At 36.2% G+C, this 65730-nt stretch overlaps 2 protein-coding genes across 8 annotated transcripts; both read left to right on the plus strand.

The window, feature by feature from the left end:
* Positions 1-759: 759 nt before the first annotated feature.
* On the plus strand, positions 760-15788 carry LOC103486140 (cyclin-dependent kinase E-1). Of its 7 annotated transcripts, none has more exons than XM_051089252.1 (16): positions 763-1223; positions 1515-1625; positions 1858-1961; positions 2044-2086; positions 2227-2325; positions 2913-2982; positions 3559-3653; positions 3780-3813; positions 3889-3973; positions 4113-4190; positions 6576-6623; positions 9976-10008; positions 10395-10503; positions 11602-11802; positions 11924-11996; positions 12253-12431. In XM_051089252.1, exons 1-15 carry the CDS (start codon positions 945-947, stop codon positions 11993-11995), a joined length of 1461 nt encoding a protein of 486 aa, XP_050945209.1. In that variant the 5' UTR covers positions 763-944; the 3' UTR covers position 11996; positions 12253-12431. The 7 variants fall into 7 exon arrangements, with proteins under 7 accessions (XP_050945214.1, XP_050945213.1, XP_050945212.1 ...); XM_008444003.3 differs by lacking the exon at positions 12253-12431 and adding an exon at positions 15302-15788 and having other exon boundaries at positions 764-1223; XM_051089253.1 differs by lacking the exons at positions 9976-10008; positions 12253-12431 and adding an exon at positions 15302-15788 and having other exon boundaries at positions 762-1223.
* An 8733-nt stretch (positions 15789-24521) lies between these two features.
* On the plus strand, positions 24522-25493 carry LOC127150672 (uncharacterized). Its single transcript, XM_051089174.1, has 3 exons — positions 24522-24620; positions 24969-25065; positions 25111-25493. Exons 1-3 carry the CDS (start codon positions 24522-24524, stop codon positions 25491-25493), a joined length of 579 nt encoding a protein of 192 aa, XP_050945131.1.
* The last annotated feature ends 40237 nt before the right edge of the window (positions 25494-65730 follow it).

Below are 65730 nucleotides of genomic sequence, written 5' to 3' on the forward strand. Positions count from 1 at the left end.
TGACAACTTGAATGGACAACGTTTCGTGGTTGCCATCAATCGGAGGGAGGGAGATGATGACGTGTGACGAAGGTTGATAGAGAACTTGAGGTGGCGGCGACTAGTGTTTTGTGTGTAAGAAAGAAGATGATGAATGGCTTGCACGCTTGCCGAGGGGGTTATTTAAATAAAAATATTATTATTATTATTATCATTATTATTTACTTTTTCCTCGATCTTTTCCAAATAAATATAATCACACCCTTTTTCTTCATTTACTACTAATCAAAACGTTATTTTCTTTATCTAAAAAATAAAATTTAATATCCTTTATTCTCTCTCATTATTAATTCCTACCATCACATCATCTTTTTATCTTCTTTTTCTTTCTCCTCAAAATAACACCTATTCCTTAATTAATTATATTATTATAACATAATTATTCTTATCTTCAATAACTTAATTAATTATATATTCACATATATATAATTATCCATAATCTTACCGATTAACTCAATTAACACCAAAAAATTTCAACATAATTAAAAATTAAATTTAAGGTAATTAAAACTAAAATTACCTTACTTTGGAGCGTTACAAGTTTATTACATAAGAGGATCCATAATGTACTCTACAAACGTATAACATAAAAAATATCATATAATTTACGATATATATCATATATAATTAAGCATTACAAACATAATATATAATTAAGCAGGAAATGCATAATATTTCAGGTACGTTACGGTATATATTAAATATCGATTAAAGTATTAGGCACCAAGCATTAGACATCACACACATAATCTATCATTAAAAATCGAATCCATTCGCATCCAGCATTGCCTTGTCGCACTCTACACGCTTGCCTTCTTCCTTCTCCTCATGATTTTCCTCTCTCTGCTGAAGAATTTCCTAGCAAAATGGTCTCGACGACGGCCCTAGCTTAATCTCCAGCCTCCATGGGAGACGGCAATAACTCCAACAGAGGCCTTGTCTCCGCCAACGCCGCCAGCCGGAACAACAACAACAACAACAATAACGGCAGCCACCACAAGAAGCCCGAGTGGCTGCAGCAGTACGATCTAATCGGGAAGATCGGCGAGGGAACCTATGGCCTCGTGTTCCTTGCCAAAATCAAACCCCCTTCACCTAGTCGCGGCAAGTCAATTGCTATAAAAAAATTCAAGCAATCCAAGGACGGTGACGGGGTCTCCCCAACTGCCATTCGAGAAATTATGGTTTCTTCCCTTTTCTGTCACTTCTCGTATTCATTCGTCCTGTTTTTGATTCTATTATAATTGGGTTTAGGCTGAGGATGGACGAGGATAAATAGTTGTTGGTGTTATACATTGTCCATTTAGATGTTGGGTTTCATTTTTCAAATAATCTTGACAAAACGATTAGGGTTTTTGTTGAAATTTACTGTTTAATGCGGCTAAGGGATTGAAGAACTCGATTCCCCTTTTTCTGCTGGAGCTGTTAATCTTGCTTTAAGCATTTCTGATAAATTAATCTTCTTTATGGTTCAGCTACTGCGGGAAATTTCACACGAGAATGTCGTCAAGCTTGTAAATGTTCATATCAACCATGCAGATATGTCGTTGTATCTAGCTTTTGATTATGCTGAACATGATCTCTACGTAAGTTTATCTTGCTTTAATATGCTACGTTCAAGGGTTGATTTGATTTGATATGGGTGGTTAAGAAAGAAAAATTCACTGTCCCTTTTGACCTGCAACCACTTCCTTTTAGGTAGAGAACCAATGGCATTTGTGGATTTTAGAGGAAAGGAATATGTTGTTTCATCTACTAATCATCTCTTCTTGCATATGCATAGTTATGTAATTGGATGAATTTTGTTTTTCTTTACAGGAAATCATTAGACATCATCGGGACAAGGCTAACCATCCCCTTAATCAGTATACCGTTAAATCCTTGCTCTGGCAACTTCTCAATGGTTTGAATTATCTCCATAGGTAAAGTTGTAGTAAGCCACTTTCTCAAATTTAATTTCTTATCACAAGAAGACTTATAAAATAATTTCAACTTCTGTTGCAGTAATTGGATTATTCACCGCGATTTAAAGCCGTCAAATATTTTGGTAAAATTTATATGATACTTATAGTGTTCAATGAATTATCCTGTTTTCTCTCAACTTCAGGTTTTGCATAAGCTGTTGTCCTTGTCCTCATATGTGTAGACTCTTTCTTTTTTTTGATTGCATGTCTATTTTGTTACCAGGTTATGGGTGAAGGAGAAGAGCAAGGAGTGGTTAAAATAGCTGATTTTGGACTTGCAAGAATATACCAAGCTCCCTTGAAGCCATTATTTGAAAATGGAGTACTGATCTTATGTTTCCCTTTCATTTTAATTGTTTGTTTTTTTTTTCTTTTTGTTTTTTTCTGGTTCAAACGATAATCTACAGATCATCTAAACTAAAAGGCAATGGGTTAATTTTACATCCAAAATTTAAGAGGTTAGATGCTAAATACAACGTAAAATTATTTTACATGACAAGGAAGAGTCTTCATTCTTAACTATTCTAATTTATAAGGAAGAGAGGAACCAATGATCCATGCTGGAATTAGAAAATTTTCTATCTAAAATGTGAAGTCGGATGTTGTAGAAAATCTATAAATTTTAACTTGGGGCTGGAGTTGAAAGGTATGGAGTACCTAAAAAATTATTGCTAAATACTAAAGAGGACCAACCGTTAACCTAATGCCTTGTAAAAATGGGTACGATATAGAAAGAAGTAGAAGATAAAAAGAAAGGAAAGAAGGAAAAAGCTACCTGTATTAACATACTCTTTGCCCCATAAATCTGCTTTGCTACTAGACTATATAAAACACAGAAAATCATTGCATGTGAAAATGAACATGTTTACTGTTTAGTTTTTGAGGTACCCATTTGCAATTTGCTTGTAGGTGGTTGTCACCATTTGGTATAGAGCACCTGAACTTCTCCTTGGAGCAAAGCACTACACTAGTGCTGTTGGTATCCTTGATAAAATCATTTAGATTCTATTAAGTGAAGCGATTTTGGGTTGTTATATGATTGATGCATTTTACATGGGACATAAATATGATTAATTGATGCTTATCTTCATGCCATAGTCCCTGATCTTGATTTGTGTAATATGAGAATTTATTCTTTCAACTTCAGTTCCAGGAAATGTTTTCTTTCCAGAGTTTTGGATACTATTTATCCTATTTTGTTCGTTAGTATATTATAGCTCTACGTTGGATGGTATAGTGTCATACTTTACAAAGAAAGGCAATTCTATTAAGGTGAAAATGATATAGTAAAATTACAACAGTTTAGGTAATATTTAATGGACCTAGGTCTGTGAATGTCTAAAGAAACATTGAAATGAGGGTCACTATAGAAGCTCTCATTACTAAAAAATACAAACATCCACCGTCTATATGATGTTTCGCATGAGGGTTATTTAGAGAGGGAGTTTTTATTGCTTATCTATTGCAAATGTCTATTACCCATACCCTTAGGTAGTTGACTTGTATATATTCTCATCCCAAGTAAAAGCAATTCTTCCTTTATAAAGAAAATTAGATATGTGGGCTGTTGGATGCATTTTTGCTGAGCTTTTGACGTTGAAGCCATTATTTCAAGGTCAAGAAGTCAAAGGGCCTCCGAATCCTTTCCAGGTATAAAAGTTATCTTGGATGCCTACCATTTTGTTATTGTGTTTTCCACCTCTTTAAACTGTAATTGATATCAATTTGTCATTTTAATGCATGTGCTGCTTTACAATGGAACTTTTATTTGAGCAGCTTGATCAACTCGACAAGATTTTTAAGGTTTTAGGTATTGAATTGCTTCTTTTGTCTCCACTTCTTCTACATGTACAAGAATTTGTTTCTTAAGTCATTAATTTACTAGGCCATCCCACGATTGAGAAATGGCCAACACTTGCTAATCTTCCAAATTGGCAACAAGATGTACAGCACATTCAGGGGCATAAATAGTAAGGGTTCTCTCTCTCTCTCTGTCTCAATATGAAACCAAGAATAGGCTTCCGTATAAACCTAAAACCTGTATTTAAAACCCTCTTTTCTAACATGTTGCGCACATGTGATGATCATGTTTCTGTGTGTTTTTTACAGTGACAATGCTGGATTATATAATGTTGTACACCTGTCTCCAAAAAGTCCTGCATACGATCTTCTGTCCAAAATGCTGGAGTACGTCTTTCAATTCTAGAACTTATTTTTCTACCGTACTGTTCTTGCCTATATGTCTGTATTATTCAGACTGTACATATGCAGCCTGTAGATTATTAGTATCTTCCAAATTTAATTTTTGTACATGTAAAAATGTCTGATGTGTTGTTAATGTTGATATATATTATGTATGTATCTATAATGCTAGTTAAAAAATAAATTGGTGGGAGTGAAATATCTAACGGAATTTAGGTATGGTAATTAGGAAATAGTCTACCTTCTTTTGTATTTTCATCCTATAAATGAAATAAAGGAATTAATGTTTCTCACCAAGAGGAGAAAAAGTAGGGCATATGGTAAAGAATATTGATATTATGGGCTGTTGCTATGAAGACATTTTCTCTCTCCGATCCTTATATTTTGTGGAAATTTCATTGTGTTTTTTTCTCTTCCTATGTAGTCATAAACATATTATGTCATTCTTAACAGTGCCTTGCTTATAGGAGAAAAATGCTGATATTAAAGGAAACTTTGGCATTACCAGGAATATTTGGAACCACCGTGGAAATTATAGGAACAAATGAATTTTTTTTTGAATAATTAATGAAGCTTTAATAGTTGCTTAAGTTCCCCTGGTCAAATTCTATGTTTGCATGACAAGACCTTGCAATTTCATATCCCTTCTATGAACCGTTCTCCACGGCCATGGTTGACACTTCTGAAGAAACTGTTTTAGTTGGTATCATGATTCACTAGAGAAAGGCGGCTAGTGATGGTCTTATGGAAGGTTTTGTTAGTCAACTTAACACAATTCATTTCCCATCATCAATGACACCCTTTTTCCCTCTCTGATAACCTTGAGGATTATAAATTGATGTATAAAACCTCCAGAAAGTCACTAATTATTATTGATGCTAATGAAGGGGGGCTGAAGCAGCCTATTTATACAAGCTAGCCGGACATAGAAGATAACAACCTAAACAACTGGTTAACAAGGTTGTTTATTGTTTACAGAGTAAAGCTTTGCAGCACAAAAGAACCCTCGCTAAATTCTAATACAACATAGCCTATTTTTACAAGCAGCCTATCTGTATCCTTCTCTTTCAGGTTCAGCTGCAATTTGACTTTTAGGGAAAGGACAGAGGTTGTCTCTCTTTTTTCTTTGGTTGAGGGGTGCAGTCTTAGGGAGGGAAGGAGGTTCCCAAACCTGAGTCAGGGGTACTTGTGTAAATCTTTTTTTAGTTTGTTGTTGGATCCCCCTCCTTCTAAGGAGTCTGTTTTTAATGTGGTCAAGACCAAGGTTTCTAAGGAAGTTAGGTTCTTCATCTTGCAAGCTTTGCCGGGTCGGGTTAACACTGGGGATAGGCTTGTGAGGAGGAGGTCTACTCTTGTTGGGCCTTTTTGCTCCTTGCTTTGTCGGAAGACGGAGGAAGACCTTGATCACTATTTTTGGGATTGCCAGTATGTGTGTGCTTTGTGGAGTTTGTTTTTGCAGAAGTTCGGTGTTAGCCATGCTGGTCATGGGGTGTTTGTGCGATGATTGAGGAGTTCCTCCTCCATCCATCATTCAGAGAAAGGGCTTTTTTTTCTATGGATCGCGGGGGTGTGTGCTATTGTGTGGGACATTTGGGGGGAGAGGAACTATCCATTGTTTTGAGGTAGGGAAAGGAATATAATGAGGTTTGGTCTTTGATTAGATTTTATGTTTTCCTTTGGGCTTTGATTTCAAAGTCCTTTTATAATTACTCCATTGGTGACATTCTTCTAGTTGGTCCCCTTCGTTTAGTTGGAGTGTTTTTATGGCCTGTTTTTTTCTGTATGCACCTCGTATTCTTTCATTTTAATGAAAGTTGTTTTTTCCAATAAAAAGAATAATACAACATAGAAACAGTGGGGTAAATATGCCACATCATAAATCTTCTGTTTCTTTCAAAGATTTTAAAAACAGCCACGTAGCTTAAATTATTCTTCTAGTTTATGGCTTTGGCATATTGGCTTGAGTGCAATCTTCGTGTCTTTGAAGATAAAGCCACCAAATTTTGATGACTTGTTGGATCAACTTACTTATATTGCTCTATATCTTTTTTTTTTTTTTGGTGAAAGACTTATATTACTCTCTCGGTGTAAATAAACTATATTCACTTTTTAGATTATACAACCTCACTTATCTTGTTGTCCAATGGAACTGTTTTTTTTCATTTTTTGAAATTTCTTTTCCAATATTTGCCCTCTTTTGTTATTGAAAAAGAGAGAGATTCTGTGTCTGTGCATTGTTAATCATTTCCTCCTTTTAGTCTCTATATGAATGATAAAATATTGCCTGAAACAGTAATGATTTCTTCGTTGGGATTTCAAGTTGCTAACTTAACTCTCTATCCCCCGTGCATATGGTAATTTTTTGGTCAGGTATGATCCTCGAAAGCGTATAACAGCAGCCCAAGCCCTAGAGCATGAGTATGCCTTCTTCACACCACTTTCCAAACCTTCTTGTTGCCCCCACCCCTTTCTGTATCTGAATGTGTACTAATAGTCTGCACTTTTTTGACTATCATTATATTTCCTTGTATATAATTGCTCATTTTTATGTCAATGCATGTGGAACTTTTAGGTTCCTTTATTTTACAGAGAAATAATGTTTCACCTGAATTAGTGGTCAATATTGAATTGACTAGAAATGAAGCAGATGATTATATTAATGCTTTTTACATTTTTTATTTAAATATAAACAAATATGTCAAGGATGGTATGGAATATATAAAAAATAATAATAAAGAAATGCAAACCAAGCACAAAGTCAGGGAAGGGGTGTGAGGTTGACGAGTTTCCCGTCTGACCCCAACCTGGGGTCTTCTAGGTGATAACCCAAGGCAGTTAGCTTGTTGGAGTTTTGTGGAGGACAAGGTTTGAGAAAGGTTGGGCTCTTGGAAGAGAAGCTTTTTCTTTAGCAAGTCATTGATCGGTTTTAAGTGGTATTCCATTTATTCTCTCTTTTGTGTTAAAGTCTGGAAAACCTGAGGGGTTGTCAGTGGAATTTGGGGAGGAAGGTAAAGGTGTGCACCTGATGATTTGGAAGAATGTCGGGAAGCCTGTACATCTGGGTGGGTCATAGTCAGGGAACTCAAGTGCCTGTAAAAAGTGTTATTGGTAAATTGGTTATGGTGTTTTCCCACTTCCCTGTGGTATAGGATTGTCGTGAGCGAGTATGATCCTCGTCATTTTGATTGAATAATGTGGAGTTGTTATGGGGAACATTCAGAAGTCTGGAATGAAATTTCTAAGACTCCTACTTTTTATTGTTTTTATTTATTTAATATGATTCAACGTGATCTGCTTGCAGCATGTTTCATAGACTTTATCATTTATTGGCTATGAAAAACTATTCTATTAAGGTAGCTCTTCCTCTCTTTTTTTCGGTTTTGTTGTCAGTTGTCCATTAGAAAAACGATAGAGGTTATTTATCTCCATTATTTATTGAAATTTGGATGATTTTGAGCTTAGACAGGAGAGAGCAGATGTTTGAAAATGCTCTTTTGTTTGATATCTTCTACCGATAGACGAAGCTATTTCCATCGTCAGTTTTCCTGAAAAACTTGAACAATTGTTTGTTGATAACCAAGTCGTCAATGTTGTTGGCTAGTTAATGGATGAATTTGGTTTCAAGTACTAGGCTATAATCAAGCTAAATTTTCCTTTTGAGACTAATATTCCCTTTCCCTTTCCATTTTCCTTTTCATATTTTATGGCAACAAGTCTTCTTTCCATACATGTGGGAACCATTTTGAAAAGGCTGGAGAAAGAGCCAAGAGCAGGAGCAGCAAATGAAGCAAAAAAGAATGGACGAAATAGAGAAACATTTTGGTGTGGGGATTGTCAAGGAGATGTAAATGATGATCTTTCCTGTCTTGGAAGATTAAATTTTTTAGGAAAGTGAGGCTTTCTACTTGGCAAGTCACAAGTTTAACATCGTTGTGCTAACATGATAGATTGGCGTGCGAGGAATTCACCCTTGTTAGTTGGCCTGATTTGCTCTATTATTTGTTGTATCTTTCAAACTCACGACGCCAGAGAAGGTGGAGGAAAACCTCGACCATATTCTCTGGTGTTGTGAGTTGCAAGATTCATTTGGGTTTTCTTCGTCTAGATGTTTGTGTTAGAATTAGTATTTTTGGAAAGAATAAAATATAAGATTTTATTTCCTAAATATTTCCTAAATCTTTTCCTTTCTTATTCCTATTGTACTCTATTTATTCTCCCTTTGTACCTATTGTTTTCGTTCATAAGAAAAATAATAAAAACTAAAGTATCGTGGTTTTTCTCCCGGTTCTCGGGTTTCCACGTAAATCTCGGGTTGTTGTTAATTGCTTTCAATAGTTTGGTTTTATGAAAAGGATAGTATTCTTGGCATAGGGATACAAGGGACATGATAATGTAGTTCCTTCTCTATTTGTCTCTTCAGGACATGGTTTGCTTTTTATGGCTTGTTAGGGTGTTTGCGATCTTTTGGGTTTCTGTGGGGGAAGCGGAATGGTAGAGTGTATATAGGGGTGGCCCTTGTTTGTTTTCATGTTTCTCTTTGGGTTTTGTTTTTGAAGATCTTTTGTAACTATTCTATAGGCTCTATTTTGCATGGTTGGAGTCCCTTTCTGTCGAGCGAGTTTTTGATGTTTGTGGGCTTGGATTTTTTGTATGCCCTTGTATTCTTCTCCTTTTTTCCATGAAAGTTGTTTGTGTGAAAAAAATATTTAGGTAAAAGCTTCTGCATATAACTTTGGGAAAAGAGGAGATAAGAGAGTGTCAGATTGGGTGATCTTTTCCATAATGAGTGGGTTATTGTTAGTAAGTATAGGCCTCATCCCCTTGATTGGACCAATGGTCAGACACCTCAAGAAACCATTGGAAAAAATATTTCATCAAAGTTCCCTTTAGTTTGTTCATAATGTGGTTGGGAACGCGAGGAATTCCTATTTTCAGGGGAGAAAGTGGGGAGAAAGTGGTTGGGAAATCGACTCATGTGTGCCTTGTTTCCTCATTATCCAATTGTTATCTCCCAATAATCATTCAGTTGCATTCATTGTCTTTTCTGTTGGAGTCTCTACCTTCTCCTTTTGGTTTCCGTCTCTTAACCAATAAGGAAGTGGCAGATGCTCTGTCTCGTTTATCTTTGTTGGATGATTTTTGCTTTAGGCACGAGAGGGAGATATTTCTCTTTTGTCCTTGTGTCAACTGTGTGACCGTTCCCTACTGTGTAGTTCTTTGTGTGGTTGGTTTTGCATGGACAGGTTAACACCTAAGATTAGATTCTGGCTATAGCTTTGTAAGCTCTTTGGACGTAGGGATTTGGTAAAGACTAAGGAGTTATTCTTATATCCGCCTTTTCATGAGAAAGGGTTGTTTTTGTGACAGTTTAGGGTTTGTGTGATTTTGTGGAAAGGAGTGTGAGGAGTAATATAATCTTTAGGGCGAGGAGAGTTCTCGGAGTGATGTTCAGTCTTTCGTCTGATTCAGTTTGGGCTTTGGTGCTTACTCGGTAGGTACTAACTTCATTGGATCCCCTTCTCGTAATATGCTCCCTTTTTACGGGCTTCTCTTTCTTCTTCTTCTTCTTCTTTTTTTCTTTTAATGCATATGTGTTCTTTTATTCTTCTCAATGGAAATGCAGTATTTAACACTCGTAGTAAAAATGTCTATTAAGAGATTTGTTTCATGTGATATGTACCCCTTATTAGTCTTGCATGATTTTGTCAGTTGGATGTTGCCATCAATTTGGTGCATAATATTGAACATAGATTTTATTGTCTTTTTTTAGGTACTTTCGTTTAGAACCTCTTCCGGGATACAAGTATGTTTTTATCTCTGTATATTTGTTGAATATTACTTTTACAATTTCGAAATATTTAGATCCCATTTGTTAATCATTTCGATTTTTGTTTTTTGCTTTAGAAAATTCAGCTTGTCAACCTATTTCTCTATTAGTTTATGTTTTGTTATCTACTTTCTTACTAATTTTTTAAGAAACCAAGTCTCAAAAAGTAGTTTTTGATTTTAGAATTTAATTAGGAGTTTTAATACTATTATTATTATTATTATTATTGAACTTTTTTAACAATGTAAAAATTATAATGGCAAATTAAGTGGAAACAAGCATAAATTTTAAAACTAAAAGCGAAATCGAAATGGGCCTCAGCATCTTGATTTCATCACTCGCTATGTGGATTGCAATTATAGTGCTCTGGTTCCAAACCAACCTGGAGAGAAGGTCATTAATTATCCAACTCGCCCTGTGGACACAACCACAGATTTCGAGGGAACAACCAGCCTTCAACCCTCACAAACGGTAAGCTGTAATTTGTCAAGTTCCTTTTCCTTCCCTTTAAAGCTACAAAATTCTAGTAATCATATATGTATGATGAACAAGGTGCCACGTGAAATTTTCTTAAATTAAATCATGGGTTCAGGCTGCATGTCTTCCTTTGCCTCAACTATTTTTCTTTTTCATGGCATCCACCGAGTCTATTTTGAAAGATTACTTTGCCTTTTCGTTCATCATGATAATCTAGATAGCTGTAAATTATTTGGCGTTCTTAAAAGTGTGAGGTATATAAGAACCGCCCTCTTCATTCTTTTTCGTTGAATATGAATTTTCGATTGATTTGATCGGATTTTTTAAAGTCTTTTACTCAATCTTTCTTGTATCTGGTTGTGCCCTTTGCTCAAGAGCATTATGTGTGTGTGGGGTTTTTGATTTAATTGAATAGTCTCCTGTCGTGTCAGTAAAAGAGACTTTTTGTATGTGCTCTTCATCTGATGTATAATGAATTCCATTACCACCATCCATAACTAATTACATTCCACGTCTCACTTTTAACTTTCTGATTCCTCAATGACGTTCAAGCTTCAATGGTTTCTTAACATTCATATTTTTCCTCTCTCTGTTTCCTGTTTCCGTTTTTATTGAAATATAAGGATTTAATAAATTAGGGTAAAATTACACTTTTGGTTGTTGAGATAGGAACTTAATTGTTCAATTTTGAAATCTAGAGACTAATTTGATACAAATCCCAAACCTCAAGTACAAAACAAAAAAAGTAATTTATCCAATAAAGCTTCTCCATTGCATAATTATAAGAAACGTTTTCAATTTTGGTGACATATTGTTTGTTGTTCTCATTTGCGGTCTTTCAAAAAAAAAAAAAAAAAAGGAAAAAGTAAGAAAGAAAAGTAGAATAATTATTTTATCATTTTTTATAAATCCACTAAAAATAATTAAAAAAATAATAAATCTAACAATAATTTCGATTAGTTATTGAAAAATCAATTTTCCACATAAATCTTTGGTTCATTTATTTATTATTATTTAAAATAGAATTTGAGAGAAGGAAGCATAAAATGTATCTCCATTGTCAGACTGGACTTATTAGTATTTTGTCAACAGGTAACATCTGGAAATGCTGTAAACATGCAAGGTGGTCATATGGCAAGATCAGTCCCTCGGGCAATGGGAGTCGGCATGCCGAGGATGCCGCATCAGGGCATGGCTGCCTATAATCTTGCTTCTCAGGCTGGGATGGGTATGAATCCTGGTGGCATCCCTATGCAGCGAGGTGTTTCTTCCCAAGCTCATCAGCAACAACAGGTTGCTTGTTTATGACTCAGTTTTATTATTTCCTAAATATATATATTTTTCTTGTACATTATTAGATGAATCTCACCAACTATAATGACCTTTTCTTTTCCTTCTTTAATATCTCAAATAGTTAAGGAGAAAAGATCCTGGAATGGGAATGCCAGGTTATCCTCCCCAGCAGAAACAACAAAGACGTTACTGAGGTAATATATCTCAACAGCTCTGTTAGTTTGTATGCAAGCTTTAATTTGAGTAGTGTTATGGTTCATACCAAAATTTCTTTATCAGTATATCAAGAAGAAATATAATAAGTTTCTTGTTAAATAAAAGATCCGAACTACAATTTTCCGGTAGATAGTATATAGGTTATTATTCTTGTTTACTTGAACTGGAAAATAATATAAATGGCACGTGGCACCAATGTTTTAAAAGACTAAAGGTGACTTATAATCTTGACAGCTAGTCAGCACTTATTAAGGCAGAATAGCTAGCTATAACAGACACAAGCAAATAATAACCAACTAAATACATCAATAAGGCTCAAGCTGTGTCAAGCAGGTACCTGTTCTTTTTTTCAGCAACTCCATTTTGGGATGGAGTGTCTGCACAAGAGGATTGATGAATGATGCCATGATCATGTAAGTAAAAGCCAATTACATGCGAGAAATATTCACTAGAGACAACTTTGAGAGACATTAAATTGAGTTTGCATTTCAGCATGAAAGAACACAAAAATGAGAAAACTTTGAACGATTTTTCATTAAATATAACCAACACATGAGAGTAATCGTCAACAAAAGTAAAAAAAATAACGAAAACCTATTTGGGACACAACTGAATAAGGACCCCAAATATCATAATGAACTAACTTAAGAGGAGCACTAGCTTGTCTATGAACTCTAGAACTAAAACCAAGACAAAGAATTTTAGCAAACTAACACGAATCATAATTCAAAGACGACATGGAATGAAATTCTAGATAAATATTTTTCAACATAAACAAAGATGGATGACCAAAATGACAATGAACTTCGAATGAAGATGTAACCCTAGAGCAAGCTACAACTTTTGGTATTTGGTGGTAAAAAATGTGAAGGCCCCTTGACTCATGTTCTCTGACTCATGTTCTCTGACTCATGTTCTCTATCAATGATCTTCGTCATATGATCCTGAAACAAGCAATAATCAGGAAAACCAGGACAAGACAATTTAGATCACGAGTAAGCTGGCTAATAGAAATTAAATTAAAGGACCATTGAGGCAAGTGTAATACATAGGACAAAGAAAGGATGGAGTGAGAGAAATGGTGCCGGATCCAAGCATAGAGGAGGTTGATCCATCTACCAAGGTGACAGATGGGGATGAGGCAGGGGACAAAGGTGTAGAAAATAAGTTAGAACTGCTTGTCATATTATGGGTGGCACTAGTGTCAATGACCCATGGGTAAATGATGTAAAATGACATTTCGTATTACCTGTCTTGGCAACGGTGGCAACAAAATTCGATGACGAAGATGCCTACAAGGATTCTTGGAATACTTGAAATTTAGCAAAGTTGTCGGCAGAGCTGGTAACAGATTGCCATATTATTGGTGGAAGTTATCTGAGCATGTTGAGATCGTTGAGTCTATACAACTTTCAACGATCACATTTTAGATGTCTTGGCATATGGACAATCTCTTGAGAGTCAGATTTTTGAATATCAAAACTAGGCTTTTGAAAATTGTTAGTCATCCCTAAAATACCCTGAGAGTTATTATTCTTCTGGTTGATTACAGCACTACTAGGTTGAGGAACAAGCAAACTAGATTGGGAACTTTTAATATGAAGAACACAACTGAAGGGCTCATCTAATGACGGAATCTCATAATCGTAAAGGATCTGTGTTTTAACCTTTCCAAATTGAAGTAATAGTCTGTTTGAAAATATCATAACAACCATCTTTTCTCGCTGAGCTTGTTGAACCTTGAAATTGGAGCTATAAGGTAACAGTGAAGAAAGTTCTGGCAGCAGTCTTCTTAAGCCTCGTAAAGTAGCTTGTAAGAGATTCTGCCTTCTGTTCAGCTTGAAAAAATTGCATATAGACATCAAACATCAGACGAACTTGTTCTTTTCCAAGAGTATAACAAGTCTAAAACTCTAGGAGCTTTTCACTGAATCACAATGATCTACTAAACGGTTCAAACCAACGTCACTTTCAATAGAATTCTTAATTTGAAGATAAAGTCGAGCGTTGTCACGAAGCCAAGATTTTTTCTTATCATCTATTGGTGGCTCCTCAGTCACGTGATCAGCCATATTTATACGAAGTAAAACTGAATCATGTGACACAAATCATAATAGTTAGATCCATTTAACTTGTGTTTAGTTATCTTCAACACTAGGGGAATAACATGGGACAACCATATGCTTCACATCACCCATTACAAGATAACCAACATTTTTCAATTCTCGCAAGTGAAGAAAACAAATTAAAAACGAAATCAAGGATGAACTAAAGAGCAGAACTAACTCAAAATTGAAACTGAAACAACAAACCCAAAGCACAATAGGGTATTTTCGAATAACTTTACACCCTGAGTAGATTTCAATGATACCAAATGCACGGATCAGCCGGACAATGCAAATCAAGAACCTAACTGACGAAAACATAAACAGAACTTCCACATGCTCCCACGCGCCGGCATGTGGAGACAGAATACTCTTCTTTTCGCGGCACGTGAACCTCATGCGTAGTTGTTTCCAGCATACTGTGAGGGCAGACTTCGGCAAATGGCAGTGACACTCACCTTGAGATGGGCGATGTTGACCAACAGCCACTCGAATATGACCTATCCTAGATGCTTTGATACCATGTATTCTGTATTTTTGAAGAACATTATGATCTTATTCTTTAATCAGACTGAAGATACATATATGTTGGCAATTAAGAAACCTTAATCTAAGGAATATAAAATTACAATAAAGAACGACCATACATAATTACAATATAAACACATATTATAACATGTACATCTCGAGGCTAAAACTTAGAGCCTTGCCTTGGCACTGGGAAAATGGCAAATTTTTTTTTGCATTGTACTGTAGATACACTATCAGAATGGTACTAAGAACTCTAGGCTGGGTAGAATTGGCAAGGGCTTGAGGTCTCTTAGTCACACCGGCTTAGAGGTGTGGAGTTTTTAACCTTTGGTTGAGTTCATTAATAGCAAAACTCTTGATTTCTCGCCCAGTTTGGGCCCGGGAGAAAATGTGGAAGTGCGGGTGCTCCGAGGATAGGGGAACAAAGCTTTGACTCCTGGTTATTAATAAGAAAAAGAAGTTCAGGAATTGTGGTCCCAGTGTTAATCTTTTCAAGATTAACAAACTATTCATTTCTTTTTCACCTTTTACGAATGTTCTAGAACTTCACATAAACTTTAGCAACAAGCTCATGAGCGATTATCAAACTTATTTTTGTTCTTTAACTCTGCCAAATTTTCCTTTTTTCTGGGTTCTGTTTTCTGCAGTGGTTCCAGGAAAGTCTCAGATTACTTCTCGGCTTTGCCCAAAGTTTGTCGATGCGCATCTTACAAATCTTGTTAAGGTGGCGTTTGCTTGTTGATTTATCTGCAACCCGAGGTTCATCAACTCGTCCGAATAATTTAACATCTTAGCATGTTCCTTGACATGGTATCAATTGATGTTAACGTTGCATCTCTCGGATTCTTAGATGCTGCACAGAGAAAAGGGGAGGTAAGATCGCTCGCATGCATCCACGTTTTCTCAATACTAAGCTATCTTTATCTCGATATAGATAGGTAACTGGTGGTCCTATTGTATTATAATGCTCCAAGTAGTATGTTTTTTTTAATTTATTCGGTCACAGAATGATTTCTCTGATTTGAATGTTAGGGTTTATATGTGTTCATAAGTTATGTTCAATTATTTAAAACATGCATTGATTATAGATTGATCATTACATTATTGTTATATATGCAAACTTTTGTTAAACCAGTTGATCAGGCTTAATGTGTCTATTACTTCAAAATAGAACTTTCATTAACACAATTGGTTGGCTTAATTAGTTCCACTAATAACAAATGTTTGATGTAATGCCTTGTAGAGTTAACTCTCACTAACATTAGGTGGTTGATGGCAAGTAAAAGAAGAAAATGACAAATCTTTCTAATCACGATTGTTTCAGAGTTTAGATATACCGACCTTTGGTATTTTCAAAATCACTTTTAAACATGTTTTTATCTAAAATTGATTTTTATGATATGAATACTGCGTTTAAGAGCGTAAAATAAAAAATTAATTGTGAAAGAGTAAAGGAGTGTTTTGGAGTGATCTAAAGTTATTTTAGTAATTTTTAATTCACTCGCAAATGTGCATTTAGTCTCTGATTTGTCCTATTCTTTTCCGATGGGTATTCTCACAATTTGGTCTTTTCGGTTTTGTTTGGTTACATTTTTTGTTTTTATTTTTGTTCTTTTTTTTTTTTTTTTTGCCTGGTGTTTTGGGAATAAGAATCAACACTATTTTGTACTATTTCTTATTTCTTGAGAAAATGCAAAAAAAAAATAAGCTTGTTTCATAATTATTTATGGTTTTTGGTTTTTGTTTTTGTTATTTTTATTCATATTTTTTTTGTTATTTTTATTCATAGTTTAATTATAATTTAATTATATAATAGGAAAAGTATATAACATTTATTTGAAAATATATACAATAGCTATTAAAGTTCTATATTCTCGATGACAAATTAACACTACTACTATTACTTCTATCCTTCAGTGATGTCCAAATCTGTTTGGCACTCCAATTTAATTCAATTACATATTTATGTAAACATGGTGTTAAATTGTTGTAAAATTATTGAACTTATGTAATCAGTAACGTTTTGTTTAATAGGGGTAAACAGATAGACTGAGAAATGGGGCTAGTCGATTGAATCAAAGTTCAGTGTCCAAAAATTCTAAATTCACAAAATTCAAAAGAATCTTTTTAAAACAATAAAGTTATCCAGTATACTGATTGGTCTTTACTCTTTTACGGTTAGATCAATTTGAACATTTACTACATTGCACTTTTATCATTTTTAATTCATAATATGTAATATTTAAAATTATTTTAATTTAAATCAAAAGGGTCGATCTAGAAAAACATAATTATTTGTTCATCTAAATGTGAAAACAAACTTAACAGATAGTATGTGTTTGGAGATAGTGTTATGATAACGTTATGACAAGATGTGTTTAGAAAATGGTTATGTAGGAAGGGATATGGGGTGATTATGATAAGATGTGTTTGGGGTAAGAGTTACGTAGATTGTTTTATGAAATTTAATTTTTTACACATTTTTTAATTCTAAATTAAATACACAAGTTTCGTATATTTAATTTACCATTGTCCTATTTTCGTAAAATAATTTTCAGTACTTTTTTAAATACGACGTTTATTTTCAATATTTTTTACGTTACGGGTGAAGTATTAATTTTTTTTAAAATTCATATTCTTAACTATAATACACAAATATTATATATTTAATTTACGAAATTGTCCTAGTTTTCGTAAAACAATTTGCCAAATCTTTTTTAAGTAATCGTTACGTGAAAATATTTTTTTTTAAAAAAATCATATTCTAAATTTACTACACGAATTTCGCATTTCTATCCTGCTTCTCAATATCTTTGAAATATTTCAAAATTGTTTGAGAATCTTCTGTTGAGTCTAGTAGTGTCGTAGAGAACTAAAAATAAAATGATATTAGATTATTAGTGAAAAAGTAGCAAATGTATTGATCAGCAGTGATAGATTTATATCATCATCTATTCAAGATAGGCATGGATAGAAATCTTTCATTGTCTATCTAGATAGACATATATAAAACATTCTCTAAATTTACTTACATTCTTAGATTAAAAAATGTTGATATTTAGAGTCCTCCACTCACTTGTTTCCAAACATTTTCATGTTACAATTGTTAGTCCTTCAATTGCAAGCTTGTTTCGAAACCTAATATCTAAATTGGAAAGTCTTGGTATTGTCTCAAAAGTCCAATAAACTAAAGCTAGGGGAAATCTTTGAAGGTATACAACATCCTTGTCATTGTAGGATGCTTTTTTCAAGAATTGATATGTTAGGATGTATAATAACCTTCCCCATGGACAGTCTTTATAGATTTCTTCATTATCCAAAAATGTCTAGATGTTGGAGATTTATGTGGTTGTGTTGTTGTTTGGGAATTAAAAATGCTTCTAAGATATAGAGGTTAACTAGTTTTTCTTTCGATGAGTCTTCCACATTGCGTAACGCTTAGAAAGTTCTTTCTATATCTCTTCTTGTTATAAAGTCATCATGAAGAAAAAAGATATTTTTCAGACCATTTTCTTTTCTTTCTCCTAGGTTTAGCTCAGGGAATTTATGACCTTCTAGTCCAATTACGAAACAAAATTCTTTCAGGCCAAATTCTGCTATATGTCCATTGAACTCGAAAGTAAGGACATTAGTTTTTTTGTATGACATTATTTTCTTAATAGAAAAATCAAGAACCGTGTTGGTATTTTGACGATTTTAATGTTAAGAAACTAGCCAAAAGGGTTGTTCATCAAAACTCGAGAAAGAATTCTTTGATCTATTTTGGATTTGATCTGTTTCAATGTTTCTAAACTGTAGTATACAAAGATTTTTTTGTTCGTCTTCCATAATAATGTCATTTGGATAGTGTTTCATCTGTTGAAAGACATAATAAACAGTATGTTTCAAATAAGGGCTAGTTTTAACAAATTTATAAATATAGAGCGCTATTTAGAAAAAAAATACATACATATACAATGTTATACAGACAGATATTCACATTCTAGTTTGTTACATTTATTTCTTTTTCTTTTTTAATTTTTCTTTCTTCTGTCTTTACTTTAGACTTTATTGATTTGCTTCTTGATGCTTGTTGCTTGTTGTTCACCATCTATTTGTAAAAAAAAAAAAATATAAATTATTCAATAAAATATATACAATGAGTATAGAAACAGACGTCTTTGTATGCGGGATAGATCGTGATAGATATAGATAGATCAAAATGAATATAGATTCATACCTCTTTATATGCAAGATAGATCGTGATAGATAGAGATAGATGATGGATAAAGATAGATGATGAAGATAGATCGAAATGAATATAGATTCAAACCTCTTTATATGCGAGACAAATCGTGATAGATAGAGATAAATGATGAAGATAAATTGAATTAGATGGAGATAAATTTGTTTGTGGAAACAAAATATAGATTAATGCCAAAAATAAATTCTTGAACAACCGAAGGTGAAGAATGATTGACGAAGAAGAATTTTTGTAGTTCTGTTGAATTAGTTACAAGGATATAAATGATTGACGAAGAAGATGAATGAAAATAAAGTAGTGAAGAAGATAAAGGATTGTAAATAAGATGAAAAGTCTGAGCAAGAACCTTCACCATTTTATAGTCCTTTCATTTTGATGGTACTTTCGTAATTATGAGTGATTGGAGCGCGCTAGTTTCTCTAAATGATCGTTTATAGTTATATATAGGATCGTTGAAGCTACTCTACATGATTGTCTACATCTAAAGTTTTTTGTCATCTTTTACTGTTTATTACCTTATCGTTTATATATATGGTAATGTACAGAATCGTTTATGATGATTTTTTTATCGTTTATACTTTCATATATGATCAGACGCACATATGAGATAATCATTAAAGATAATCTACACAATTGTTTATATCTAAAGTCTTTCGTTATCGTTTAGCGTTTATTTTTTGTTCGTTTATATATTTGGTAATTTACAAGATCGTGTATCAATTGTATATTATTCTACACGATGGTGTCTAATAATCATTTAATAACATTAATCGGGCAAGCACGGATGATTAATCGCACGTTTATTGAGATATTTTTGGTATTTCGCATTGTGGGTCTGGGCTTTTCCGTTTCTGAAATTGTTCTATAGAGTGTAAATAATTTGCCGTTTTGTTATATTATTGAAAAGGCCCCAACAAGAAATTTTGGTCAATTAAATCGCGTCACGTCATCCTCAAAAGTTATGTTGATTATAATTTGATTGGATTTGGGTAACCAAGTTTTCTCACATTCAACCCAATTTAAGCCTCTATTGAAAAATTGAACCACATAAATAATGGGTCTAAGCTCGCCAAGAAAATGGGCCCAAGTCCATGCCCAACAAGCAAATGGGTCCAAGTTAAGCCCAACAAGTCAATTGGCGCAAGTCCAAGCCTAAGAAGCAAATGGGTCCAAGCCAAGCCAAACAAGCAAATGGGCCCAAGCCAAGCCAAACAAGCAAATGGGCCCAAGCCAAGCCTAACAAGAAAATGGGCCCAAGCCAAGCCTAACAAGCAAATGGGCCCAAGCCAAGCCTAAAGCCTAGGGAAATTCTCTTCCCACACATTTTGGGGATATCTGGTTGAAGGAATAACTGAAGCTCTGAAGAATTGGAGATTCAAACTTTAAAAAGCTCTCAAGACGTGCGAGTTCTTATCAACTTTGAGATTACCATCTTCTAAAAGATGGAAGACTTGGAAGATTAAATGTTCTTTGAATTCTATAAGATTGAATCTTAAATTGACTTGCAACTACAACTTCCTAAAGATTGAAGAACAAGAAGTTCTAAGTTTTAATTTGTATTCGAGAGAAAACATCAAATGAGGAAATATTAGAGATTGTATCCACAACACTATATAAATCAATATACAAAGTTCAATTCCACGAATTATATTTCTCCAGAAATCTCGTGTACATAGTTTGACACTTCCAGTGGGATCGTTTCTACCTTCATCTCTTTCCCTTTTTGCAAAGAACATCTGAAGAAATCATGATGTCTAAAGGGAACACTTCCAAAGCTCCAAGCGACGTTAGTAAAAGGCCAAATATTCGCAATTGCTCAAAGGAAACTCAATTATTTGAGGATATACCACCCTTTGAGGTCGCAAAGAATATTTGAGAACGACTATCAAAACCACCAAAAGATGGAACTGTAATCAAAGAAAATCATGTGATTGATGAACAAAATTCATCATCTAAACGTTCAAGTGAGGAGATGCCTCACAAAAATATAATGTCAATTATGGTGACTGACGTGAATATAAGTGAAGATAAAATGACAAAGCTTGAAAAGAAGGTTAACATGCCCATGAAGGAAGCTGAAGAAAAGGATTATGAGATTACATCTCTCAAGAATCACATCTAGGGTCATGATATTGTTGAATCAAGCCATACGCATACCGTCAAGAATACTAACAAAGGGAAGGGAGTTATGCATGAAAGTCAACCTCAAAATTCAACTTCAATTACATCGCTGTCTATTTAGTAGTGGTAGGAGATGATAGAAAACTCCATCAAAACTCAATACGGTGGGCCTACTCAAAATTTCTCTTTGTATACAAGCCATATACAAAAAGGATTGACAATTTGAGAATGCTGAATGGATACCAGCCACCCAAGTTCCAATAATTCAATGGAAAGGAAAACCTAAAACAACATGTTTCTCATTTCATCGAAACATGCGAAACTGGTGGTAAGCAAGGAGACTTATTGGTAAAACAATTCATTCGAACTCTCAAAGGAAATGCCTTCGACTGGTACACCGACCTTGAACTTGAATCCATTGATAGTTGGGAGTAACTTGAGAGGAACTTTCTCAACCGCTTCTACAATACTCAGCGTATTTTTAGCATGATAGAGCTAACTACCACCAAGCAACGAAAGGATAAGCCGGTCATTGACTATATTAATCGCTGGAGAGCATTAAGCCTTGACTGTAAAGATAGATAAACGTAACTGAACTATCAACAATGGAAATGTGCACTCAAGGAATGCATTGGGGGCTTATGTACATTTTGTAGGAAATAAAACCCCACACCTTTGATGAGTCAACAACTAGAGCTCATGATATGGAGATAAGTATTGCTAATAAAGGAACCAATGATCTACTAGTTTCGAAAATTAGAAAAGAAGAAAGAAGTGAATAGCACCCAGAAGGTATTGAAGGGTGCTACAAGGAGGCTATGGTCATCAACATGATCATCTTAAAGTTTGTCTCCAAGGAAAAGAATATTGAAAAATGTCAAGATGAAGGCGAAAAAAGACGTCCGACACTGAAAAGGAGACGAGAAAAAGTTTACCCTTTTCCAGACTCTGACTTACCTGATATGTTAGAATAACTACCGAAAAACAACTCATTCAACTTCCTGAATGTAAACGACTTGCAAAAATAGAGAGAGTAAATGATCCCAATTACTGCAAATACCATTGGATCGTCACCTTCCCATAGAAAAATGCTTTGGATTGAAGGAGTTGATTTTGAAAATTAGCTTTAGAAAAAAGATTAAGTTAGATCTTGATGATGTGGCATAAACAAATGATGTTGCAGTAATGATTCATCTAAATGGTCGATTACTTGCTACACGGAGCCTAATCCAATTTAAATCTTTGGAGCTTGTTGTTATATATTCTTCACCGGAGGCGTTACAAAAATAATGGCCAACAATCTGTTTACTCCAAAGAAGAAGAAAAGCATGTGAAGGATGTTGATGAGGGATGGATGTTAGTAACCCGTCGAAAGAAGCATACACAAAATTTTCTTAAAAAAGAATCTCGTACCAAGAGTATAAGCAAAAGGTTAAGTCTCAAAGAAGAAAGACAATAAAGAATGCGAGAAAGTTTCGTCCAATCACTGAAGAAAGTGAGGTGCTTACTCGACCATGACAACCGATAACTTTGAAAGACTTCTTCCCTGAAAACTTTGCAATTGAGATCGTTTCGTGTCATATTGTTAGCACAACTAAGGATGACACTTTTTCCTCAAGTTCAATGGAGGCAGCAACCAAGCCAGAGGAATTCCCTTCTTTAGGCATAGATCATCTGCTGTCACTCCTGCAGGAAATCAAGGATACAATTATTGAGATATTAAAAAATGATGATATCTCGACTATTTCTGCATCACAAACGAAGACATGTGATTCATGTTTTATAACGATATCATTTAGTGATGAGGATTTTCTACTTGGGTCAAAGCTTCATAACAGACCTTTATTTGTATTAGGATATGTTTCGGAGCAAAAGCTTAATCGAATTCTCATCGATAATGGGTCTACCGTCAAATTCTGCTAAAGTCAACCATGAATCAATTAGGTATCTTAATTGAAGAGTTATTAAGCAGTAAATTGATGATTCAAGGCTTTAACCAAGGAGCACAGTGGGTGATAAACACTGCTCGTTTAGAGATCACCATAGAGAATTTGCAAGCAAGCACAATATTTCATGTGATCGATTCGAGGACTACTTATAAGTTGTTATTAGGATGTCCATGGATTCATGAAAATGGAATAGCTAGTAACCTCCACGCTCCACCAATGTTTTAAATTTTATAAACAAGAAATTAAGAAGGTTGATGCTAGCACTAAGCCATTCTCAGAGGTTGAGTCTCACTTTGCTGATGCAAAATTTTACACAAGAAGTGATGATGTAAGTGAAGTCATATCAACTGAAGTTTCTATGGCCAAAGGCACTTACAGGTCCAAGCAAAGAATGGTCACAACAACGAAGTCAAATGAAGAGGATGCACTCAATGGTCGAGGGAATGATGAACCAAAGATCCAAGCTAAGTCTAAAGTGTCAGAGAATGAAAAGATGACAATCTCACAAGAAAAAGTTTCAAAGCTCCCTGTTTTACACTATATTCCTCTATGTCGACGTAAGAAGGGAGAATCGTCGTTTGCAAAATGTTCGAAAGATCTAACGGTCGAAAGCATCTAGATATTAAAGGAAAGCTTTACCACACCATTTATAAGATGGGTAAAGGAGAGGCAAAAAGAATTAAGAAAAAGGGCGTAGAGGCATTCCTTCCAAAAAGATGAACAGTGGAGGGATTTGATCCAAATGCATATAAGTTGATGGCAAAGGCAGGTTACGACTTTACAACTCGTATTGAGCTTAAAAGCATGAAGATATTTGACGATAGACATGTGCTTTCCCATACACAAAAGAAGTTCAAAAAGCAAGAATATTCTATACCTAATTCTAGATATGAAGTTTGATATATATAAGTCTTTTGAACCAATTCTAATATCTGGTAAAGAAAAATTAAAAGTTGCTAATACATGTCATATTACAGTTGAAGAAAGCAAAGATTATGGAAAAGGAAAACAAAATAGAAGTAAAAAAAGTTTTAGTTTTTAATCGCATTACTTCTTCGACTACACGGCCTTTAGTTTTCTAGAGGTTGAGTACACTAACGATAGAGGACAAAAATCAAGGTTCAACTTTCAGTTCCACTTGACTTTCTGTATTTCAAAGGTTAATGACTACTTTGGAAAAAGTACAATATCCGAGCCCAACTTTGGTCCTAAGAGAATCTGCCTTCAAAAGATTAAACGTGTCTATAACAAGAGGCCAAAAGCAACCTCCCATATCCTTCTCAAGCAAACCTGGCTTAGTGGCAAGGGACGAGGAAATTGTAATGTAGTTCCATCAAGAGTAAAAAGGAAGATGTTTGTCTTAGTAAATACAAAGGGTTTATTGAAAGTAAGCGACACGATGTTGTTTTTACATGACCTGAAAATAATGAACTAGAAAACAAAGTAGATGTAGCAGGTTGTGGTCATGTTACAATAGAAGAGGCATCCAGCGATGAGTCGTTTGAAGAAGATACTGAAGTTGCTCCATTATCACTCGAGGATAGGGGTTAATCAATGATTGATGAGCTAAAGGAAGTCAATCTTGGTACGATAGAAGAGGCTCATCCAACCTTCATAAGTGCCCAATTTTCTGATGATGATGAAAATGAGTATGTGAGCTTACTCTAAGCATATAAAGATGTCTTTGCATGGTCATATAAGGAAATGCCTAGACTCGATCCATAGATGGCCATTCATCGCTTAGAAATCAAACTAAAGTATCGACCAATCAAGCAAGCACTATGACGATTTTAACCCGAACTCACTTCTTAAATCAAGGAAGAGGTAAATAAGCTCATTGAAGCTAGATTTATTCACAAAGTTAAGTACCCAACATGGATAGCTAACATTCTTCCTGTAAGGAAGAAGAATGGCCAACTACGTGTTTGTGTCGATTTTTTAGACCTAAATAACACATGCCCAAAAGTTGACTTTCCCTTGCCTATATGGAAATCATGGTAGATGCAACTGCAAGGCATGAAGCTTTATCTTTCACGAAGCTTTATCTTTCAAATGGCTCTAGATGATGAAGAGAAAACAACATTCCAAACTTTAAAAGGTATATACTGTTATAAGGTAATGTCTTTCGGATTGAAAAATGCAGGTGCCACATACCAGCGCGCTATGCAAGGAAACTTTGATGATATGCTACATAAACACGTTGAATGTTATGTTGATAATCTTATAGTGAAGTCCAAGAAGAAGTGTGACCACCTAAAAGACTTGGAGCTTGTCCTTGATTGCCTTAGAAAATATCAACTAAGAATGCACCCTCTTAAGTATGCATTCAGTATGACCTCAGGAAAGTTTATGGAATTTATTGTGAGGCATCGTGGAATTGAAGTTGAAAATTCTAAAATTGACGCCATCCAGAAGATGTCAAGTTCGAAGAACCTGCATGAGTTGAGACACTATAGGGTCCTTTGGCCTACATCCAAATATTTATATCTAATCTCGTGGGTAGGTGTCAACCATTCCAGAGATTGATGAGAAAGGATGCAATCTTTGATTGGGATTAGTCATGCCAAAATTCATTTGATAGCATAAAAAAGTATTTGCTCAACCCTCCTATCTCGAGTGCACTTGCAACTGGAAAACCAATTATATTGTTTATAACAGCTCAAAAAGGCTTGCTTGGAGCATTACTCGCACAAAAAAAATGATAAGGGCAAGGAATGTGCACTCTATTATCTAAGTACAACTCTGTCTAGAGCTGAATTGAATTATTCTCCAATTGAGAAAATGTCTCGCCCTTTTCTTTATAATAGATAGACTGAGACATTATATGCAAGCTTTCACTATACATCTGGTGGGAAAAGTCGACCGTGTCAAATGTATCTTATCAAGGCCAACCATCTCGGGACGCCTCGCTAAATGGACAATTATACTCCAGCAATACGATGTTGTATATATCTCACATAAGGTAGTAAAGGGTCAAACATTGGCAGATTTCTTGGTTGATCATTCATTTCCGTCAAATTGGAAATTATGTGAAGACTTACCTCATGAAGAAGTATTGTTTGTTGAAAGTATGGAGCCTTGGGCCATGTTCTTTGATGGTGCGGTACGAAGAAGTGAAGTTGGTGTCGACATCGTCGTCATCTTTCATGAGAAACATATGTTGCCATATAACTTCACACTTAGTGAATTGTGTTCAAATAATGTTGTTGAGTACCAAGAACTCATCACAACTAACTAATGGCCTCAAAATTTGGGATAAAATACATAGAAGTATTCGACGATACGAAGTTAATCATAAATCAGCTCTCCTATCAGTATGAGATGAAACATCAAGATTTAAAGCCCTACTTCGTTTATGCTAGAAGATTGATGGACAGATTCGACGGCATAATATTGGAGCATATATCGAGATCAAAAAATAAGAAAACTAATGTGCTTGCAAATTTGACCACAACTTTAACAATCTCAGATGATGTTCCAATAAACATTTTCCTTTGCCAAAAGTGGATTGTTTCCTCGATCAAAAGTCAATACGAAGAAATCGATGTGCTATCTGTGTATGCAATTGATGAAGAAGATTAGTGCTAGTGCATTATAGACTACTTGGAGCATGGTAAACTTCACGTCGATCTTCTACATTGAGCTGAAATTGTGTCATTAAGACAAGAGAATAAGAAAAACATCGTAAAATTTGTTCGAACACACATTATTTACCGATTTAGCATCATGACTGATAATGAAAGATAATTTGCTAACACTTTGATGGACAAGTTGTGTGAGAAATTTAACTTCAAATAGTACATGTCTTCTATGTAAAATGCCGCAGCAAATGGATTGGCACAGGCATTCAACAAAACCTTGTTCAATCTTCTAAAAAATGTGGTCTCCAAGACAAAAAGAGATTGATAAGAAAAGATTGGAGAAGCATTATGGCCCTATCGAACTACCCATCGTATTCCTACAGGTGTTACATCCTATTCTTTGGTTAGCGGAGTAGAAGTAGTCCTCCCACTAAAGAGAGAAATTCCATCCTTGAGAATGGCAATTTAAGAGGGGCTAACTACTGAAGACAATATGCTAAATTACATCATCAAGAGTTAGAAGCACTTGACGAAAGAGACTAGAAGCTCAACAAGCACTAGAATGTTATCAAGCACAAATGTTTAAGGCTTTTGACAAACATGTAAAGCACCAATCATTTCAAGTTGGTGATTTAGTGTTTGCTGTAAGAAGACCTATCATCACGACGACACATACAGGGAATAAGCTCACACCTAAATGGGATGGATTCTACATTGTCAAAGAAGTTTTCACAAATGGAGCATACAAAATCATTGATCAAGACGGATTACAAATTGGCCCAATCAACGAAAAATTTCTAAAGAAATATTATGCTTAATTTTGCCATGTACAAAAAAAATTGTTCCAATTGAACTACATTATGACTTGATCCCCATGATATAAAAATGGTACACGCGTAGCTTAAAGTTTACTTTAAGTTTAGTCACATGCACAAGAAAAAAAAATTATGCTTCATTGTGATGATGTAATCTCATAGTAAAGGATATGTAAATAACAAAAAATGAAATTCAGGAGTAGTCACACCAGGATAAGAAAATTTTCATTACCATTCAACTAAATCTTGCATTTACAAGAATCGCAAAAAAAAAAAAAAAAAAAGGGACAAAGGAGGCAAATTCAAAGCTTCCACTTAAAGTTCTTACATTCTTCGCATGCAGCCTCCATACTTTTATGAATCTATGTAGGGTCTTAGTGGCTTCATCGGTAATAGTAGGGCTGTTTAATTGTCTTCCCTCTTAAGATAGTTATACAAATATTCTTCAATAGGAGTCAGGTCGTCTGAATGGATCTTCATAATTCTCAAAATGAGTGTTGCTATTTCTAGTCTAAGTCTTCATCTTCCTCAAGCTCAAAAGCTTCATTGTTGCTGCTTAAGCTCAAGGTCGAAGGCTTTAGGCTTCATTGATGCAGCGAGCTCTACCTGCTTTCCAATGTGTTGCAGCTGAGAGAATCTTCTTCTTCCATGTGTTGTAGTCGGGAGGATCTTGATCTTGATCTTGATCTTCTGCCATATGTTGTAGCCGAGAGGATCTTCATCTTCTTCAATTTGTTGCAGTCAAGTGGATCTCCATCTTCATCTTTTTCAACGTGTTGCAGCCGAGGGAATCTTTATCTTCATCTTCTTCAATGTGTTGTAGTAGAGAGGATCATCATCATCTTCATCTTCAATGTATTGCAGACGAGGGGATCCTCATCTTCATCTTCAATTAGTTGTAGTCAAGAGTATCACCATCTTCATCTTCAATGTATTGCAATTGAGAGAATATTCATCTTCATCATCTTTAATGTGCTGCGACCGCAACCGAGACAATCATCATCTCCATCTTCAACAGCAGACGATATGTTGGTGTAGTCCCATTTCTCCATCTTCAATCAAGCTCAGTGTTCTCCACCTTCAAGTGGACCCAAGCTCAACAAGCTAGTGGGTCTAAGCCCACCTAAAGCCCATGGAAGTTCTTTATAAATAGAGGCATTCCCACTCATTTTGGGGATATCTTTGGTTGAAGGAAGAATTGAAGCTCTAAAGAATTGAAAATTCAAACTTCAAAAAGCTCTCAAAAGTGCAAGTTCTTATAAACTTCGAGATTACCATCTTTTCAAAAATTGAACACTTGGAAGATTAAACCTTCCTTAAATTCCAGAAGATTGAAGCTCAAATTGACTTACAACTACAACATTCTAAAAATTGAAGAACAAGAAGCTCTAAATTTTAATTTGTATTCGAGAGAAGGACTAAAGGAGTAAACACTACTAAAAAATGGGTTTTAATGACACTACTAATCAAGACATTGTGTCGTGAACAAAAAAGGGTGGGATGAGGTAAATTGTGTCGTTGAAAATAAAAATATAGATTTTTCTTCATGATTTCGAACCTCTCTGACGGTTATTTTGATTTCTTTTCTATAAGTAAGTATTTTTCCCCTAATTTCTCATCAATTCATCAATCCGACTCCAATTTTCACCAAAATTCTCTCTAAATTTCATTTTGACAGAAACTTCCCTCTCCATTCTACCATTTTTCTTCCAAAAACGTCAGCAATCTTTTTTGATAAAATGGAAGGGTAATCTTCTAAGAGGTAAGAGGCAATGGGTATTCAATTTGTTCGAGAGTTCATTCCCTTTATTTCTACTTTTTGTTTGTGAATTAAATTTGCATCTAAAAAACAACTTGTTTTGATTTTTGTTACAAATTCTTTTAATATTCCATTCCCTACATATTCTTTGAAGTTTTCTTTTTTCTACTAACCACTCTCCTCTCAAAATTCATCAATCCAACTCCAATTTTCACCAAAATTCTCTATAAATTTCACTTTGCCAAGAACTCTTCCCTCTCCATTTTGCCACTTTTCTCCCAAAAACTATAGCAATCTTCTTTACTCTTCTCTCTCCATTCTGCCATTTTTCTCCTAAAAACTCCAGCAATCTTTTTTTATCCAATGGAAAGGTAATCTTTTAAGAGGTAAGAGGGCAATGGGTATTCAATTTGTTTGAGAGTTTCTTTCTTTCTTTTTTTTCTACTTTTTGTTGGTGAATTAAATTTCCGTCTAAAAATCAACTTGTTTTGATTCTTGTTACAAATTCTCTTGAATAATCCCTACATATTCTTTTATGTATTCCTTTTTCTACTAACCACTCTCCTTTTAAGCTATGGTTTCAAGAATTTTTATTAGCAAAATTAAAAACTATAAGAGGATAAGAAACAAAATTAGGACTTCTCAAGTTAAGCCATTAAAGATTTGCTTATGTCACTAGCACAAATCTGGCCTTTAATGTCGGTTGGAAAAATGAAAAATGAGCTTTAATGTCGTTTTTGAAAAGGTGGATGTTTAATGTCGGTTTTAAACCGACATTAAAAAAGGAGCTTTAATGTCGGTTTAAAACTGACATTAAACATCCTTGTTTTGAAAAGCGACATTAAAGCTCTTTTTTAATTTTAATTTTAATTTTTTATTTTGTAAAAAAAGGAATTTCTCTCTCTTACTTTACTCTTTCTCAATCACCCACACGATTTCTTCCTTCCAATTTCTTCTTCACTCCTCATTCTCATCCAATAATCTTCCCTTTCTTCTTTGAACAGTCGCTACCACCACCACCACCACCATCGTCCCTCGTGCCCAGCCCGTGCCCGCCACCACCGTCGTCACTCCTCCCTTTCTTCAACCGCTGTTATGCTTGCCACCACCGTCGGGAGTCCTTTTCTTCAACCATGTTCATGTCCAGCCCTCGCCACCACCGTCGCACGTCTGCATCTGTCTCACAAGCTTCGATCTAGTTGGCTTGTGGCCAGATCTGTTGCAGAAGCATCAATTAGCTGTTGTTCGGCGATTCTTTTAAGATATAGTTCTTTCCTACCATGGGAATTCTTTTTATGGGTGGCAAAAGCAGCCAGGCTTGAATACTGTTTACGGGCAAGCTTATTTCATGGAATTCACCGTATGCACAAGTAATAATGTATGCCATTGGGACCTAGTGACACTCTTTTCATTATTGAATTTTTAAACTGAAGAGTTGTTGAGAACTGTAAATGTAATTTATAGCAAGTGTTTGAGAAGTTAGTTCCAGAAGTACAATTGAAAATGTCATACCTTCATTTCAAATGAAACTTTCGTCTTGTGGACAATGCCCAAGTTAAGTCATTCAACCTTTTTAATCTCGCCTTTCTGGTACCGTATCTTCTTATTCCAGTACGAGAGTTTAAAATAATGGTTTAATATCTTTAGATTGGATGTATAAATAGTTTGATTTTAGTCAGAGATGGAAAACACTGATGTATATAGGAGGATTATGTCTACTTGCATCCTTTGGCAGCTTGTTAGAAATATCATAGGGAAGTTTGTAGATGAGACGAAAGCTCAAATGCTGAAAGATAAATGCTTACCATTAGAAGGATGTGTTGTGGTTGCTGGGCGCACTGACAAAGGGGTGACTGCTCTACAACAAGTTTGCACAATTTGTTGTATGTTAGCTTTCTAATTTCTGTTGTTATGATTTTTTACACACCCCGATTATCTCAACATTTTTGGGATTGGATTAATGGGTGTTCAAAAATTCCTCACCCAATTTTTTTTTTTTTACGTTTTGGTTAGTGGATTTAATAATAGGGAAGGAAGTATCGAGATCTGCCTTCATTTTTTGGATTGCAACTTTTGTTATAGTATCATCTTCATACACTAACGACATCAACATCAGGGGAGAAACACAAAAAAAATTCCATCTGATCAAAATGTAAAGTAAAGTAACGTTGTATGTTTTTGTGCCACTTTATTTCTGTGGTGTCATATGTGGGACTGTTCTACCTCACTGCCATGTTCTTGTATATATCCATTATTTGCAGGTAATTCAATTAATGTTTGTGAAATCAAATTTTGTGTTTAATCATTTTTTGTTAATGGAAATCACTAAATTATGGGGAGCCATTTATATGGAAATCGTAAGGAATGTGGTTGGTAAAGAAGAAGCAATTGGGTATTCAAATTGTTACTTCCTTACTTGAACCGTTGGAAAGAAAGTTTTTATCTATTTCACTGTTTGTGCTTTACTTGTTAATGTATTTAATTGTATACTTGTAAGTAATTGTCAATGAAGAGTAGGATAAAGGATGAGCGGAGAGTGATACAAGAATGGGACATAAATTTGGTTGATTCATGCACCTGGAATATGGTTGCTTATTTTGTTGAGGGATTTGTGATTTCTCTGTAAGCTTACCTTTCTTGTTTCCTATCTAAACATATGTTTTTTATCCATGCATTGATGCTTATAATAACCATAACTTTTAGAGACAATATTCCAACTCTGTTGTACAACATACAAGCACATTGCAATATGGGGTTGAAAATTTGTAGGATGTGTGATTATTGATTGATAATTTAAAGAATTATGGGTTAGTCTTTTCTCTGTATCTTTAGTTGAGTACTGAACTTCATTGTTATATGATCAAGTGTTTTTAGGTTTGCAGATGTCTATGTTTAAGTTTTTTCTCTATATGTGTTGTTTTGACATCAAGGTATTGTTTCTTCTATTCCAAATTATTTAACGCATCTAATTGTCTTACAATGCCACCTTCTTTGTCTTCACTTGGTCTAATTTTGTAGGTTGTGAAAGACAATCTAGGGGAGCTGGTATATCATACAATTGCTTTTCTACAAATTTACGGAGCAACATGTTTTCTTCTACTTTTTTCATTATATTTCTCGGGCATATAGGGATTTAGTTCAACACTAAATATTGGTATGGGCAACAATACTTCAATGTATTTCTAATCTCGAGATATGTTTATTCTTTTACATTTTATAACTATTCTATATGTTGAAAGAACTTATTAAAGATATTGATAAAAATAATGTTTTGAGTCATCCTAGTTAAAGACTTATAAAAGCGCTTATTCTAAGTTTGTTGTATAAACTACTTATTCTAAATTTGTTGTATAAACTACTTATTCCAAGTTTGTTGTATAAACTACTTATTCCAAGTTTGTTGTATAAACTACTTATTCCAAGTTTGTTTTATAAAATACTCAATTTAACAAGATGTGGGGTTGAAGATATTTGAACTTTTTGAAATGTTGGCTAATGGTGTATACCTAGTGTGGCTATAATACTTCATTTTGTACTTGAGTTACTCTGACTTAATTAAAAGTTAATTTTTGAGATATCTCTCACTTTTTGTATGCTTTGTAGGATCGAATGTCTAGCCCTACATTTATGAACTTTAATTATTTAGTAGGATTATGTTACCTATTTGTTTGTGTTTGTGTACTTCGTTTCCATCACTTCTGAGCAATGATGAACCTTCTATAGAGGCATATATTAGTTGCTCTTCCGATGGAACGTCTCTCTTTTATTCTTAACATGCGTGTGAGCTCATTAAATCACTTACATACCAAGTAATTGCACGTAGATGTTTGGAAAAACAAGGTTGTGATGTAGTTCACTTCTTTTTAATATAAACGATGACAAGTGACATTTGCCCTCTTTATTGAACTGTCATTTCAATATTTCTGTGATATATACTTAAAGATTGCTTCCTTATTGAACAAGACATTTCACTGAATTTGAAGCATTTATTAGAGCTCTTCACAAGTTCTTTACTTGTTAGTGAATTATACAGGCATATAATCATTATGGCATCGCTTGATTTGCAAAATAGTTGAACCAGGTATGTATTGAGATTGTTGTTTACTCATTTGTGCTTTTGTGAACTATAATATTGACTTGTGTTTCTTTGGTTGTAGCCTTTTAACTTTGTGAGAAGCTCTCCCAATACGTTTACTACAATTGGAAATTATAAGTTTCATAAATCATAAAAATCTTCAACTAATGACCTTTAATGGTTAAGATTTTTTGTTCTTTATTTGAAGTCTAATTTTTTTTGTTTGTCCTATTAGTTATAGTGTTGTTTAAGATATTTGCATATTGACTAGACTTCTAACAATGTTTTTAAATTTGCATATTGAGTTTAATGTCTAACAACGTTTTACAGGGAGGAGGAAGGAAACCATGGAATAGTATCAAGTTATTTGTGCACACAATGGTTTCACTTTGGCTGATTTAGTGACTTATAATAGTAAACATAATTTGGCAAATGGTGAAGACAACAATGATAGTGAAAATCATAATAATAGCTGTAAGTATGGACAGGTATGCAATCAATTGTATGCATCTCATGAGATCATCGTTGATGTGGTTTTAAGATAAAATCATTGGACCTTAATAACAATAGACATACTTTAGGATTAGGTATTGTTTATCAAAAAGACCAAAACCTCTTTAATGCCTTTTGATGGTTAAAGCTTAATTTAAGGTTCCTGTTATTTCCTTACAACAGCTAACGGGAAAGGCAATCATGCTCACTGAAATTATAAACTATGTGCAGTCTTTGCAGCACCAAGTCAAGGTAATCACTGAATATTCAAAAGATCTGTCACATTCTATATATATATGTATATAGTTTTGGATTTGATGCAATTTCTTTCAATGAAATTGGCAACTGTTAATCCAAGGATGGATTTGTTTTACAGAAGCTTCTCTCTCTTTAGTATATGTGTATACATGTAGAATACAAAAATAAATGTTTATGAAACGACGATCATTTGTCTCCATCATCCGTTGTGGGGTTGAAATTTTGCACAGTTTCTTTGGGCTCGTTGGTTGTTCTGTACTTTACAGATTGGTGTGTTGTTTTGATTTCTTTTTTTTATCTGAACTTTTTACATGGGGGGGAGGGGGTGGGGGATGTGTGAAATATTGGATTTTATGCTGATGTGTTCTTGAACAATACTCAAACTAGTGGTCTATTAAAAACATCAGTGACAAAATATTTGTCACTGCAATTGATATGTGTTCCTAATTTGTCAGGTTGCTGCTCTGGGAGAAGGTGTTTCTTTAGAAGGCAAACTTTTGAGCAGGTCGATGCAAATTTAAGTTAGTTTAATTTGACTATTTTCCTTTCTAATCTGTATCAAATGAGGTCTATGCTATTAATAATGTAAGAAGAAAGCTCCATTACTTTAGAGAAAGGTATTTACAGCATCAAATGTGTAAGATTTATGATCGTGAACATAGTGAAGGTTAGCTCTAACCATTGAAATATTTAGTGCCTTGAAGTTGCTGGTTTATTTTGATATTGCTTATAGAATGATTGAAGTCATCAGATTGAAAGCTAAGCAATTGTGTAGATAGCCAGGTGATCGTTGAAGGTTGAAGACTGAGAAGGCGTTTAGGATTTCTTATTTAAGTCTTGTATTAGGATCTTGTTTCATGTATTATTGTAGAATGTATATATAAACACAATATTAAGTTTTCATTTTGTGTATACAAATGTAAAAGATAAATATTATAGTTTCTAAAATAATATTAATTTTATTGATTTGTTGGAGCGAGAAAAAATATTTATCTATATGGATTCAATGTTGGTTTATAAAAAATGGACAATAATACAACAATTAAATAAATATAAATTTCTAAAAATGGACAAAAACAAGCCTTTAATGTCGGTTTTAAACTGACATTATTGACCTCTTTAATGTCGGTTTTAAAAGGACATCATAGCCCAATCGACATTAAAGGGCTTCAATAACACTATCAAAGATGTCGGTTTTAAGCCGACATTAAAGCCCAACCCACATTAAAGGGCTTCAATAACACTATCAAAGATGTTGGTTGAAAACTGACATTAAAGGCCTTTAATGTCGTTTTTAAACCGACATTAAGGAGGCCTTTAAAGTCATTTTTAAACCGACATTAAAGGCCTTTAATAACGCTCGCAAAGATGTTGGTTGCCAAGTGACATTAAAGGTCAGATTTCTTCTAGTGTGTGTTGTATGTCAATGAAGATGTTTTCTTGTGCTATAGTTCTCAGAGAAAAACAAGGATTATTTGGATCAATATATTGTCTACTTGATTTTCTGGGTTGAATTTGATAAAAAAGGAACTACAAGAGGTCTTTGATAGCAACACTTCCCAATTCTCATAGTAAGAAAGTTTTGAAACTTACTTATTTTGCAACTGCAATTTATATATTATTTGGATTTTTGGAGTTGCCTTCTGATCTAAATTTTTAGAGTGTTTGTTATTTGTTACATTGTTTGTTCTTTTCTCATAACATTGGTTGCAACTTTTGTTCTGAGAATAACTTTGAGAATGATGTTAACTTAATTTATCTTGAACTTTGTTAGGGATCAAATAATGAGTTAATATGTTGCATATGAAATAATAATTGTATAACTTACATAGTTTGCTATTCATTATTAGGGCTTTCGAATTTGCAAGAAAGAAGAAGCCTCTATGGAGGGTAATCAAGATATAGGGGTGGGGATTTAGTAAAAGAAAGAGGTAACCGTGTTTTATGTTTTGTAACGTAACGTAACTATTTTGTTTTAGGAATCTTGTTAACATGTACTTAGGAATGTTGCTTTGACTATCCTGCAGTGGTAGCCATTGAAAAGCTATTTTGTGCGACCCCCTTAGACATATGTTTTAGGAATCATGTTGACATGTACTTAGGAACTTGATACTTTGTTGCGTTGACTATTCTGAAGTTTTGGTAGTTATTGAAAAACTATTTTGTTCGATCCGCTTAGACATATGTTATAGGAATCATGTTGTTTTGTAATGGCTTTGGAGGAGGGGGGCTAAGGGTAAGTTTATGCTAAGTTTCAACTAGATGCAAACTAGAATATTGTTTGGTCTGTAAAGATTGAATCAAAACTTACATTTGTAACATTTATATACTATGCTTATGTTTATGTAGTCGGTGAAATCTTTTGCGTTCCTTATGGGTATTTTATTAAAAACTTTGGTTGTATGAACTTTGGGCGCTTATTTTGAAAAGTTTATTAGTCTACTTATTAAGAAGGTGATTTCTGTTTGACATGTACTTAATGTTTATGCATTTGCCATAATGAATGTTGGCTAAGGTTCATTTTTTTCAAATTTGCAGGTAGTTGAAGAACCCATGGGTCGTAGTATCGATCAAGCTCTTATTTATGCATCAGTTTGATTAGATTAGGTCACACATACATGTAATATTACAGTTAATTTATCTTTTGGATTATTATAAAACCTTTACTGACAATGTAATTTATATTTTTTATTATCAATATAAATATCTTTTCAAACATATGTGGGTAATGTTGAAATTTAGTATTTAATTTTTTTGAAAGAAGAAATATATGACAGAAAAATATATACTGCGAAAATGAAGAATAACGACACCAAACATGTGTCAACATATAAGCCTTTGTTAAATAGAAACAGTGTCGTCAAAGCACATTTCTTGACAAGTATTTTGTGTAACAAAACATTTACAATGACAATAGTTCGAGTTAATTGAAAGGTGACACACTTAAAGCGTTGTTATAAGAATATTAATGACAATATATCCGTGTCAAGTGTAGATAATGGTGACACATTTAAATTATCAATGTAACGGTATTAATGACAATATATTCTTGTCGAGTGATAGATTACAGTGACACATTTAAAGTGTTAATGTAAGGGTATTAGTGACAATATATTTGTGTCAAGGTATAGATAACGGTGACACATTTAAAGCATCAATGTAAGAATATTAATGACAATATATTAATGTCAAGGTATGATAACGGTAACACATGATTTGCGTCAATGTAAGGGTATTGATGACAATATATTGGTGTCAAGTTATAGATAACGGTGAAATATTTATTGCGTCAAGGTAAAGGTATTAATGACAAAATTTTGGTGTCATCTAAGCATATTTAATGACACGTTTCCCAATGTGTCGTTAAATAGCCTTTCTTAACAGTGGCTTCAATAACCCAAAAATTATGTCATTGAAAGTCTTTATGATGAAAAATTTGCGTTGTTAAAACCCAAGTTTATAGTTGTGAAATATTAGAGATTGTATCCACAACGCTATATAAATCGATATACAAAGTTCAATTCCAAGAATTACATTTCTCCGAAAATATCATATGAAAAATATTTAAAAAAAACAACAACAATACATTATTCTTTGAAAAAAAAAATTAAGATTAATTAGGAGTAGATAAACTAGAATTTGGACAACTAAACATATATAGACTAGAAGTAACGACCCAACTTTCCGGACTAAGCTGAGGTCACTACTCAATACCAAAACTCGACCACACAACATAAAATTCATAACGGACCGGTTACGATTTCTTAAAACGTTAGAAATATTACAAAAAAACAGTATCGGACCCTATTTTAAATCACAGTCACAAAAGTTTCAAATAAATACTCAGGTCATCAACTCAAAATCACAAAACCACATATTCTAACAAAAAAAAAAAAAAAACATCAGCGGAAGCAATAAGAAAACCAGACGCGTCCATATGGCCTTCACGCATCCTTCCTGCCTCTCGTCGGTCTGCCCCTCGCTGTGCCCTTACCTGAAAAGTTAAAGAAGAGAAAAGGGTGAGTATAAACATACCCAGTAAGGGACCCACTACTGGGCCCGTTAGGGGACAACAGCTAACTTCCTATTCGGGGGTACCCTACATAACAGTCTAGTGGTTCCGTAGAACGCACATATCAGTCTAGTGCTCCCGAAGGATGCACTTATCAGTCTAGTGCTCCCGAAGGATGCACATATCAACTAGTGCTCCCGAAGGATGCACACATCAGTCTAGTGCTCCCGAAGGATGCACATATCAGTCTAGTGCTCCCGAAGGATGCACATATTCGTAAGGCACACTACCCCATAGATGAAGCTAACCGTTACCCCTCAGTCCATACTAAACTGTCTACAACAGTCACACCCCAACGGCATTCATATTACAGTTCCGCCATAGGCTTTGTCAGTCAGATAGTATAGGTTTAAACAACTACACCCTCAGTTGCTATACGCGTCACCAATTCGTACACCATTAGAGAAAACCCTAGACCCAATCAACTAACCAACCAAAACCGGACTCACTGTCCTTCCCCGTCCAAACTCCATGATCAACATCCAGACCAATGATTACTACATACTGAACCGTAACTTCAAGGTCCATCAACATAAAATCACAATCTACAATTAGCAGTCACAGTACCTTTACATCAGACAAAATATAATAACAGTGCTTAACAGTCAACACACATACAGTTATTCAGTACAGTCACTAACGTGTAATCCCCTGTGGATTACTACGTTTCCAGCCTCGATCCGAGGTTCAGTAGTAGGAAAACCCTTACCTGATACTCGGTTATGCCCCTCGATCGAGTCCACGCTCAACGGATCAACCTAAACGAAAACACAAAGGTTTTAGTTGATGACTCTAGTAGAAGTCGTTTTAAAAGGTCCGAAGTGACACCCGTTGACTTACCCAAGGAAAGGAAAGCTATCTCCAAACAAACCTGCCGCGGGACCCGAGAACTTAAGCGTCAACTCCTTACTACCTTCAGGGGAGAAAAGTAGGGCCATATCTTATTCCAATATTCAAACTCGAATCGGATGTAGCAACATTAGAGAATTCATCGAAAACAATCCTTACCGAAGACTCACCGTGGCCCGGAGTGAAGGAAGGGAGGCTTAGGTGGCTCAGTGAAACAAGGAGCTCGGCTTGGCTTGAAGGCGTTCGGTTCGGCTCGGCTTCGACTCGGCTCGGCTCGGCTTCGACTCAACTCGGCTCGCGGCTCGGCTCGGCTCGGCTTCGACTCAACTCGGCTTGCGGCTCGGCTCACGACTCAGCTCGGCTCGGTTTCGACTCAACTCGGCTCGCAGCTCGGCTCGCGGCTCGATCCTCGGCTCGGCTCGCGGCTCAGCTCGGATCGCTACTCGACTCGGCTCGCGGCTCGCGGCTTGGCTCGGATCGCTACTCGGCTCGGCTCGCGGCTCGCGGCTTGGCTCGGATCGCTACTCGACTCGACTCGCGGCTCGTGGCTTGGGTTGGTTTGGTTTTCGGCTCGGGTAGCTCGCGACTCGGCTCGAAATGGGTTCTCGGGTCGGGTTGGATGAGATCGAGCAGCCGCGGTTGGTTTATTATCTTCCGGCGAACGAGGGCGGCGGCGATTCGCAGACGACGCACGAGGCACGGCACTGAAAGGAGGGGATACCACCTGCGGTTGGGACAGAGGCGGCCGGCAGGGCTGTTGTTGTGTGAGGCCGAGGAGGGAGAATGGAAATGGATGGGGCCGCGGCAGACGAACGTTGAAGCTGAAAAAAATGTCGACGACGGAGATGGACACGGAGACAGAGGTGGAGACAGAGGCGGAGACGGAGACGCGTGTTGAAGAGAAAGGATGGCGAGACGGCGGCGGTGTTGGCTTCGCGAAGCTGAAGACGGAGATGGAGAAGGAGAACGGATGGGGGGGGCGGACGCGCGGCTTGCTAGGGTTTTTTATTAAAAAATACAAATTATATATATATATATTTTAAATAATAATAATAATAATAATAATAATAATAATGTAATAAGTAATAATAATAATAATAAAAATAATAATATAGTTAATAATAATAATAATAATAATAATAATAATAATAAATAATATTAATAATATAATTAATATCATATTATTATTATAGCAATTTACAAAACATTAAATTCAAAAAAATTTCGTATCCCCGCAAAAAGATAAAATTTACCTTGAAAATTCGGGACGTTACATTCTTCCCTCCTTAGGAAACTTTCGTCCTCGAAAGTTTTATTCCTCGAACAGTTCGGGGTAACGGGACCTCATGTCATCTTCTCGCTCCCATGTAGCCTCTTCCACCCGGTGATTCCGCCATAAGACTTTAACCAAAGGAATTTCTTTATTCCTCAACGTTTTCACCTCTCTAGCCAGCACCTCAACGGGTTGTTCAGTATAGCTCAAGTTTTCATCAATCTCTAGTGGCTCGTAATCCACTACATGGGATGGATCTGGCACGTACTTTCTCAACATAGAGACATGAAACACATCGTGAACTGTCGAGAGTGATGGTGGCAACACCAAGCGATAAGCCACAGGGCCAATCCGCTCCAGAATCTCAAACGGCCCAACAAAACGGGGACTCAGTTTTCCCCTCCTTTCAAATCGTAAGACACCTCTCATAGGTGCTACCTTTAAGAACACCTTGTCCCCTACCTCAAACTCAAGGTCCTTCCGCCTCACATCTGCATAACTCTTCTGCCTACTCTGAGCGGTATGCATGCGTGATCTAATCTTCAATATCACTTCGTTAGTAGACTGAACTAACTCAGGACCCATCAATCTCTGCTCACCCACCTCACCCCAGCAAACCGGGGATCTACAACATTTTCCGTACAAGGCCTCAAATGGTGCCATGCCAATAGTAGCCTGATAACTGTTATTATAACAAATTCCATCAAATGCAAATGGGAGTCCCAGCTACCTGGAAATTCCAATGCACACGCCCGCAACATATCCTCTAAAACTTGGTTCAGACGCTCAGTCTGACCGTCAGTCTGTGGATGGAAAGCTGTACTAAAGTCTAACCTCGTTTCCATAGCCGTCTGCAAACCCTTCCAGAATTTGGAAGTGAAACGGGCATCTCTATCAGAAACAATCGACACTGGCACTCCATGTAATCTCACTATCTCCGACATGTACAGCTGTGCCCACTTACTAGCAGTATAGGTGGATTTACCCGGAACGAAGTGCGCTGATTTGGTAAGCCTGTCCACCACAACCCAAATCACTATAAAACCCCTCAGAGTTCTCGGCAGTCCTGTAATGAAATCCATGGATACGTTTTCCCACTTCCATTCCGGTATGCTCAAGGGTTGTAATAAACCCGCTGGTTTCTGCCTTGGTGCCTTAACCTGCTGACACACCAAGCATCTACTAACAAATTCTGCTACCTCCCTCTTCATGTTACGCCACCAATAAACCCGCTTCAGGTCCTGATACATCTTCGTACTACCCGGGTGCATGGAAAATGGGGAACTGTGAGCCTCAGATAATAATTCTGTCTTAATCGCACTATCTGACGGCACACAGAGGCGTCTCTCAAACACAAGTCCACCATCAGAGGATATGGAGAACCCCTCCGCTTGCCCTGCCTCTGCTAGGCCACGTTTCTCAACCAAATAAGGATCGTTACTCTGAGCACCAATGATCCTTTGCCTCAAAGTCGGCTGTACCGTCAACTGGGCTAACTGCATAGTGACTGCCCCCACTGACACTGCAATCTCAGCCCGCTCGAGATCCCGATGCAATGGGGTCTGTCGGGTAATAAGTGCTGCTGAATGTGATACCTTTCTACTAAGAGCATCAGCTACCACATTTGCCTTGCCTGGATGATACAGTATCTCACAATCGTAATCCTTCACTAACTCAAGCCACCTTCGCTGTCTCATATTCAATTCTTTCTGAGTAAAGAAGTATTTCAAGCTCTTATGATCCGTGAATATCTGTATCTTTTCACCATATAAATAATGCCTCCATATTTTTAAAGCAAAAACCACCGCTGCCAACTCTAAATCATGTGTAGGGTAGTTCTGCTCATGACTCTTCAACTGACGAGACGCATAAGCGACCACCTTACCCTGTTGCATCAAAACACAACCCAAACCCTTCTTGGAAGCATCACTATAAATCACGAAACTGCCAGAACCATCGGGTACAGTAAGAACCGGTGCGGTAACTAGCTTCTGTTTAAGGTTCTGGAAACTATCCTCACACGCCTTGCTCCAAACAAAAGGAGCTCCCTTCCTGGTCAACTGAGTGAGAGGAGTAGCTATACGAGAAAAGTTCTCCACAAATCGTCGATAATAACCTGCTAAACCCAGAAAGCTACGAACCTCACTGACTGTGGAAGGTCGGGTCCAACCGGTGACTGCCTCTATCTTAGCTGGATCCACAAAGACTCCAGCCTTAGAAACCACGTGGCCCAGAAAAGACACCTGCTTCAGCCAAAACTCGCATTTCGAGAACTTTGCATACAACTTATTATCCCGAAGTGTTTGCAGAACTATACGTAAATGCTCCTCATGTTCGGCCTCCGTCTTGGAGTATATCAAGATATCGTCGATAAACACGATCACAAAAGTATCTAGGAACTCCCTAAACACTCTGTTCATCAAGTCCATAAACACGGCCGGAGCATTCGTCAAACCAAAAGACATCACAATAAACTCGTAGTGTCCATACATGGAACGAAATGCTGTCTTTGGTACATCACCATCCTTAATCCTCAGCTGATGGTATCCCGACCGAAGATCAATCTTAGAGAACACCGTGGCTCCCTGCAACTTTTCAAATAGATCGTCGATCCTGGGCAAGGGATATCTATTCTTAACGGTTACCTTATTCAACTCCCTATAGTCAATGCATAGACGCATCGATCCATCCTTCTTCTTAACAAATAAAACTGGCGCACCCCAAGGGAACACGCTCGGTCGAATGAATCCCTTATCAAGCAATTCTTGTAACTGCACCTTTAATTCTTTCAGCTCTGTGGGGGCCATCCTGTAAGGGGCTCTGGATATAGGAACCGTGCCCGGCTCCAACTCTATGGCAAACTCAACCTCTCTGTGAGGAGGTAACCCTGGAAGTTCTTCAGGAAAGACATCCGGACAGTCCCTCACCACCGGTTCTGATGACAGGGATACATCGACCTCTCTAGTATCCACCACGCTCACTAAGATACCCCAAGTACCCTGACTGAGCAGTTTACTGGCCCTGATGGCTGAGATTACCTGAGGCAACGACCTTGACCCTCCTCCCTTAAATTTAAAACTGGCCATCGAGGGAGGGTTAAACGTTACCTCCTTACGGGAACAATCTATGCTGACGTGGTTAGCGGCCAACCAATCCATACCCAGGATTACATCAAAGTCGAGCATATTCAGGACTAACAGCGTTACTTCAATCACATGGCCTGCTATCTCAATCTGGCATGCTTTCACCCTTTCCTTCGACAACATACACTCCCCGGAAGGAGTAGATACTGATAGAACATGGTGTAAGGGCTCTACCTCTAAGCGGGCATGCAACACAAATGCGGAAGAGATAAAAGAATGTGACGATCCCGAATCAAACAAAACTAAGGCGTAATGCCCCAATACTAGAAGCGTACCTGTCACCACCGTGCCTGCCCTCTCAGCCTCAGTCTTGTTGGTACCAAATACCCTACCCTGATGTGGAGCACTTGCTCCCTGATTCTGCGCGTTCCCCGTAAGTCTCAACGGGCATCTATCAGCTGTATGACCCTCTTGCCTACACTTAAAGCAAGTCCTGGTCCCGAATAAGCAATGACCCAGATGGTACTTTCCACAAGTGGTACACAACGGCTTCCCTCTGGCAGCTTCCCCTACCTCAAAAGGTTTCTGCTGGAAGCGGCGAAACTCGCCACCTGACCTGAAGTTCCGCTGTGGCACTGGAACAGGCTGCTGCTCAGCCTTCCTCTTCTGTCCCGATGTTGAACCTCTACCAGCGGTCTTAGACGAGTTAGCCCTCTCCTGTAAACTGAGATCCACTACCAGGCGTAGTGCATCGGCATGAGTAGTGGGTCGGAAAGCTCAGACCAAACCCTGAATGCCCAGTCGGAGGCCTCTAACAAACTTATCAGGTCTGGCCGCCTCGGTCGCTATCATCTCGGGAGCGAAGCGGGATAACATGTCAAACTCCGCATCATACTGCTCCACTGTCATGTCACCCTGCTCTAAGTTCAGGAACTCCTGCCGCTTGGCATCTCTCAAACTAGCAGAGAAGAATTTCGCATAGAAACTCTCCTTAAACTATTGCCACGTGATCTGACTCACATCACCACCTAGCATTCTCTCTGTAGTCTCCCACCATGCAGTACCCCTGTCAGTCAACATAAAAACAGCACACTGAACTTTCTAATCCTCAGGGCATTTCATGTATCGGAATATGGTCTCCAAAGACGATAACCACAGCTGAGCCCTGGTGGGGTCCTCCAAAGACCCATCGAATGTCGTGGGATTATACTTCCTGAAATCCCTCAGGTGCTTAGCCTCTGCTGACAACTGATCCGGCACAACCTGGGGCACAACTGGTACTGGAGCCGGAGCTGGAGCAGGGGCTGGTGCTGGCGGGGCAGGCTGCTGCTGCTCCCGCATCTGCATAATCAAATCTCTAAACCTCTGCTCCATGGCAGCTAGATCCGCATGAGTAACTGGCGCAGCCGGGTCAGTGGCTTTGGCTACAGGCTGCACCTCAGGCTGAACGCGTCCTGCTCCTCTTCCTCGGCCTCCTCGGCCACCCCTACGTGCACCTCTCCTTGGCGGCATTTCCTTAACAACCACCAGTGATCCCTTTAGTCATAAATGGTAATTAACTTTGCAGTTTAACTTAGGTAAGGTAATGCATATAGAGTTATACATATACTTTCATGAGAGCGTACCTGACGAGTGGCAAGGATTGTTTTAGCCATAAGGACACAAAACACAGACTCACATTATAAGTCAGTCTACAGAACCTAAAACTTAGGCTCTGATACCAACAGTAACGACCCAACTTTCCGGACTAAGCTGAGGTCACTACTCAATACCAAAACTCGACCACACAACATAAAATTCATAACGGACCGGTTACGATTTCTTAAAACGTTAGAAATATTACAAAAAAACAGTATCGTGCCCTATTTTAAATCACAGTCACAAAAGTTTCAAATAAAAACTCAGGTCATCAACTCAAAATCACAAAACCACATATTCTAACAAAAAAAAAAAAAACATCAGTGGAAGCAATAAGAAAACCAGACGCGTCCATATGGCCTTCACGCATCCTTCCTGCCTCTCGTCGGTCTGCCCCTTGCTGTGCCCTTACCTGAAAAGTTAAAGAAGAGAAAAGGGTGAGTATAAACATACCCAGTAAGGGACCCACTACTGGGCCCGTTAGGGGACAACAGTTAACTTCCTATTCGGGGGTACCCTACATAACAGTCTAGTGGTTCCGTAGAACGCACATATTAGTCTAGTGCTCCCGAAGGATGCACCTATCAGTCTAGTGCTCCCGAAGGATGCACATATCAGTCTAGTGCTCCCGAAGGATGCACACATCAGTCTAGTGCTCCCGAAGGATGCACACATCAGTCTAGTGCTCCAGAAGGATGCACATATCCGTAAGGCACACTACCCCATAGATGAAGCTAACCGTTACCCCTCAGTCCATACTAAACCGTCTACAATAGTCACACCCCAACGGCATTCATATTACAGTTCCGCCATAGGCTTTGTCAGTCAGATAGTATAGGTTTAAACAACTACACCCTCACTTGCTATACGCGTCACCAATTCGCACACCATTAGGGAAAACCCTAGACCCAATCAACTAACCAACCAAAACCGGACTCACTGTCCTTCCTCGTCCAAACTCCATGATCAAGATCCAGACCAATGATTACTACATACTGAACCGTAACTTCAAGGTCCATCAACATAAAATCCCAATCTACAATTAGCAGTCACAGTACCTTTACATCAGACAAAATATAATAACAGTGCTTAACAGTCAACACACATACAGTTATTCAGTACAGTCACTAACGTGTAATCCCCTGTGGATTACTACGTTTCCAGCCTCGGTCCGAGGTCTAGTAGTAGGAAAACCCTTACCTAATACTCGGTTATGCCCCTCGATCGAGTACACGCTCAACAGATCAACCTAAACGAAAACACAAAGGTTTTAGTTGATGACTCTAGTAGAAGTCGTTTTAAAAGGTCCGAAGCGACACCCGTTGACTTACCCAAGGAAAGGAAAGCTATCTCCAAACAAACCTGCCGCGGGACCCGAGAACTTAAGCATCAACTCCTTACTACCTTCAAGGGAGAAAAGTAGGGCCATATCTTATTCCAATATTCAAACTCGAATCGGATGTAGCAACATTAGGGAATTCATCGAAAACAATCCTTACCGAAGACTCACCGTGGCCCGGAGTGAAGGAAGGGAGGCTTAGGTGGCTCAGTGAAACAAGGAGCTCGACTTGGCTTGAAGGCGTTCGGTTCGGCTCGGCTCGGCTTCGGCTCTGCTCGGCTCAGCTTCGGCTCGGCTTCGACTCAACTCGGCTCGCGGCTCGGCTCACGGCTCGGTCCTCGGCTCAGCTCGGCTCGGCTTTGACTCAACTCGGCTCGCGGCTCGATCCTCGGCTCGGCTCGCGGCTCGCGGCTCAGCTCGGATCGCTACTCGGCTCGGCTCGCGGCTTGCGGCTTGGCTCGGATCGCTACTCGGCTCGGCTCGCGGCTCGCGGCTTTGCTCGGATCGCTACTCGGCTCAGCTCGCGACTCGCGGCTTGGGTTGGTTTGGTTTTCGGCTCGGGTAGCTCGCGGCTCGGCTCGAAATGGGTTCTCGGGTCGGGTTGGATGAGATCGAGCAGCCGCGGTTGGTTTATTATCTTCCGGCGAACGAGGGCGGCGGCGATTCGCAGACGACGCACGAGGCACGGCACTGAAAGGAGGGGATACCACCTGCGGTTGGGACAGAGGTGGCCGGCAGGTCTGTTGTTGTGTGAGGCCGAGGAGGGAGAATGGAAATGGATGGGGCCGCGGCAGACGAACGTTGAAGCTGAAAAAAATGCCGACGACGGAGATGGACACGGAGACAGAGGTGGAGACAGAGGTGGAGACAGAGGCGGAGACGGAGACGCGTGTTGAAGAGAAAGGATGGCGAGACGGCGGCAGCGTTGGCTTCGCGAAGCTGAAGACGGAGATGGAGAAGGAGAACGGATGGGGGGGGGCGGACGCGCGGCTTGCTAGGGTTTTTTATTAAAAAAACAAATTATATATATATATATATATATTTTAAATAATAATAATAATAATAATAATAATAATAATAATAATAATAATAATAATAATAATAAAATAATAATAATAATAATAATAATAATAATAATAAAATATTAATAATATAATTAATATCATATTATTATTATAGCAATTTACAAAACATTAAATTCAAAAAAATTTCGTATCCCCGCAAAAAGATAAAATTTACCTTGAAAATTCGGGACGTTACACTAGAATTGAACAAAAATCATAATATTAAAACCTAAAAGATACTTAAAACACTTTATTTATCATTTTGTTGTTTGCTTATGTAGTTGATTAAGTTAATACTAAAAAAATATTATAGACCGAAAATTAGGCTAAATTATTCAAAAGACCCTTAAACTTTATCCTTTATATAAAATATATCATTTTCAAATATAGCAAAATCAACATTGATAGAATTTGAATTTTGCAATATTTTCTAAATATTTTATGAATTTTGTCACTTTTAACAATTCTCCTATAAAAAATATTGTTCACACGAGATTTTCGAAGAATTTTAGTTTGTGGAGTTGAACTTGTGTTGATGTTGTATTTATGTTGATTTGATGCGATGTGGTTCGATCTCTAGAATTTGATCCTCTGATTCTCTCTCGGCAGGATGCTTACGCTTAATTTGAGGAAGTGAAGCGCGTGATGTTCTTGAAGTTGGAGTCTTGGAAGAAAGCTTGTATCTTCAAAGGAGCTTCAATCTTTGAGGGTGTATTTGAAGTTGGAGTCTTGGAAGAAAGCTTGTATCTTCAAAGGAGCTTCAATCTTCGAGAGTGTTCTTGAAGTTGGAGTCTTGGAAGAAAGCTTGTATCTTCAAAGGAGCTTCAATCTTCGAGGGTGTCCGTGAAGTTGGAGTCTTGGAAGAAAGTTTTCTCTTCAAAGGAGTTTCAATCTTGGAGGGTATTCGACTTCAGGAATTGAGGAGTCTTCTATCTCTTGGGAGAATTCTCTGACCTTCTCAAGTTAAAAATTTTATTTTCCCACAAATGAAAAGAACTCCTCTATTTATAGAGTTCCCTAGTGGGCTTTTATGGACTTAGGTCTGGTTTGGTCAATGGACCATACCTATGGGCTCAATCTCATGGATTTGGGTCATATTTTATTTTGGGCTAAATTAAGTTTATTTTTTAGCTCAATTGAAATTTAGCCCAAGTAAATAATATTTAATTGAACCAAAATAATTAATTCGATCCATTTACCATAATAACGACATGTGACATTATTAGAATTGTCCAATTTGTCTTTAAATTTAATTTGGAACACATGTAAAATTTTAGTTTATCCCAAATACAATTATTTTAGTAAATGATTTGACAATTTGTGATTGGTTCCAAAATTTCTTATTCAACAAATGCTCCCTTTCGAGATTTATGTATGTGTATGAGTGGGTGAATCTTGAAAAGATAAATTTAAAGTTCAAATACGAGCATTTTTATTTATTTATTTATTTATTTTTAATTTTTTTTTGCTCAATTTGACATATCAATTAATCAAACTATGAATTTAGTACGTGAGTTTGATTTAAATTTGAAATAAGGGTTGAGATATGGCCAATCCTTAATTTAAGAAAAGTTTAAAGTTTTATCCTGAATTTACTTTAATTTGAGAATAAAAATTAAAATTTGATGATGATTTGATTTTTTTTTTTTAGATAAAATTTTGGAACCATATTTTAGTTTGAAATAAGAATGATGTTTCTACCATACCCTAATTTGTCTTGAGTATTTTACTTTGAGACAAGAATTTGGAATGACCAAATGTTGGGATAAAATGACCAAATTTAATTTTGAAATAAATACAAAATCTCAATCTTTGGATAAAGTTGGATTTATGATTTCATTTTAAATTTGAGATAAAAATGGGGTAAAATCTAAATCTTAAAATATTTAAATATGCTTAATTATCACAAAGTGGAATTCAAGATTTTATTCCAAAATAACATAAGATAATTGAACTTTAATTTTATTTTAAAAAATTAAATTATTAAAATATGTTTAAATATCTCAAAAGTGAAATTCGAGATTTTATTCCAAAATAAAATAACGCAAGATAATTGAACTTTAATTTTATTTAAAAAATTAAATTATTAAAATATGTTTAAATATCTTAAAAGTGAAATCCGAGATTTTATTCCAAAATAAAATAACACAAGATAATTCAATTTTAAGTTTATTTTATAATTTAATCATTTCAAATTCTCCTAGGAATTGGACTTGTTAGCCTTATAAATAGACCCATACCTTGATCATTCTTTCCTCATCAAACAGAACAAAGGTATGGGAGAAACAACTTGTCTTTTCCCTTTTTTTTTTGCAAGCATTTGAAGGTCCTATGCAAGTATATATGAGGTTACAATCTCCTCGACGTCCTACTTCTTTGACCGTCAACTTTTGGAGTTTGTTCATGATAGACGATGAAACTCTATCATGACGCCCTCCTGTTTCTTATGGTTTGTTCATGATAGCCGATGAGTCTCTATCATGACGCCCTCCTGTTTCTTAGAGTTTGTTCATGATAGCCGATGAGTCTCTATCATGACACCCTCCTGCTTCTTATGATTTGTCCATGATAGTCGATGAGTCTCTATTATGATGCCTTCTTATTTCTTAGGGTTTGTTCATGATAGTCGATGAGTCTCTATCATGACACCCTTCTCCGTCCACTTCTAATTTCATATATCCTTTGTTCCAAGACCACGTTATCAGCACACTAACTTGCTTCTGGTGATCTTATTTTGCAGAACAAAGGTTTACTTCACAGAACGATTCTTGTCTGGAGTCCGACACCTTGTAGTTTCTTCTGATAGAAATCAACCCACTAGAAGAAATCTAGCCTTTAATATCGGTTGGAAAAGATGAAAACGGAGCTTTAATGTCGATTTTCAAAAAATGGATGTTTAATGTCGATTTTAAACCGACATTAAAGAGAGAGCTTTAACGTCGATTTAAAACCGACATTAAACATCTACCTTTTGAAAAGCGACACTAAAGCTATGATAATTTTTTTATAGAAAAAATTAAATATTTCTTCCTCACTTTTAATTTCTTTCTTCTCTTTTCAATATCATCTCACTTTCTTCCTTCTATTCTTCGAACAGCCTCCACCGTCACCACCATCGTCATCCCTCGTGCCCAGCTCATGACCAGTCGTCGTCGAATATTCCTTTGGACTAGTTTTTTCTTCGATTGTCGTTGTGCTCGCCACCACCATCAGGTAAGTTTAATTTGGGTCGCTCTTCTTTCTTTCGATTTACCTCAACCTCTCTTAGTTCCTCAACCTTTGTTTAAATAGTTTCTTAAGACAGTCACACCCAAGCTCACAACCACTACTAAACCCTACGCTTCTTTTCAACTCTTGAATTAATTAAACGCACCAACTACAAGTGGGTTTTGCATTTGCTACGATTATCAATGTCTTTTAGTTTACTAATTGCCCATCAATGGATGCTGGGAGCATTCAACAAGACCATCAGAAACTTCTATTTTCTCCATTGGAGGTATTTTAGTCTTCCTACTCAACCCCACTCTTTTTCATTCTTTTTTCTTTTAATTTCATTTCTCATTGTTATTCTCGATTTCAACCAGTCAACAGTTGATACCGAGACCAACCTTTTTATTTAACCATGGTTATTGTGTTTACTCTATTTTTTAATGCCCACAACATGTTTGATGAAATTACTGAATGGTGACATTGGTTTTTCTTTTGGGTCGTTGGTTGTTGATAATAGTTCACTAGTCAGATTGTTTGATATTTTAGCTTGTTGGTTGGTTATTTAATATTTTTTTATTAAATGGGCCGATATTAAAAAAGATGTAGAGCTTGAGTTTAATATTTAATATTTTGCTGATTGGTTTATAATTGCAGTATTTCCATCTAGAAATTTGTTTCTTGTAATGGTTAATCTCCCATGATGCCTTGCTTCTAATCTAGTATTTTTCGACTTAGTTTAAATTAATTTTATTCAATGTTTCCTTGTTGTGAATGGTTTTACAAGAGGAAACGAATGTTTTTCGAGGGATCTGAATTCCTTTGATAATGTAAATTTCTTGGTTCATTTCATTCATGGGATGATAGCTGTTTAGCTCTTTTCAAAGAGTTTCAAAATGTTTGCTTTAGTTTAATTTTTGAAGAAGAAACTTATCATTAACTATAATGGAAGAAAGAAATTGAAATCAAAGAGCAAGTATTTTCGTTTGGACATTTATTCTAAGATCAGAGTTTATAAGATTGGTTACCGTTGAATTTTCTCTAATAGTATCTATTTTGAACGTAAATTTTCTTGGGTTTTACCACCTAGAAATAATATGACCTAACATCCATCAGTGATTTGCTACCAAACATAATTCATCCATAATGGAAACCATGGAACTCGAAATGTTTAAATTCTATTAGTATTTATAGAACAATTTTCTATCAATCAATGATCTTAAAAAACTAGATAGTTGCTTTGAAGGGTCTATATATATATTTTAATGCACCTGGGTTTGTGGCGTTTTGAGCTATTGTTGTGATCGTTGGTTAATTATTTGCTATGTATTTTTACTACACTTGATGTGATCAAAAATCAAAATTATTAGTAGCAAACAGTATTTTGATTTGATTTTCTTCCTATCTATGAAATCGGGGCAAAAAACTTTGATGTCGCTTATAGGCTTTCCAACATTGTTGATGTAACTAGTCATTTAGTTCTTTTAGCTTAAGAAAAACAAGTACCTTGTAATTCTTATTGCATGAAAGCCTCTTCGCTTTCAGTCTCTTTTCATGTTTTTTTAGCCTATGACTTGTAATTTTATTATTAAATTTAATGAAGGATAATAGTTTATGCTTTGAAAGAGGATAGTAATAAAGATCCTTCCATACATGTTAATATCATTTTTCTCATAATCACAACAGGTATTCTGGAAGAGGTGTTTTATTGGATCCTCCTACAGTCTATATGCACGGAGGCAAATGGTATCTTTCCTTGCCAGTTGGATTGCAACCGGAGAGCTTGAGACTTGAGAATGTTTGTAAGTGAATGAAATTCTTGTCCATTGAAGTGTATCTTGTTTTTATATTATTAAAGTAATGTTATTTCTGTTAGTTTTCGATTCACGTGATGAGGTATTTGATGAGAAAAGGAACCGTTCAGATTTTGGCTGAAATTTATTCAGCATATTTGTCTCAACAATTATCATATTCTTCAAAGTCCAAGTCATTACTTGAAGCACTAATTATGGAACCAGATAACCAAGATAATTACTATCATAAATCTTTTCCTTTGTCTCATTTTGAGAATGCCATTTCATTCGAGGTTCTCATTAAAAAAAAAATCAGAGGAATGAGTGACAGTTTCCTATAAGACTACTAATCCATGAGATGGAGAATGTCACAATCAACCAGTTGTACTTGCTTATTTTATGGAGGAGAGGTAATATGGATAGGGGGTAAATTTCACGGAACCTGTGGAGTCCTCTCCATTTTTCTTTTGAGAATGTTGATTCTTGAAGTGCAGCGCTTATTGTCATTTGATTCCAATTATTTTAAGGCTAATTCAGATGGGAAAAACTATAATTAGTTTTTGTACCTCTGATGGGAAAGGATTTTGAAATTTGGAGTGTTTATGACTTTGGTTGCATACTCTTAAGTCATAGCTTAAGTAACAACGAATGCAATTCTTTTAACTAATTATTTTATCATCTAACCTGAGAATTGTTATACAGTAATACAAGGTGCTGAAGGAATGCATATGGTAGATCCTCTCTTCCAACGAGTACTTGTGAAAGAATGCCAAGATAAAAAGATTTTTGTCATTTTTATGAGGTTTTTACTGGTTTTTGGCACTTGGGTACTGAGGTACGTAGCCATTCATCATAACAAAATTTCATTATCTCACTGGAACTAAGAACATGAAAAGGGGTAATTCAATCTATGGGTTCCTTACAGACTGTTGCGAAGCTACTTCATTGTATGCCAGATATAGCCTGCTTCACAAAGCTGATGACTGGTGGAATTATTCCGTTATCTGCTACATTAGCTTTAAACTCTGTATTTGAATCCTTTATTGGTGACTCTAAGGTAATTACTGCAAGGGTTATGTCATTAGCTACAATATCTCTTTGTTATCATCTGTCTATGAGACGATCATAATCTTATGACAACTTATTTTGGTTATTTGTGTTTTTCGTGAGGCAACACTCTAATACATTGTTGATTAGTTTTAGTAGTTCTCAATCAAAATTTATCAGCAGACTTCTGTATGGTTAATGTGTAGGATTGCATTATGATCTGCTTTTGTTTCCTTCACTCTCTGACCAATGCTGAAATAAGCTTTGCTCTTACAAATTTTTGGCATCCACCAAGTGGTTAAATACTCGTTTTCACGTTATTTTTATAACTTGAGGCCCTTCTACATGGACACTCGTATTCTGCTCATGCTTTGGGCTACACGGTTGCTGTGAAGTCCATTAAATGGTTTAAAGATCCTCAAACAAACCTGAATATAATTTATGAAGGGACATCTCTCAGGGAGGTATGTGCGATCTATTTAAAGTTGTTCTCAAGTGGCTGGTTACACAAGTTTTTATGAATTTCTTTGGATTATAAAGTTTGGCTAGAAGGGTTTGGATAATATTATACATCAAGGAAGAAGTTAGAAGAGAATGATAATTCTAAAGAGAGTTTGTGATTTCATATTATGTCATTTTGAATAAATAGGCATTCTCGTTAGTCATGATTAATACTTGTATTTAAAGTTATGTTATACTTTGAAGGTCTTGCTAAAATATCTTTCTATTGGATCCATTTGTTTTTTCAACGCTTACAGTTATGGGATGACAATTTGGTTTATGAGATCTCGTCACATCCTGCAGTGAAGAGAGTAGTAGCATTAGGAACTCTCTTTGCTTTAGAACTTCAAGCAGATGGCTCTAATGTCTGGTATGCTCGAACCTCCTCATTAACTTCAATTTCAAAAAAAAAAAACATTTTCTCTATTTATATTAGTGGCTAAGTTATGCGAATATTGAGCTAGCTATTTCTTGTTGAATAAAACAAACAAAAAGAAGGTAGCCTATTGTACTTTAGGAAATCTTTAACGAATACAATAGTAATTAGGTAATGTAGACAATGTTTCATTCTCATTCTCCATAGTGGAATGTTTTTGCTCTGTTGCCATAACCTTTGTGCCTCCCTCTTGTCGAGCTGTCGGTGTACGCTCTCGCTCCCTCTGATTAATAGAAAGTCGAGCAACCTCTTCTCGTCAATGAGCTACTTCTAGCCTGCGAAAGGAACTTATTCTAGGATCCCACTCCGTCTTCTCGGAGGCTTCCGACTGCTTTTTTTCTTCATTTCTCTTTCCTTCTCTCCTTTCAGTCGAGCCCTCACTGCCTTTTGTTGCCTACGCTTTCGCAAATTCTTTGCGCCTACAAAAACGAAAGCTCTCTCTGCTGTGACCTGAATTTGATTCGGCCGGCATAGATCTCATGAGACCGGCCCACTATTACGACGAAAAAAGCCCTGCCCTTTTCCTTCGCTACTAGGAGAGTCCGCTACTTCTATTAGCGCCGGACCTTGAGTCGAAAGGTCCAGATTCTTTTTTCGCAAATTCTTTGCTCAATCAAAAGGAGGTTATGAAATAACTCGACTCCCACGGGGCGAAGAAAGTCGACTGATCATTCGAAGTCTTCCTCTTTATTTATGGTCGATCCCGTCTTCAACCTATACTGCTTACCTTAGAGCATCAGAGATCTTCCACCCGATCCCAATGGCAAGGGCCCTATCCTATCCTGTCCTGGGCCGGTCTTTCTGACTCTTCCTCTCTATCTCCTCTTAAGTCGATCTTAAGAGAACCTTTGGTCGAGAGCTCCGCAACCTCTTCCGACCCGAGAAAATAGCAGCTACAATCCTCCTCCCAAAGAGTTGTAGGAGACCAAAGTTCTAGTCTTGGGACAAATCCCAATAGGCTTAGATGTCCCTAATGCACCTGTCTTCATAATCAAAAAATTAAGAAGGTAAATTAAACCAGACATTCTATTTGCTGGTTAGAGTGTGCCAATTTATAGTCTTACCAAACAAATTTCATACTTCATTAGGAATTGTGATATGTTGGTAAATAAATTCACACCAGAATTCTTTTTAAATACGATTATTTTTGAATTGATTACTGAAGTTGGTCGGTTTTGAACAGGTATGCATCCTTGTATGCAAGATCTCTTCTAATAAAGCTTAGAGAGGATGGGATTTAATTTTTTACATTATAGTCGGCTCGTTGTGTAATCTTTTCTTGAATTTATGCCATTGTCGTTTAGTAAAAATTGATGCTATCTTCTTCTGTGGTACAGATTTTGGACAGCAAAAATAAGATAGGATTGGAACATTTCAAGTCAGTGAAGCCTTTGGGGTTTGGTGATACTGGAAGTTTATTTTTCCCCCATATTTATTGGTTTTGTTCAGAATGAATCAATGTTAATTTATCGAATAAATCTTTGTATCAGCATTAAGCACAAATATTTACATTATTGGTTGCATTGTGCATTTTGTAGAACTGTGTGGGATTGATCAATACTTTGCAATGAAGGCAATGAATAAAGGTGTCATGCTCAACTGTAACAAGGTTTGTAATATTGCCTTTTTCTTGACTGCTTACTTGAATGGATCTGTTCTGTAGATTCTGTACTTTTGCCTTTTTGTACAATAGTGTTCTTTGAGCGTTACAATATTATATATGATGTGTCTACCCTCACAAGAAAATCTAGTAGAATTGTATATATGAAGAATGTACCTTTCTTCTTTACTTCTTACTCAAACGTCTTTTTTATTTTTTCATATGGATATTGAAGTGACTGCTCCCTTCGATGGTGCGTTTGATTTTATGGAACTTTGTTATGACATTGGATGTTATTTTGAAAGAAACATGCTTTTATGCTTGATAAGTTAATAGCTTCAACATGAAAGTTAATGACCAAATGTTGGCTGATGGAAAGAACCAAATAAAGCATGCCTTTGGGAATTAATGCGATATTCATAAAAAAAAAAAAGCAATGACGAATTGGAGTTTTTGATTGAGAATTGAAAATGATGAGACAGTATTCTGTTGATTTTTATTGCATCTACTCTATTAGAAATATATGTGAAACTTTTTGAGTAGGCTACTTAATTTAGTATTTCGATGTAGCTTATTTTGATGACTAACGTACAAATAGTACAAAGGAAGCTTTTGAGAAAGGCGTTTTCATCAAAACTCATAAGACTAATGCTCGAACAGAGGGTAGTTACCCTTTCATATATTGGGTTTTAACTGTTTTTTTGTGAAGATGTGCATCCTTAATAGTGTTAGCTTCTCTTATTTGAGTCAATTTCAATGTTCTTTTAATTGTTGTGAAGAAATTTTTGAATGTTTCAGTAGTCAAATTAAATGGTTTATTTGATATTGCTTGTAGGATGATTTAAGACATATCGGGTTGAAAGCGAAGCAATTGTGTAGATAGCCAGACTATTGTTGAAGGTTGAAGACTGAGAAGACGTTTAGAATTTCTTGTTAAAGTCTTGTATTAGAATCTTGTTTCATGTACTGTGTAGAATGTGTATATAAATATAATATTAAGATTTCATTTTGTGTATACAAATGTAAAAGACAAATATTATAGTTTCTAAAATAATTTAATTTTATTGATTTTTTGGAGTGAGGAAAATATTTATCTACATGGACTCAATATCGGTTTACAAAAAATGGACATTAATGAAACAATTTAATAAAAATAAAATTGAAAAAATGAGCCCAGAACAAGGCAAAAATGTCGTTTTTAAACTGACATTAGAAAGGCCTTTAATGTCGGTCTAGAAACGACATTAAAGGCATCTTTAGTATCGGTTTAAAAACGACATTAAAGATATTTTTAATGTCGGTTCTAAACCGACATTAAAGGTCAATTGACATTAAAGGTCTTCAATAACATCATCAAAGATGTCGGTTTATAACCGACATTGAAGGCCTTTAATGTCAGTTTTAACCAACATTAAAGAGGCCTTTAATTTCGGTTATAAACCGACATTAAAGCCTAACCGACATTAAAGGCCTTTAATAACGCTCGCAAAGATGTCGGTTGCCAATGTCGGTTTTAAACCGACATTAAAGACCAAATTTCTTGTAGTGACCAAGAGAAGATGGACTGGACTACACCACGTTGAAGATGAAGATCGACTGCACCGCATTGAAGATGAAGATCAACTGCGTTGCATTGAATATGAAGATGATGATCGTCTTGGTTGCGTTACATTGAAGATGAAGATGACGACCGCCTCTGTTGCGCTGTATTGAAGATGAAGATGATGATCATCTCTACTATGTCGCATTGAAGGTGGGATGATGACCACATTTAAGATGAAGATGATTATCATTTCTGCTGTGCCCGTATTGAAGATAGAGATGATGATCCATGAAGATGATGATCATTTCTACTATGTCGCATTAAAGATGAAGATGATGATCGTCTCGGCTGTGCCACCTTGAAGATGATGATCGTCTGCATCGCTTTGCATTGAAGATGATGATCGCCTGTGCCGATGATGAAGATTGCTTGCGCCACATGAAGATGAAGATGCTGATCACCTCGGTTGCAACACATGTGAGAAAATGAAGACGATGCTCTTCTCGACTGCAATGTATTTGAGACGATGACTTTTTTCAACTGCAACATATTTGAGATGACAACCTTCTTGGCAGTAACATATTTAAGACGATGACATTCTTGGCTGCAACATATTTGAGACGACGACCTTCTCGACTGCAACATGTTTGAGACGATGGCCTTCTCGGATGCAACATATTTGAAGCGACGACATTCTTGGCTGCAACATATTTGAGAAGATGAAGATGTAGATTCTCCCGACCGCAACACATGGGAAGATCCTCATTTGCAACATATCGGAGAGAAGTAGAGTTCGTTGGTCAACATTTTGGAGAAGAGGCGAAGCTGCACCTTAAGAAGGTAGACAATTAAACATCTCTATTGTCACTAAAGAAGCCACCGAGGCCCTAGCTACAATTCATAAGAGCCTAGACACTGCATGCAAAGAATTTAAAAACTACAGGTCAAAGCTTTAACTTTACCCCCTTTGCCCCCATTCTTTTTATTTTTTTAGTCCTTTACTATGTGCTTACATCATCATAATGAATAATATGTTTTTTCTTTTGCGTGCGACTGAACTTAATGTGAACTTTAAGCTGCCTACGTACCCTTTTTATAACATAGGGATCAAGTCATAACGTAGTTCAACTTTTTTTTTTTTTTTGCTATTCACCTTTTATTCTCTTGTGGGCTAAGGAGCACCATGCAATTTAGGCTATTGCGATAAGGAGTGTGCATATTTAACAGCCCCTTATCTTCCTCAAGGATTTATTCGTCTCCCTTGTTTGTAGAATTAGTGAATATAATAAGTCTTGGCTTCACTGTCAAGGAACCTTTTGTACTTATGTCAACAAATAGCTTCCTCTTCATGCGTGATGGGACACGATTGTGGATCTTACCGTCATCATTGTTTTCTTCAAGAAATAGTTTTGCCTTCAAAGTTTTCATCTCTTTTTGTTATTGATCGTTTGTCATCTTTAGACGATCAAAAGCAGATGTTGAAAAGGTCGATCTTTCTTCGATGTGAAGATACTTAGCCTTTTGAAAGCAAAAGTTCGAGTGGAAATAGACGTTGGACATTGGTTTTCTTCTTCTTTCGTGGCCATACTCAATCTTTGAAAAACTAAAGATCGAGTAGTTGAAAGCTTGATACGATCAAAGACATAAATCCTTTCCTTAATTTCATTTGAATTGTCGACTTCTTCAGAAGATCCATAATTGTTGTCGACTTCTATTATGTTGACAGTATGACATGCAGTGACTTCTAATATTTCTTTTGGATGATTCTCAAGGAAGCTTCTTGGAAAGAATTCTGTCAAAGTTATCGATCGTCGAGCTCAGAGGAAGTCCTCGTCTTTTCCTTTGATAGGTCTAGGCTTTGATATCTTCTTGTTTCTTTTCCCCTTCTTTGTATGAGAGATGTTTCCTTTTGAATGCTTTTGATGGACGTGTGACTTCGTTTGAATGGAACTTTTTTGTCTCTCTTTTTGATGAGCCACGACTATCCATTCTTTGACCTCATCCTCAATAGGCTATTCTTTGTTTTGAGAGTTCAACGTCATGATCTTTTATTAGAATCGAACAAGTATAGGTTCAAAGTCCCAAATTGAATCAAACTTTCGCTTTGATCATTAAGCAGTATTGATGACAGAACATTTGAAGTCATATTAACTGCAACATGATTTGTTTGAGCTACTTCATCAATATCCAGCTCAATCTTATTTTCACGAGCCAACTTTAGGATTAGATCCTTTAACACGAAGAACTTTTCAATAGGGTGACTAATGACCCGATGATACTTGCAGTAGTTAAGATCATCTACTTTTCTTGCTTGCTTTGGTCGTTTACATTCTGGCAACTGAATAAGTTGTTTCTCTATTACTTGCTCCAACATGTTTGCAATATCAGAGTCAGAAAAAGGAATAAACTTTTTTCTGATAAACTTTTTTCTGTCTTTCTCTAAGAGTTGGGCATCACTTTTCATCGCCATCATGATTTCTTTCATGTTTTGTTTCTTTTCTTTTAGAGAAAGATATCAATGGAGTCTCTTGAACAACCATAGACTCGTTTAGGACACTATTTGCAATCTTTTTAGTGTCATTGATTTCATTCTTGTCTCTCCTTGTTCTTTGAACCAAGAAATCTTTTGCTCCTCTGTTGGCTATACTCAGCTCTATATCATCGGCGCGAGTTGCCAATTCTTCAAACGTGCGAGGTTTTATTCTCTGTAAAATATAGAGAAGTTCTCAGTGCATACCTTGGGTGCACATCTCTACTGCAGAAAGTTCAATGAGCTTGTCTTTGCAATCCAGGCTTAGAGCTCTCCATCAGTTTATGTAATCGATGACTGACTCTCCCTTCCGCTGTTTGGTATTTGTTAACTCCATCATGCTGATGACACGCCTAGTACTATAAAAGCAGTTGAGAAACTTTATTTTCAGTTGCTCCCAGCTATCAATTACTTCTGGCTCTAGATCAGTATACCACTCGAAAGCATTTCCTTTTAAGCTTCGAACGAATTGCCTGACTAGTTGGCCTCCTCTTAATCCTACATTTTCGCATGTTTCGACAAAGTGGACGATATGTTTCTTTGGGTTGCCCATTCCATCGAATTCCTGGAAGTTTAGAGGTTGGTACCCAAGTGGCATTCTCGAGTTGTCGATTCTCTTGGTGTATGGCTTAGAGTACATGGAAGAAGTTTGCGGTCGGTCCTCCATACTAAACTCTAATGGAATTCGCGATCATATCCTGTAGCTGCTAAACTAAGAGAGAAGCAATAGAAACTGATTGTTGTTGTGGTTGGTTTTCCTGCACCACATTCTTCTCTTTATCAGTAGCTTTGACGATAGGAGTTTGACTTGACTCAACAGTTTCATGAGTTCGCATCTGCTCTCTCAAAGCTGTGATTTCATGATCTCATTCCTCTACAACCTTCATCAGGAAGATAACTTTCCTCTCTATCTCTGCCATGGCAGCCTCGGCCGTTATATCAGCCATAATGATAGACATCATGTCAGGGTGTGCTTCTTTCTTTGACTTGCTAGAGGCAAAATCAGAATTATCATACAAAGGATTTTCTTTGAGGACAATCCATGCTTTAGGAGACTTCATCAATTGCTTGAGAATGCTCTGAGGGACGTTAGAACCTTAATCCTACTCTTGAGTGATTCCTTAAAACGACTGTGGGTGATGGGTCCTATGTAAGCATCGCTTGCAACAAAAGATTTGGATGCAGCCTTCTTTGATGCCATTGATTTTCTTGTAGATTTGAATGACGAGAGAGAGATGAGAGGTAGAGAGGTCCCACTGGACATGCCAATTTGTTCATATGAGATTTCTGAAGAAATTTAGTTCGTGGAGTTGAACTTGTGTTGATGTTGTATTTATGTTGATTTGATGCGATGTGGTTCGTTCTCTAGAATTTTATCCTCTGATTCTCTCTCGGCTGGATGCTTACGCTTGATTTAAGGAAGCGAAACACGTGATGTTCTTGAAGTTAGAGTCTTAGAAGAAAGCTTGTATCTTCAAAGGAGCTTCAATCTTTGAAGGTGTTCTTAAAGTTGGAGTCTTTGAAGAAAGCTTGTATCTTCAAAGGAGCTTCAATCTTCGAGGGTGTTCTTGAAGTTGGAGTCTTGGAAGAAAGCTTGTATCTTGAAAGGAGCTTCAATCTTCGAGGGTATTCTTGAAGTTGGAGTCTTGGAAGAAAGCTTGTATCTTCGAAGGAGCTTCAATCTTTGAGGGTGTTCTTGAAGTTGGAGTTTTGGAAGAAAGTTTGTATCTTCAAAGAAGCTTCAATCTTCGAGGGTGTTCGTGAAGTTGGAGTCTTGGAAGAAAGCTTGTATCTTCGAAGGAGCTTCAATCTTTGAGGGTATTCTTGAAGTTGGAGTTTTGGAAGAAAGTTTGTATCTTCAAAGAAGCTTCAATCTTCGAGGGTGTTCGTGAAGTTGGAGTCTTGGAAGAAAGCTTGTATCTTCAAAGGAGCTTCAATCTTCGAGGGTATTCGACTTCAGAAGTTAAGGAGTCTTCTATTTCTTGGGAGAATTCTCTCTAGACCTTCTGAAGTCAAAAAATTTTTTTTCCCACAAATGAAGAGAACTCCTCTATTTATCTTCCCTGGTAGGCTTTTATGGACTTAGGCCTAGTCTGGTCCATGGACCTTACCCATGGGCTTAATCACATGGATTTGGGTCATATTTAATTTTGGGCTAAATTAAGTTTATTTTTCAGCTCAATTGAATTTTAGCCCAAGTAAATAATATTTAATTGAACCAAAATAATTAATTTGATCCAATTGCCATAATAAAGACAGATGACATTATTAGAATTGTCCAATTTGTCTTTAAATTTAATTTGGGACACAAGCCAATTTTTAGTTAATTCCAAATACAATTATTTTAGTAAATGATGTGGCAATTTGTGATTGGTTCCAAAATTTCTTATTCAACAAATATCAAGTTATAAAACTTTCAAAAATACTTTAAACTTCCAAAATGAGTTAAAAAAATACTATTGTTGTTAGTTTTGGATGGAAACTGTTCGCATGAAGTTTTCAAAGAAACGTGTTTTGTGGGGTTAAATTTGTGTTGATGTAAATTTTGATGGGATGTAGTACTTATTGATGTGATGTAGTACTTAATCTTCTAATTCTCTCTCACGCTTGATTTAAGAAAGCGAGCTCATTGATGTTCTTGAAGTCGTTGAAGTCTTAGAATCATGATTATATTTTCAAAGATATTTAAATCTTCAAGTTTGGTCAGCTTAAGGAGTTAAGAGTCTTCTAATTGTAGAGGGATTGCGAAGAGTTCTCTGTATGCCTCGAAGTAGAACTCCTTTATTTATAGAGTTCTTTGTTGGCCTTGGTTGGCCTATGGACTAGGCCCTTAGACTCAATTAGTTGGATTTACCATTATTTAGCATTGAGCTTTCTACACTAGTAGGCTAATTAAATAGGCCTAAATACATTAATAGCCTAAAGTCGTTTTTTTCTTTCGAGAATAGCTTAAAGGATTGGTATATTACATAAAAATCATGCCCAAATGACCCATACATCCTACATAATTTTGATTTTTATAACATATATATATATATATATATATATATATATATATATAGCACCACATGTGGAAAAATATATATTAGAAAGACGCCATGTAGGGAAGTAGTTTATTCCAAAATCTTTTCTTTTTGAAACACAAGCACGAAGGTGAAGTTCCAACCTTTAAAGATTTCCATTTGTTCCTACCATCAACATCTTTTGTGTGGTCACAAACCGAAATGATGTTGCATGCTTAGCTGAGCTTCTACCCAAATCACCACCTAGTTCGATGAGGAGCTTTGTGCATATACAATTGATTGACCTCAAATTGAAGAACACTCCTAATTTTAGTTTTAGTTTCCACTAAAATCAACTTATGTGGGAATTTTGTTCATTAGGTGTATTTTTCATTGCTTTGATTGAGGCTTGCATGTTGGGTTTCTCATTTAGTTCATTACGAGTAAATATGTTTTTGGGATGAAGTTTTATATTCCATATATATCCTCATGTTCACTTTTGTATTATTATGATATATACTAATGTGTATATGTTCTATGACGTGTGTAAGGACGAGCGGTAGTAAAAAATATGGTTTCCAATATACATTATAAATATACTGAATATATACATTTATAGTGAAATAATGCGAAAATAAAATACGATGAATAAAATAAGGTATATAATGAAACATTAAAATTAGGCAAAATATACATTGAAATATACTTGATACACATTTATTATCTACATTAAGAGTACTATTAGTTGAATATAATAGACAAAATATACACTTGTATATATCCTAGTATATATGACAATATGGTGACACTACAAGAAAAACCTCCTATTATGACAATTGGTTCCATCCCAAATTGAAAGGATGGAACAAATAACTGTCATCAAATGTCAAAAAGTAGGTTTTTGGTGGGAAAAGACGGTGATTTCGGAATGCCCAAATACATGATAGTTATTTGCTGTCATAATATGTAAGGGCATTAAAAAAATAATTAAATATTTTTTATTAAAATAAAAAAATAAAGAAAAGGCAAAATTCCTCACTTTCCTTCTTCAAAATCCCTCCCTTTCCTTCTTCATGCACACTCCCCTTTCCTTCTTCAAAATCTCTCCCCTCACGAACGATGAACAACGCACAACGAAAACCCTAACCTTAACCCTATTCTTCTCATCTCCACGTCGTTTCTTCTCGACGACGAAGACCCACGGCGAGGAGACCCATATCGTCGATGATGAGTTCTTGATCTTTCTTTTTTCTTTTCTTCTCCCTCTGTTTATCTCTTCCTCTGTGCACAGTCCCACAAATTACCTTAATAAATTCAAGAGGAAGTAGGGTTCTAAGAGACATATAAAGAGCACTGATTTCTTGTCTTCTTTGTCTCTCCCTTTCTCTCCCTAACTCAACAACGCCTTTGTCCATTCCCTAAGGTACCTAACTTAAAAACGCTTTTTAACTATTTTGTGATTCTTTAAAGGTATATTGATGGTTTTGTGAAATATATTATTGGCTATGTGATGAAGCATTTTGGTAGCTTACAATGTGTTTGATGAAATGTCTCAATGAAGCCTTTGGTTGATTTTTAATTGATTTTTGTTTGTTTGAATTAGGAAATCAAGGCCAAGGGAGATTTCATGGCTAAGGGAGGAAGCTTTGAGAAAAAGAGAATGAAAATGAATGGTTAGATTTTAAACTTTGATGATGTGTAGGGCCTTTAAGTATTTTCTAGAGTTTAGTTGTTACGGTCTTACATGTTTAATGTTAGGTTTTATTTCTAGTAGTGCAGGAATTTCAATCTCCTCTCTTATTGAAAAGAATATTTAGTCTTAGGAAGTATTTAGGATTGTTTCTCAAGGAATGAATTTTTGAATGAATCAAAAATTATTTGGATACATGGTTCTATATTCTGATATGGTTTCTTACATAGCACTTTAAGGTGCTTACATATTTTTTTAAAACATGAAAATTTTCAGAAGACTGTTGCCAAAGACACTCTCAAGGATGGCTTTCAATTTTAAAATTCAATCAACCAAAAAAGGAAAAGTGCCAACTTTTTTAATGTAATTAAAAAGGCTTCAATTTCACTCATTCCCTCGATGACTGTTCATGAAAAGGCGTGAAAGAACTGAGATCGTGTCTATATCTTATAAGCCCATGATATAGCATTGCATCTTCCCACTTCTTTTTCATTTTTCAACAACTTTTTGAGTATTTTCATTGGTTTCTCTTCTTCAGGTAAATGTTTTCTCTTTGGTATAACATTTTTTGGGTTTCGTATCTTTTTTAAAATTCAAAGTTTGATTGGAAAATTTTTTATAACGAAGAATTATTTATTTACTTTCAGATCTAGATGACACTCTTTATCCTTTTAACTCTGGATTGACAAAGAAAATCACCAACAAAATTCTAGGTTAGATGGAATTTCCTTTCCCCTTTTCCCTCTGGATTCAGAAACCTTTGGGGTTGATAGTGTTTAGAGAAATGAGACTCTTCGTATATCTATGATATTGTCCATTTTGAACTTGAGTTTGCATGAGGCTCTTCGTATATTTATGATATTGTCCATTTTGAACTTGAGTTTGCATGATGCTCTTCGTATATCTATGATATTGTCCATTTTGAACTTGAGTTTGCATGAATTTATCTTTTTAAAATCTTATCTTATGATCAGTACTCATTATGTTGGAGAAACTTTTAACTAGAAACATGGAGGACATCATGTGTTGGTGTATGTATTGAGGTTTTCTTTTGTGTTGGTGTATGTGTTGAAAATGTTCTGGTTTTCACAAATTTTCGTTATGTAGCTGAGATTC

Source organism: Cucumis melo, chromosome 8 (genome assembly GCF_025177605.1).
Source record: "Cucumis melo cultivar AY chromosome 8, USDA_Cmelo_AY_1.0, whole genome shotgun sequence".
Lineage (NCBI taxonomy): Eukaryota > Viridiplantae > Streptophyta > Magnoliopsida > Cucurbitales > Cucurbitaceae > Cucumis > Cucumis melo.

Bases quoted from the DNA above. Each gene is read 5' to 3' on its own strand.
- LOC103486140 (XM_051089252.1), top strand. From the start codon at position 945: ATGGGAGACGGCAATAACTCCAACAGAGGCCTTGTCTCCGCCAACGCC. The intron at 1,224-1,514 runs GTTTCTTCCCTT...TTTATGGTTCAG, and splicing joins CTGCCATTCGAGAAATTATG to CTACTGCGGGAAATTTCACA. The intron at 4,191-6,575 runs GTACGTCTTTCA...TTTTTTGGTCAG, and splicing joins CTTCTGTCCAAAATGCTGGA to GTATGATCCTCGAAAGCGTA.
- LOC127150672 (XM_051089174.1), top strand. From the start codon at position 24,522: ATGATTGATGAGCTAAAGGAAGTCAATCTTGGTACGATAGAAGAGGCT. The intron at 24,621-24,968 runs GTGAGCTTACTC...AAATCATGGTAG, and splicing joins ATGATGATGAAAATGAGTAT to ATGCAACTGCAAGGCATGAA. The intron at 25,066-25,110 runs GTATATACTGTT...TGAAAAATGCAG, and splicing joins AACATTCCAAACTTTAAAAG to GTGCCACATACCAGCGCGCT.